We start from the raw sequence: 72,089 nt of genomic DNA on the forward strand, positions 1-72,089 counted from the left end.
CTTAACCACAAGCTTTGCAAAATATATATGCATGTATGGCAACTATTTATGGAGGACAATAGGTACGAAATAATTGCTTTGTGTGCAAAAAAGTCCAGATGACAGGCCAACCATGTCATCTGTTCAAATGTTGAGTAGTGAATCCACACTACCTCCACCTAAAATGCCTAGATTCTTCGGAGAAAGAGAAATGATTGATGAAAGTTCTTCTCCAAGTAATTATAGAACATGCTCAATCAATGATGTCACAGACAACATATTGGAGGTTAGATAGGTAAAATTATTAAAATTTGATAACCAATGTTATAATTAATTATAAAGTTAGGATAATTTTAGACGTCCATTTAATTATATTTTAAAATTTTTATGTAGTTGTTAATTATATATATTGTTATTTGTATGAACTTAGTATACTACTATGAATATTGCTTCTTTCAAACAGTTACTGCAACAAACGGTCAACCAGCTCTCACGTGCTCAAAGCAAATGTGGGTTCTGAAAATAAGATGATCAAGAAACTTGTGTTGAAATATATATAGTCTTCATGAATGCAATTCTTCTAAATCTGTTTTCAATTACGATAAAGGGAAATAAAAACAATCTACATATAATCTCTTCTAGTCCGATCCACTTCAGTGCTTGTCTATTAGAGAAACACATTTGGATTACGAAATTTGTAAGTCTGATTCTTAATAAGTAGGTGCCCCAATTACATTATTAGATAAGTTAAATTCTAATATCTGGGTCTAGTTTACCTTAAAAACTAATTTAAAGAAAAAGAATTACTTCACATTTATAAATTCTGTACAAATTTTATTATTGAGATTTAATGTAAACTTTTTTGAAGCATATATTTATATCATATAAAAATTGATACCAAAGTATTTTATATACAAGTAATGACATAAAGATTGCTTATAATTTTGTGATATTTGCATTTTATTGTAGATGTCATTTTATTATGAAATAAAGTATATCTATCTTTTCAATTTTAACTTAACTAGATTTAAATCCACACCAGAAAAAACTAAAAATCAAGATATACGAGTTTACTTAGATTTTATAATATTTTTAGTACGATAAAACTATGTATATATATTGTTAGAAACAAGAGAATAAATTAGAAAAAAGATTTGTGTATTATTGAATGTATTCAAGTTGTTTGAAATGATATAATATAAAAAAGTATTTATAGATGCTAAAAGAATCGTAATAATAAAAACGTAATATTCTATAATAAATATTTAGATATACTAAATAATTTTAATGAATGTTAATTGATCCTTATATATTCTTACATATATAACACCTAGATAATGACAAATATAAATCAATGCATAAAAGGACTAAACACTTCTCTATGTCATGAAATGCTATATTTATTTATTATTGTATATTGAATTGGCTTATCATTGTGATAATCTACGAGCTTATCAATTTTGAATCAAAATCTATCGGGGACAGATCTGAGTAACTGTCAGATTATTAACAGATAGTATTTTATTGTTGCTTGATGAAGAACCGTTACCAACCACATCTTTCTCAATAAAGAACCCTGGCTTCTTTGGCTGAGGCAATTCCCATTCACTACTCAGCATCGTAAGTACACACGACATGCTTGGCCGATCTTCTGAATTTCGTTGCACGCATAGCAGACCAACATGAATTGATCTTAGGACTTTTGGCAAATCAATTGACTCTTTGATAGATGGATCAACTATTTGTAAGCACTTGCCTTCTGAGAAAAGTGTCCATGCCTGCATTTGTATATATTTCAATAAGCACATAAATTAGGATGATGCTATTTGGTTGGAACCTATAAATGAATACGGAGGACAAACAAAAACACTTATGCTTACATGCCCAAGCAGATTAAAATTGTGATCAATATGGATGAATCCTCTATTTCTCTTCCCGCTAACTATCTCTAACACCAGTACTCCGAAGCTGTAGACGTCAGATTTTGTTGAGTATATCCCATCAACTATGTACTCCGGTGACAGATAGCCACTGTGCAAAACATGAACAAACAAATTTGAATCAAGAAAGAGCTATTACTTTCATTTTATATTCCTCTCTACATGTCATATAATTAGCCACTTACTAAGTTCCAACAATGTGCCTTGTATTTGCTTGGTTTTCATTTCCTACAAAGCTTCTTGCTAGTCCAAAGTCCGAAATTCTAGGATTCAATTCGTCATCTAACAAAATATTTCCAGCCTTAAGATCTCTATGAACTATTCTATGTCTTGAATCTTGATGAAGATAGAGAAGACCCCTAACAATTCCATTAATAATAAGAAAACGCTTTGGCCAGTCTAGAAGCTTTCCCTTCTCACAATCTGTTTAAAAGAAAATGAGTTGCACTAATTTTCTGATGAGGTTCTGAACCATATGTAATCTTTGTTAAATAAAAGGAAGAATATGGTTCAAGGGAATCAAACCAAATATAAAGAAGTCCAAGCTTTTGTTGCGCATAAATTCATAAATCAATATTCTCTCCCCTGCTTGAATGCAATACCCTAATAGCTTCACTAAATTTCTCTGCTGAAGTTTGGCAATATGCATAACTTCATTTTTGAACTCTTGGAGTCCTTGGCTTGAATTTTGTGAAAGTCTCTTGACAGCTATTTCCCGTCCATTTTCCAAGATACCCTAGAAATTGCAACCATTGTAAGCTACAAAATATACATATTTAACTTGACATATATTTGCTTCAATTTTATCATTTCAGCAGAGTTATTGAAGTATTGAGTAATCTAGTTGTAAGATATTTTCTTTTCCTTTTGTTTTACTATACAAAGGTGAGATCTGCTACATATTGACAAGAACAAACTTGATCAAGAATATTATGCATTCTAGACTAAGGGATCATACTTTTCTTTTTCCCATTAGATTACCTTATAAACTGATCCAAAACCACCTGTCCCTAGTATACTGTCGCTTGAAAAATTACTTGTTGCAGAAGTAATTGTGCACATATCAAATAAAGGCAGTTCCAGATCATCCTCATCATGGTGACTATTTATTGCACCTGATTCTGTTTCTTCTTTTATCTTTCCTGCAAAGTAGCATGTAATGAGTTAAAGAAAAAGAAACAAAAATGTCTAATAAGCTCATTGTTCCATGCTATTATAACTTCTGCTCTTCCCCAATAATTTAAAAAAAATATGATAGATGTAAATAGAACTACCAACATTACTTTTCTACCATTGTCAACAAGTACAAGACTACCATTACTGATTAACATTACTAGTTAGTTAGTTCTCTGTTGAGATTTTTATATAGGGTGGATGATGCTTATTAGTTATTACAGATTAACCACATTTCAGATGAGAGATATAACGAAACCATGGGGACAAGATAATTTTGTCATGTGACAAACCAAAGTTAAGCTTCTTGGACAAAGAACATAGGTCTTGATCATATTCATAGGTTAAACTTATCCTAATCTGTAATTAACAGTTTGGATAATATATATAAGAATCCAAGAATCACATAATTAAGATTGCTTAATTACCTTTGTGAGGCTTCTTCCATCCATAGATGATGAAGGCCAAGCATAGGATCAAAATTCCAAAAGATAACACACAGCTTACGGCAATGATAATCTTTCGCTTCCGTTTCTTGGACTTCGTTGATCTATTTTGTTCAATTGCTTCTGCAAAATGTTCATTTAAAAAAATAATAATAGAAAATTAAAAAAACAGAGGAAATAGTGAGAAATAAAAAAGTATGAAGCAAATAGTTAAGGGGAAAAAATGCAAAAGGGAAGAAAAATTCCAAAGTATAGTACCTACTTCTATCCCTGCCATCTTTATATAAATATCTTCATCAGATGCACTCATCACTTTCATATCTATGAGATTACCAAACCAAAGTAAACAACCATTAGGCCCTTTTCTGACATCCAAAGCTGCATAAGCCATACAAGAGCAATCGTTCCAGCACAAGATCCTACAATCCTCAAGTCTCATGCTTCTATTAAACCGTGTCCCTTCAGTGTCTGGTAACTTTAGCCCCGAAAACTTCACAAACCCATCTGAATGATTGCAACTCAATGAAGTTCTCCTGACACAACCACTTGATGAATCAGTTGTATTCTGCACAAATCCATCCAAGCAATTACACATGGGAAACCTGTTTGTATCACAACTAGCATATGCTCCACATTTTCCATAGTAATCACAGTAATCCACCGGTAATTGCGAAATTGTGGTCCAACCTGTATTTCCACCACTCCAAGTCGTCCGGTGGCTGAATCCGTCCGATGTTACCTGAAGCCTTTGATGCACTGAACTATCAACAAGCCAAAATATACTGTATACTTCTTCCTCATCAGAAATTATGCTAAATCTAAATACAGAGTCATTTTTCAACTGTGGTGCCCCACTAAACTGAACACCATTCCATGATCCAAAACGAAATCTTTTTGATTTGCCTTCTCTTAATACTAATTGCAGATATCCATTAATATCGAATTGATAGCTAAAGCTACCTTGAGAAGGATCATCAGAGCTTTTCCATGATGTTATCAACCAATTTAGTCCTGTAGCTAAGTTTCTTCCAAACTTCTGTCCAGGCAAGATTGTGTCGCCTGGATAGTCAAAACTTTGCCAAAGAAAATCAGCACTGCTACTGCTGTCATCCTGCACAACAAAATTCCCAGAATTCCAAAGCTTTGCAACCGGATTTCGTGCCGATCCTGTCGTGTTGGATGACCAGATAAGACTATTATTACTATCAAGAAGGACTAGAATTCCGGTGGTATTGACCTTCAAAACCCCTGAGGAGTCAGTGAGGGGTTTTTCTCGGTTTGCAACCCATACTATTGCCTTTGTTGGATCTTTGTTATACCAAATTCCAACATAACGGTTCTTGGAAGTTCCAGGGCTGAAGAATCCCAATGCAAAGGTTTCATCTGCTGAAACTAATGTCTCACCATCACCGATAGATTGCAGTGTGTTAATTGTGTCTCTTGGAGCACAAAATGCTATTAAATTCAGCAGAGAGAAGCATAACAGGAGAAGGCTAAAGGCTTCCATCAATTGTTTATATTCTTCTTGACAGTGTCAATAATATCTATGAAAAAGCAGAAAAAGAGTTAAGTGACTGTATACTATAATAAGATATCACGGCCATACCTTGTAAAAGATTGACATTTATGTGAGTTAGCTTTCAGACATGAATTCCTTCTAGAGAGAACAACTTACACAATCTTCTTTGGACATGGAAAGTAGAGAATGGAAGCTTCTTGATGTGTTGATAGTGTAAAACTTTCTAACGAAATTATGTTTATACTTCCAAGTTCATACATAAAAATAATAAATATCCATGGGTATGCTTATTTACCGCTCCCATTTTGTAATTTTTAGACCTAACTATTTATGTACAAGTAACTTATAGAAAAATATAGTCGGATACTCATGAAATTTAATTATATCAACCACGTATGCGTTGAAATGTTGGTACTATTTTCAATTTAAGGTATTTGAGCTTGACCTTTTTTGCGTAACTTTTATTTTACTTAAAGTTAGTCTTGCAAGAATGTATTACGTCATCAGCGAACTTTATCACAAGATTGGATATTTAAATCTTAAGAAGTTCTTTTATAAAGTGATGAGTGTATCATTTATTACTCTCAACTCTGAAACTGAGATCTTGTATATATTTATATTATTATTTATTAGAACATCTCTAATACTGGACCTAATTTAAATTTTATTTTAAATTTTATAAAATAATATAAATATTTGTGAGATTATATATTATAAATAATAATTTAAAATTAAAAATAAATTTATTCTTTTAATACTTAATCTTAGTTTAGTTAAAATTTTATATTATTTTTAATTATTTTATTAACATAATCTTTTGAGCGATAAAATTTTATTAATTTTTCATTAAGATGATACCATATTTCTTAAGTGATACTAATTTTATTTTATCAATTAACTCTAATACAGATTTCAATTATAAATTAATTTATTTTTTAGAAATAAAAAAAATACTCTAAAAACATTCTATTAAGATGTTATATTATCTCTCGATGATCTTTTTTCCTTGTTTTCACCAAGACATAAACAATTAACTTTAAGTTTCAACTAAGTAAACTTTAGAAAGATTTTTCATTAAAATAGAAAAAAAATATTTATTGAAAATAAAAGTTAGATGATCTATATTAAAAGTCAGAGTTTAAATCCTGTTTTGCGTATATAATATTGTAATTATCTAATAGTCTGTAACTAATTTTTGAATAAAATTTCATGATAATTTAGTTATTAATTTATTAATTTAAAAAATATCATAAAAAATTAAAAAAAAGGTTTAATATTGATTTAAATATAAGACAAAAGTTAAAAAAAATCTTGGCCAGTTAGAATTCCTGCGATATTATTCCATTCCATATGAAAACATGTTTCTCAGTAAATTATTGTGCAGAAAGGCTATGGACTACGGACGAGGAAGAAAAACTTGACAGTTTCGGTCAACCAGGGAAATGTTGACTGATATTAATTTATTATTTTATTTTCGATTATATTGACCGATGTTATATATTTGATTATTTGCGGCTAGATTAGTAATTTAGTCATTGGGCAACAAGAAAATTATGGGTTAGAGTTGACCTCAACAAAACTGGAGAAAGAATAGTCAAGCATGTGCTGATAAAAATCAGAAATAAGTGTCCGTATACATTTCCCATATGGAAAATTTGCGTGTCTGTGTCATTTATATACTCTTCTGTGTATATTTAATTTGGACAAATCTGTTCGGATAGAGTTGTTTATTCAAGTCGCTATGGTTAAAATAAGGTGCGGATTTAGGGTATATTTTATCCTATTTTATTTGCATTTCTAATATATTATAGGATATATATGTAAAAATTATGTATGTAGTGAAAAAAGTGAGTATTGAACTCACAATCTTTTTCTTATAAAAATTTAAATTGACCATTAAATTAGTTGATGATCATATTATTTATAATTTTATATTAAATTTCTTGAAAATTTTATTATTTTTAATTTTAATTTTAATTTAAATTTAGTTTTTTATTTTCTATTTTATTAATATATATGAAATTTAGAATGGTTGAATTTTATATTTGCTTGAAATTTTTTTATTTTTCTGCGGGTAGGGTTTAAAACTATAGGGTGCGGATAGAGTCGGGTAGGGTAGGGTTTAAAACTATAGGGTGCGGGTAGATTTAGGGTTGAGAAATTCTCAACTTGCAGAAAGGGTAGGGTAGAATTTTAAAAAAGTTTTCAACTCGCGGGTAGAGTTAGGATAAAGCCCAAATGAGTAAATACCCATAGTCATCTCTGAGATTCGCAAAAATACCTAATGTGATCCTCGAGATCCCAATTTTCCCATTTTAGTCCTCCAAATAGAGCTCCGAGCACTCATAGTGGTCTTTGAGAATTTTTCTGGTGATGAGTCATCACCGGAGCGCTAACATGGCATCGGTTTGCCACGCTGGAGGGTTCTAAAAAGTCGTCATTTTGCTTTGGCATCCTTGAGTGCCAAAAACGACGCCGTTTAGATGTTACTTAGCATGAATAACAGTTTTCTATCCAATACAAACACTTCACTCATCTCTTCTTCTTTCACCCTCTGCCTTTATGTTCGTCTCTTTATCAATGGCGTTACCGTAGGGTTCTATTTGCTGGGTTGGGAAGTTGAGAGAAGAAGTAATCCGACCGAAAGTTCTTTTCGTTCTTCCCCTCTTTCACCAGAAATACGAGGTTCCGACATTGTGATTAGACTCAGGGTAACCTTCCTTTTTTTACTTTGCATTTTCAATACAGTGTTGGTTGATGTTATGGAAGTTGTTAGTGTGGTTGAGGTTCAGGAGTTTTGTTGTCATTGTAGTGTCTAGGGTTTGAAGGTTGGCTGAAATTTTGTGGGGTTGTCGTATTTTATCCAAATGAAATAGGGATATGGTAAACAATATATGCAGAATTGAAGAAAAAATGTGTTCTTGTGGTGTTGATTTTATTTTATTTTTTTTAATAATGCATTAAGCCTTCAAAATCTGCCTGTATTAAGTGAAAATTTTGAATTTCTTGCAGATAGAAGAGAGATTGGACACCATGTTTCATTATGGGGGTGACTTCAAAAAGAATACAAAAGGGATTATGGTATATTCTCCGGACAACATGGCCGATGCTACCGCTGTTGCTACTATAGCTGCCGAAGTGGTTGAGAAGAAGAAAAAAGATGAAGGACATCCTGCGCCTGAGCAGCAAGTCGAGCAGCCCCAAGACAATGGTGGCCAAGGTGATGGGGAAAGCAATCCCATTTTACAACCCATGGAGATCGAGATATCTCAGCCAATTGCTTCTGAGGAAGAGGCATCTTAACAGGTAACTGAAAATTTATATATTCATACCTTTATGATTTAAGTGGATCAATTATATTTAATGCCAATTTTTTTCTCATATAGGATCATAGTATGAAAAAGCATTCGAAGCTGTCATCAAGAAGAAGATCCTATCTGCCGGCAACCTCTCCAACAGTGAACCTCTTGCAAGGTGTATCTTCAGCAACAGCAACAGCAACAAAGTTTGCCAACTTGATGAAGTTCATTCCAATGCTCGGATTTAAGCCACCAAGAAAGAAGAATTAAAGACTTTAGATAAATCTGTATAGGGGCTTCTGTTTTATGTAATTAGTCTTTTTCAATGGACAATGAATAAATGGTGAATTGTGATCCTTTAAGCTTTTTTGTGATGTCTTGCTTTTGAGGAAGCGATTGATAACAGCTTCATGTTCCTTGACTGTCTTTTATCTTTGTCATTTGTTGTTTTTTGCTAAACAATGAAATTTATCTTAATACACTATACTTTGTGGTTTACCAATTACTTTTGTTGCCTTATTCAACCTTTACTGATTTTGGTTCATTTCATGCACAAACATAAATAACAATAATTTCATAGTTAACAACACTTTCATTCCATCAACAAGCAGTTTTTTTACATCTATTGCTAACAGGAACCCTAAACCACCAACTCATTCATCATTTACAATACAGGATAACCATCAACACTATCAATACAGACACAACTAACACTAACAACTGGGTAATCACTTTTTGCATATGGACATCCTCCTCTAACCTCCGAAGCCTCCAATCAAAGTTCACCTACACTTCATAATCATCACCACAAGATTCTAACTTATCAACCTGTTTCTCATTCTCAGAATTTGCCCAGACAAAAAGTCCGCACCATCTCTTTTCACTTGTCTGTAACCAAGAAGAGATCAAAGTTCAGACAAGAACAACAGAAGAACAGTGAGGTAAGGACAATCATAACAACAAAAGTAATTTTTTTAACCCACATTATAATTGGGGCAACCATAAAATGGCTTGTTTAGATTTGAATCCATGCCAGACCATCTGAGAACCGGCCGGCAGCCACAACCGCACTATTCTGGTAGTCCCGATCTTCTGCTCTTCGTTGGCATTCTCGTCCGGTTCCAGCTAGATGGGGAACGAATGAGGAGAGAGCGATGAACAAGAAGAAGAGATGAACTTTATGAAAATTTGGGGATTTAGGGTTAGATATAATGGGAGGGACCAACGTGGGTACAAATTGGAAATTAGTCAGCTCAGCTAGCCATTGGAGCCCTCCAGCGTGGCAAACCGAGGCCACGTCAGCGCTCCAGTGATGATTCATCACCAAAAAAATGTTCAGGGACTACTATGAGTGCTTGGAGCTCTATCTGAAGGACTACAGTAAAAAAATTAGGATCTTGAAGATCACATTGAATAGTTGCGCGAATCTCAAGGACAACTATGGGTATTTACTCGAGTTCAAACCCTACCATATTGTACTTATTGCGAGCCCTAATAGTAATATTTCATTGGTAAACATAGAATGAGTTTTAAGTGGGCTAGCCCGCTAAATAGATGGGCTAATATATTTAATCTTTTTAATTTTTTATTTTTATAATATTTTAACAATTTAACCTAAATATTTCAAATTCTAGGTATAATATCTCAGGTTTTAACTCATTAACTTATTAAAAGAAAAAAGATTTGATCCAAAGTTGATATTTTGCCCGAAACTTGATTTATTTTGGTGTTTTAATTAAAAATTGTGTATTCAGAAAAAAAAATCAAAAATAAAAAATTTAATGCATTGTCAAGTTTTTTATTTTTTTTTGGTCGATGATGCATTGTCTAGTTTAGTTTGACAAACTTCTTTTAAATGGATCAAACTTTTATTTTAAAAGCTCATATATATTTGATGCATAATTGACCGGTCCATTTAAACGGCAGACATAAATAAGCGAGCTTAAACAATAAAGTTAGCCTATTTGACATCTTTAGTTTTAAGAATCTTTACAGAGTTAAGGATTGATGGTTGGGCTATGGCAGGAACATTTATCAGATTTCTATACGTGTTTTTTGGGAGTTTAATTTCTTTACTTGCTTTATTAAATTGATATAGAAAGGTAACTTGTGATGCTTTTGTTTAGTTTTTATGTTATACTAAATTTAGATCTGCGCTGAATATATTAATTAAGGAAATGATAATGTCAACCGTATTTTGATAATATTATTCTTTATATATTTTTTTATATTGTATTTTATACAAATTTGTAAAAAAAAAAAAAGAGTATCAATATCGTCTTCTTATAAATTAATATAAAATTTAATACTACTATAGAAAATAAAAAACCAAATAATTTCAGCAGTTACCTTTATTTGTTTTTCTTTTTGTCTTTTATCAAGGTTTGTTATTTTTAAGTAGTTACTTTTATTTAATATTTTTATTTTTTTAGGTTATATTTAAATACTGTAAACCAAGAATAACACTATTAGATGTAATACAAATGCATATATAATTTTCAATAACTAAAAATAAAATTTAATTTTCTAATTGTATTTTTCATAAATTACGATACCATATATTTTGAACATTATTATTATAACTAAATAATATTAAAAATATAAAATATTAAAATGGTAAAAAAGTGAGATAGAGGTGACAAAGATAATATATAATCAATAAACACAATTAAACAAAAGAAAAAAAATTGTAAAAACATATATGTTAGTGTTCTAAAAAATTTATCTTTTAATACATAAGGAGTCAATTACTTAGTAAAATAAGAAAAAAAATTGATTATAAAAATAATTGTACAAAATATTAGCAAGAATGAATGAGAGAAAGAGCAAGAGTAATGGGATTATGTGAAAATGATTAAAAAAAAAGTGTGAAGTGGATGTTGATTTATATAATAAATATGAATAAAAATGAGTATAAAAATAAGAAAATAAATTTAGTAAAAATAATTTGAGAATGAGTGAATGAGAGAAAATACATTATGTGTAGTTAATAATGAGTGAGAATTAATAATTATAATAAGCGAGAAAAATGAATGTAATTGTAATAGTTTATAGAAATAGTATAGATAAAAAATAAATTTGGATGGTAATGCAAGACAAAGATAGACATTTATATAATATAATATTGATGGTTTTCAGTGGCTAAGAGAAGGGGGGTTGAATCTTAGCCTCTTTTTTTTTGAATTACACTTTCTAGTTTTTAAGGAGACTTTTTGATTTTTGTCTCGTCCCTAGTCACGAGACTTTTATTTTTGTCTCGTCACTTGGCACGAGATATTTTTGGTTTTAGCTCCTGTGCAGCAGAAACAGAAATGGAATAGAAGAGAGAGAAAATTACACCCAGATATATCCTGGTTCAGCTGCTAAGTGCAGTGCAGCCTACATCCAGTCTCCATCACAACAATGATGGAATTTCACTATAATCTTCTAGATTACAAACTGTAAAGTGCTAACCCAACTTATAAGGAAATTCCCACAAAATTATGAAACACAACATAGATGAACAAAAGAACTCTAAGGACATCTATGGCTTTTTCTTTTAATTTTGCACTCTCTGCCTTTTTTCGCTCTATGGCTTTTTCATACAAACCTCACTGTTTGTCTTTTTTCATGAGACTCAAAACATGACAAAATTAAACAGAAAAATACAAAACAGAATACATTGAAGGAGAAAAAAATCTGTAAGTTTAGGTAGCTCTGAGACTTCTGTGCCTTGCACTCTCAATGCTTACTTCTAACTCCTTGCTTCAAACCATGGTTGTTCACCCTTTTTATAGAAGAGTGAAACCTCCACAGTTGAAACCAAACAAACCAAGCTTAACTTCTTCTCCATGCAAAACGAAACCGGTTCGGCCAGAGAGAGAGAAGAGGTAACCCATGCAAAACCCAACATGAAAATACCTCTAGTCCTTCCTTGGTCATCACTCTTCATCAATCCGAGCGCTCCATCTTTGGCTTGCTCTCCAAGATGGATTTCTGGCCCTTGATGCTTCATGATGATGATGGCTTCGTCTGCTCCAATCTCTGCCTCTTCCATCACTTCGCCACTCTAGCTACTTCCTGTGGTGGTTGAGCAGAATCAGAGACAAGCCATGCCTCCAAAGATCTCTTACTTGCTGGCCGAATCTCCTTCTACCATTTTTGGTATGAAAAAGCCAAGATCTCATCACACAATCTTACTACAAGTGATAAGAATCTCAGCTACTACATTTTTTATGTTTTCTTGCCATCATCATGATGGTCTTGTAGCTTGCTCTTCCTTCATTTCGGTATCCCATTTTTGCTTTCATGGCATCCATTGTTTTCTGGTTAACGACCGAAGAGAAGAAAGAGATGAGAGAGAAGAAATAATCTTGGAAGAAAAGCAATTTAATGGAATAAACAAAATTAATTTAGAAAAAGTTGCTTTTACTTCCCTTAGGTGGAGTAACGTGAAGCATAATGATTTCCATCAAATCAAAGTCAAATTCTCTCTCATGTTCCCAATGCTAGCAGATTAAATTTGAAATCCATCCAAAGAGAGAAATAGAGTTCGTTGGAAAGCATAAGGCAAATGATAACATTTGCTTTTCTGATGGATTTTTGGATCAAGCATTGGATCACTTAGCAAAATCTTGGGCTTGTAACAATAACAAAATTAATTTGGCCCATAATAATAACTAGCTTCAGCCACAATTGATTTGGACATTTTTGTTTCAAAGTTGAGCTAATATTAACACACTTGGGCTTGTCAATTTATTTTGTTTTGGCCCAAAATTAATTCAGCTATACTCATCATACATTCTTGCATTAAATCAAAGCTGAATATAATTGGGCTTGCACCAGAATTTTATTTTCGGCCCAATTAATAAAACCTGCAATAAAATTATTAATTAACATATGTTAAATGAACATCAATTTAATAATTTTGTAATTTATTATTTTAATAATGTTTGTTCATCATCAAAATTAAATTAGAGTTTTTCAAACTCATCAAATATTAATGTGGTAAAATTATAAAATGATAAAATATTAAGTTGACTTCTGATTGTATGATAATATTAATATTAGTTTTTATATAATATAAATAGATAGATTGTTTTAGTTTTCTTGTTCTCGGTTGTTGTGTTGTAATTTGAATTCATTGTATTCTTGGTTTTCTGTGAGAGACTTGATTATAAAAAGGTGATGAGTTTGGAAAACTCTTATTTAATTTTGATGATGAACAAACATTATTGAAATATTAAATTACAAAATTATTAATTTGATCTTAATTCATATTTGCTTAATTAATAATTTTGTTGTGCAGATTTTGTGCTGGGCCAAAACAAAAGAAAATTAACAAAGCCCAACTGTTGCATTATTGTTTCAGCTTTGTGTTTAAAGCTAGTTATAATTGGGCCAGAATAAATATTATTGTTGCAAGCCCAAACAAATGCTTTCTTGTGTGCTTTCCATGCTTGATCCGAAATCAATTTTATCAGGAAAGCAAATGTTATCTAAATGGGCCAGCTTTGATCATAAGCCCAAATTATATTAAGTGATAATAGGTTCCATTCTTGGTCCGAAACAAAAGGAAAAATGAAAGCATAGTGCTTCCAACGGAACCAAGTATTAACCATGTGATGGATTTCAAAATCTATTACATTGTTAATTAATGCATGGGGAACATGAAAGAGAAAAATTCAGCTGAAGTGATTGATGGTTATTATGACTTACACGCCACTCTATGCTAGGGAAGTAAAAGCAAGCTATTCTCATTCAATTTGATCAACCACTTTGTATTGCTTTTCTTTCAGATTTCTTTTATTCTCTCTCATCACACTCTTCTTCTTTCTTCGGTCCTTATCCAGAGAACCATGGATGCTACACCAAGCTACTATCATCGAAAAGAAGGAGTTGCATGCATCAAGACCATCAAGCTAATGATGGCAAGAAAACATACCAAAAGAAAGATGAGCTGTGGCTGAGATTACTACCAAATGTGGTTAGATTTGGTGAGGTAATCTTGAGCCTTTCATGCTCAAAAAAGGATGCTGAAGATTCGGCCAAGAGGGAGATTCTTGAAGCATGGCTTGTCTTCGATTCTGATCAACCACCACAGGGAGTAGCTAGAGTGGCGAAGTGATGGTTGAAGGCAGAGATTGAAGCAGATGAAGTCATTATCATCATGAGGCATCAAGGGCCAGAAATCCATCTTGGAGAGCAAGCCAAGGATGGAGAGCCCGGATTGATGAAGGGTGATGATCAAGAAAGGACTAGAGGTAATTGCATGTTGGTTAATGCATGGTTATCTCTTCTCTCTCTGTGTGGCCGAACCGGTTCTGTGTTTGTTGAAGGAGGAAGAAAGTTGGTTCGGTTTTGGCTTCAAGTGTGGAGGCTTTCCTCTTCTTTAAAAAGGGGGAACAACCACTGTTTGAAGCAAGGAGAAAATTTGAGAGTGCAAGGCACAGAGTTCTCAGAGCTACCTGAGCTAACAGTTTTCTCTTCTCCTTCAATGTATTCTGTTTTGTAATTTTTCTGTTTAATTTTGTCATGTCTTGAGTCTCATGGTAAAAGGCAAACAAGTGAGGTTTGTATAAAAAAAAAGCCATAGAGCGGAAAAAGGCAGAGAGTGCAAAATTAAAAGAAAAGCCATAGATGTCTTAGAGGTCCTTTGTTCATCTATGTTGTGTATCATGATTCTGTGGGAATCCCCTTGTAAGTTGGGTTAGCACTTTACAAGTTGTAACAGATTGATTATAGTGAAATTCCATCATGTTTGTGATGGAGACTGGATGTAGGCTGCACTGCACTTAGCAGCCGAACCAGGATATATCTTGGTGCAATCTTCTTCTCTTTCTACTCTATTTCTGTTTTCTACTACACAGGAGCAAAAGCCAGAATTATCTCGTGCCAAGTGACGAGACAAAACAAAAAGTCTCGTGGCAAGGGACGAGTCAAAACAGAGTTGCTCGTGTCCAGTGACGAGCAAAAACAGAAAAGTCTCTTCTGAAGGTCAGCAAGTATTAGCTTCAAAAAGGGGGCTAAGATTCAACCCCCCCTTCTCTTAGCCACTGAAACCATCAAAAGGGAATCTTTAGAGAGCCTAATTTTGATGACCAATAAGAATAAAAAATTTAACTGAATTCCTACCTAAGGATGATAATTGTATTAAAAATTTAAAATTAAATTCTATATGACAACACAAAGTCACGTATCACGTATGTATAACATTCAAAGAAGAGCATATAAACAATTCAATGGAAGCCTTTAGCTTTCTCTTATTCTGCTTCTCTCTGCTCATGGCTGTCTCTATTGCAAGAGACACAATCAACACACTGCAATCTATAAGTGATGGTGAGATATTAGTTTCAGCAGATGAAACATTTGCATTGGGATTCTTCAGCCCTGGAACTTCCAAGAACCGTTATGTCGGAATTTGGTATAGCAAAGATCCAACAAAGGCAATAGTATGGGTTGCAAACAGAGAAAAACCCCTCACTGACTCCTCAGGGGTTTTGAAGGTCAAAGACACCGGAATTGTAGTCCTTCTTGACAATAATAATAGTCTTATTTGGTCATCCAACACGACGCGATCGGGGCGAAATCCGGTTGCAAAGCTTTTGAATTCTGAGAATTTTGTTGTGCAGGATGACAGCAATAGCGACACGGAAGATTTTGTGTGGCAAAGTTTTGACTATCCAGGCGACACAATCTTGCCTGGACGAAGTTGGGAAGAAACTTAGCTACAGGACTAAATCGGAGGACAACATCATGGAAAAGCTCTGATGATCCTTCTCCAGGTAGCTTTAGCTATCAATTCGATATTGATGGATATCCGCAATTAGTATTAAGAGAAGGCCAAATGTGTTATCATACAATCTGGCTGAAGGTCAATCAAGCAACAGACCTCCCCTTTTCAATGGGAAAAATTATACCTATTGGAAGGAGAGGATGAAGATATTTGTACAAGCCGTGGATTACAGACTTTGGAAGATTATCTTGGAAGGTCCTAAATTTCCAACTACCACAAATGCTCAAGGAGTAATCTCCCTTAAACCAGAAGCAAGCTGGACCGAGGAAGATAGGAAGACGGTGGAGTTAAATGCCAAGGCAACCAATCTGCTCAACTGTGCCATCAGCTTTGAGGAGTACCGACGAGTATCACGATGCACAACGGCAAAGGAAATCTGGGACAAGTTGCAAATCACTCATGAAGGAACTACCATTGTAAAGAAAACTTGGACAGATATGTTAAACAGGGAATATGAAATGTTTACAATGAAGGAAGGAGAGTCCATCGATGAACTGTTTGAACGGTTCAATGCCATCACTGTTGGCTTAGATGCTCTTGGAATCACACATTCAGAATCTGTGCTAGTGAGAAGAGTGTTGAGATGTCTCACAAAAGAGTGGGAAACAAAAGCCTTAATTATTTCTGAGAGTAGTAACTTAGATTCCATGACACTTGATGATTTGAGAGGAAACTTACTTGCTTTTGAAAACTCCTATTTGAAAAAAGATTCAAAAAAGAAAGGAATTGCATTTTCTTCTGTGACTAACCCTCTGGATGATGAATCCAGTGATAACTCTTCTAAAAATGAGTTTGTGTTGTTTGCAAAAAAATTCAGGAAAATGGCAAAGCTCAAAGGCAAAGGCAGCAGCTCCAGGAGGACAAAGAAAGACCTTAGCAAGGTAACCTGTTTCAATTGCAAGGAAATGGGGCATTTCAAATCTGACTGTCCCAAGTTAAAGAAGGAAGAAAGGCCGAGAAAAGGAAAGAAGAAAGGACTAATGGCTTCATGGGAAGATTTGGAAAATGACTCAGTTGATGATGATGAAAAATCAGAAACCAAGTCCCAACAGTGCCTTATGGCAGATCACGTACATCAGGTAGTCTTTCATAACCCTGACACTGAAGATCTTCATCTTATGATAGACCACCTTTCTGAAAAAATAAGATGCTTTCTACTGGAAAATCAAGAACTTGAACAACAAGTCACCATTCTTCAAGCTGAAAACATTTTTCTAAAAGAAAAAGTGAGAGAGGCCGAAACTACTTGTGATCTTGTTGAAGAAAATAAGCAGTTAAGAGCCCAAATTAAAAGTTGTGAAAGTGACCATTCAGTCCTTGCATATGTGAATTGTTTTAAGCAAAATGAAGAGTTGCTTAAAGAGGTTAACAGACTTAAAGAAGACTTAGCCAAATTCACCCAAAGTTCTGAAAATTTGAATCAAATCTTGGATAGTCAAAAACCTCTTTATGATAAAGCTGGGCTGGGCTTTTATAAATCTGAAAAATCACATTTTGAAAACATTGCTTCATCTTCAAATGATGCAAAGTATCAAGACCCAACTTGCTTTAACAAAACAGCAACTCCAAGATTTTGTAGACTATGCAATCGAAATGGACACTTTCCTATCCAATGTTTCTTTGGTGAGAGAATGATTGGTGACAAAGTTTGTAAAGTTGATTTTGATTACAATGGTTTAGGACATAGAAGATGGTTTAACGTTAAAGGATCCAAAAAGATTTGGATACCTAAGGTCTCTTAAGCATTGTTTTGTAGGTGTGCCTAGCATCCAAAAGAAAAGAGAACACGTGGTACATGGATAGCGGATGCTCTAGGCATATGACCGGAAAGACAGCCTTCTTCATAAAGCTTGATGAATATGATGGAGGATTTGTCACTTTTGGTGATGATGCAAAAGGAAAAATAGTAGCTGTTGGGAAAGTGGGTAAAAATCTCTCATCTTGTATAAATGATGTCCTTCTTGTACATGGATTGAAACACAACTTGCTTAGTGTTAGTCAATTGTGTGATTTGGGTTTTGAAGTTATTTTCAAGAAACTTGTTTGCTTAGTGGTTTGTGAGAAAACTAGGGATGTTCTATTTGAAGCTAAAAGATGTAATAATGTGTATGGATTAACTCTTGAGGATTTAAAGGAACAAAATGTAACATGCTTTACCTCTCTTGAATCTGAAAAATGGCTTTGGCATAGAAAGTTGGGTCATGCTAGCATGTACCAAATTTCTAAGCTAGTCAAAAGGAATTTGGTTAGAGGAATTCCGAACATCAAGTTTGATAAGGATCTTACTTGTGATGCTTGCCAATTGGGTAAACAAGTAAAATCCTCTTTTAAATCAAAAGATGGAATCTCAACCAAAAGGCCATTGGAAATGTTACATATTGATCTTTTTGGTCCTACTAGAACTCAAAGTTTGGGAGGTAAACACTATGGTCTTGTGGTGGTTGATGATTACTCTAGATTTGGTTGGGTACTTTTTCTTACTCATAAGAATGATGCATTTTATGCCTTCTCCACACTTTGTAAGAAAATTCAAAATGAAAAGGATTTGAAAATTGCCCATTTGAGAAGTGATCACGAAAGAGAATTTGAAAATCAAGATTTTGAAAAATTCTGTGATGACTTAGGGATTTCTCACAATTTTTCATGCCCTAGAATCCCCCAACAAAATGGGGTGGTTGAAAGAAGGAATCGTAGCCTTCAAGAAATGACTAGGGCCATGCTATGTGATAATGAAATTCCCAAATTTTTATGGGCTGAAGCTGTGAACACAGCATGTTATATTTTGAATAGAACAATCATTAGAAAAGGGTTAAAGAAAACTCCTTATGAGCTATGGAAAGGAACCTCTCCAAATCTTAAGTATTTTCATGTTTTTGGATGCAAATGTTTTGTGCTAATAATAAAGAAAATCTTGGAAAGTTTGATCCAAAATCCTATGAAGGAATGTTTGTTGGATATTCCACCACAAGCAAGGCTTATAGAGTTTATCTCAAGGAGCATAGGACAATAGAGGAATCCATACATGTTACCTTTTGTGATTCTAACTTAATTCCCAGTACTGTGATAGATAATGATTCAGATGAAGAAGGAGCCGGAACAAGCAAAGAAAATCCCAAATCTGTCCAGAATGAAGAATCTGCCAGTCCAATTTTGTCTCGTCAGATTGAAGGAGAAACTTCCAATTTGTCTCCTGAGCAGGGACGAGAAACTGAAACAGTGAGACCACCAGAAGTTCATCAAAGCTCAACACCTGTCCGAAAGCCTAGAGAATGGAAGTCTATGAAGGGTTATCCTCATGACTTCATCATTGGTGATCCCTCTCAAGGAGTAACAACAAGATCATCCACCAAAAGGCCAACCGAACCTAGCAATCTTGCTCTCTTGTCACAAATAGAGCCCAACAATGTCAAACAAGCTCTTGAGGATCCATCATGGGTCAAAGCAATGCAAGAGGAGCTTGCTCAATTTGATAAGAATAAGGTTTGGACATTAGTACCTCATCCGGATGGTAAGAAGGTAACGGGTACTAAGTGGGTTTTTAAAAATAAACTTGGTGAGGATGGACAAGTTGTTCGTAACAAGGCTAGATTAGTGGCCCAAGGTTACGATCAAGAAGAGGGTATTGATTTTGATGAGTCCTTTGCTCCGGTAGCGAGAATGGAAGCAATTAGGTTGCTTCTTGCCTATGCTGCCCATAAGGGTTTCAAAATGTTTCAAATGGATGTTAAGTGTGCCTTCCTTAATGGTTTTATTGATAGGGAAGTGTATGTGGCTCAACCCCCCGGTTTTGAACATAAAGAATTTCCAAATCATGTTTTTAAATTAACTAAGGCTCTTTATGGTCTTAGACAAGCTCCAAGAGCTTGGTATGAGAGGCTTAGTGCCTTTTTGTTGGAAAATCATTTTCAAAGGGGAACCACCGACACTACCTTATTCATTAAAACATCTAATGATGATATCCTTCTTTTTCAAGTTTATGTTGATGACATTGTATTTGGTTCGGCCAATGTTTCCTTGTGTGAAGAGTTTGGAAAACTCATGACTAGTGAGTTTGAGATGAGTTTAATGGGAGAGCTTACTTTCTTTCTTGGCCTCCAAATTAAGCAAACTCCTAGTGGTATTTTTATTCATCAAGGAAAGTATGCAAAAGAACTTATCAAAAAGTTTGGCCTAGAAAATTCCAAATCAATGGGCACTCCTATGCATCCCAATACTAAACTTGAAAAGGATGATGATGGCCAAGATGTGGATGAAACAAGGTATAGAGGAATGATAGGTTCACTCATGTACCTTACCTCCTCTAGACCGGATATAGTCCAAAGTGTGGGTGTATGTTCAAGGTTTCAATCACATCCAAAAGAATCCCACCTTACGGCTGTTAAACGCATCATTAGATACATTAAGGGAACTTGTAATTATGGATTATGGTATCCTAAATCTGATGACTTTTGTGCAGTAGGGTTTTGTGATGCAGATTATGCGGGAGATCGGGTGGATAGGAGGAGCACCTCCGGCATGTGTTGCTTCCTTGGAAGCTCACTCAACATGTGGTCAAGCAAGAAACAAGCCACAGTGGCTCTATCCACTGCTGAAGCCGAATACGTTTCCGCATCTGCTTGTTGCTCACAATTAATTTGGTTAAAAACACAATTGGAAGATTACAAATTAAAAATAAATAGTATACCCTTATTTTGTGATAATATGAGTGCTATAAACATTTCAAAAAATCCTGTTCTGCACTCAAGAACTAAGCACATTGAGATAAAATATCATTTTATTAGGAAACATGTGCAAAAGGGTACTATTGATATTCAATTTGTAAAATCTGAAGACCAAATTGCTGATATATTTACAAAACCTCTCTGTGAAGACAGATTCTGTACCTCGAGAAAAAGTTTGGGAATGTTTGATTTAAGTTTCATTGAAAATCTGTGAATTTGTGACTCTGTTCAGTTTTGCTCGTAGGATTGGACGAGATAAAAATAATGGCACAATGGAAGAGCTGTGGTCAAGGGGGAGGCAACGCAGAATTCAAAATTTTATGGGCCCCGCCAAAATTCCATGACCCCACAATAACAGTTTTGTTACTTATCTCTCCATACAAATAAAAATCTTCTTCCTTGTGTCACCATATCTTCTTGGAAGTGGTTAGTGTCAAATCAAATCCTACTCTCCATCTAATCCCTTGATTTAAGGCAACCACTTTTCAGTTTTAGATTTCAAAAGTTAAAAAGGAAATCATCTTTTTGGGTAATAACCACCCCATAATGGTCATTAACCGCCCACTAATGATCATTATTTCCATCATTCTCTCTCTCCAAGCCTCATTTAATGCGTCACCCACCTTGCTTCTCTCCCACTCAACTCGGCTATCAACCCTTTCATATTTCATTCCTTCATTACCATGAAAAAGAAAACCGCGCCAAGAAAGAGTGAAAGAATTCTTTTATCTCAAAAACCATCAACGCCTCAAACCCACACTCACATTCACATTCATTCAACCTCATCATCTTCTCTTTCACCACCGTCCAAACAAACAACCACCATGAGAAAAAAGGTGATTGCCCACAAAAGTTCAGGTCGAGGCAAGAACAAGAAGCCCGTAGTTGAAGAAGAAGAGCAAGAGTCTCACACTTCTCCCACTCCTTCACCTCCACCCTCATCACCAAAGAAGTCTACCCCCGGAAAAGGCTCACAAAAGAATCAAGGGTTTGCGCTCAATGACACCACTGAACCTCCAAACTTGGAATCCATGGAATTCCGAGACAAGTATGGCAAGTCTCACTCTCATGTTGATCCAAGCAGATTTAACTCATGCACCTCTTTCGAGTTTCACAAAGAGGTTATGGAGAAACGTCATTTGTGCACCACCTATCTTGTTAGTCTCGAAAATCTCAAGAGCACCAACATTCCCTCTCTGTTTGATCTTCTCAACTGGAAGCCTCTGCTCCTTATCAAAAAGCCAGTGTACCCAGGTCTTGTTCGAGAATTCTATGCTAATATGCGACTCATTGATGGCACCCTTCATTCCTATGTCAAAAGGGTTCAAATAGCCCTTGATGCTGAGACAATTGGAGCGGCCCTGGGCTTCAAGGATGAAGGACCGCGAGCATACATGGTGGAAAAATGGGACACACAAGTCGGCGTTTCCCACAAAACTGTTCTCCAGCACATTTGCACCAACCTTTCCGGATTGCATGGAACCACTCCAACTCACAAAGCTCTTGGACCAGTCAATTCCTTGCTTCACCGAATCATCACTCATATTCTGACTCCCCAAAGCGGCTCACACAACCGAGTAACATTTTCTGACTGTCTCATATTGTTTGCTTTGGTTACCTCTACCCCTATTTCCTTTGGTTACATCATGATTAGGCACATGTGGGATTCTGTTAGAAGCACCAAAAAGGCTAACCTGCCTTATGGTATGTTTTTAACTAGAATCTTTGAGTACTTTAAAGTTGACTTGTTAAATGAGAAGGTAGAAAACGAGGTGTCTACAATCCGAGGAGGAGGAGCAACCAAGGAAACCAAAGGGCGAAAAACTGCATCGGATAGTGAACATGAAGGCAGGCCAGAATCTACCAAAACAATCAGATCCTTCCAACAGATTTTGGGAGAATTCTCAAACATGGCAGACATGATGTTTCGATCTCACAAAGAGGCCCGCAAGCAAGCTTATGAGAATGAGAAAGCATGGAAAAACTGCAAAGAAAGAGTCAACCTGATGCTGGAACATCTTACTAAGGATTTGGGAGATGATAGTGAAGGAGGCGCTGAGGAAGAAGACTTTCATTTATCTGATGATTAGCATTTGTGTTTATTCTGTTTGATATTGGCTCCATTAGGCTCAATCTGTTTTTGTAGGAGCATGACTTGATACTCACTGCTCTAGGAATACTGAGATATACTTTCACTGTTTTATTTTAAATTTTTTTTGCTATGTTAATCACATTTTGTGCAGGTGCCCCATGATGCCAAAAGGGGGAGGAAATTTAGGTTCCAAAATTGAAATTGGAACGAAACAGGGGCTGGAAAAACAGGGGAACAGGGGCTGAAATTTTCACTTTTGAAAATTCATGATTACCCTTGTTCAAAGAATGCATGTTGTTATTACATTTGTTTTAATATGGTCATTGCTGTTTGAACTACATTTTGTTTATCATGATTAGTCTATTTGGCATTTGATTTATAATGATGTTTGATTTATTTTGATGCCTGGTTGTTGATTCATCATTGATAAACTTGTTTGATTGAAAATTTATTTTTGGCAGTTCCTTTAATTTGTGTAAAATATCAAAACTGCCTTGTTTTGTTCTTCAAATATTTTTCATCATGTTGTTTTGCTCTAATATCCTAAACAGGAAAATGTTTGAAAAATATTTGGATACTTTTTGTATGTTTGAGCAGTAAATCAGTTTATGATATCAAATGAGTTTTGATTATCAATTAAAACTGCTCATAAATCAAGCATTTAGCATCATGTATAAAAATGCTAAATAACATTGTTACTTGAAGCTTGATTTAAATGACAGATTAGTGCTTCCCTTGGTAAAACTGCATATATTAAGGGGGAGCCATGTAACATTTTGAAAGGGGGAGAAAATCAAATCAAAGGGAGTATTCCTTACTCAATCTTTTATTTTCTTTCCATTTCAATTTTAATAATGTTTGTCATCAAGGGGGAGATTGATGAGTTTGGAAAACTCTTATTTAATTTTGATGATGAACAAACATTATTGAAATATTAAATTACAAAATTATTAATTTGATCTTAATTCATATTTGCTTAATTAATAATTTTGTTGTGCAGATTTTGTGCTGGGCCAAAACAAAAGAAAATTAACAAAGCCCAACTGTTGCATTATTGTTTCAGCTTTGTGTTTAAAGCTAGTTATAATTGGGCCAGAATAAATATTATTGTTGCAAGCCCAAACAAATGCTTTCTTGTGTGCTTTCCATGCTTGATCCGAAATCAATTTTATCAGGAAAGCAAATGTTATCTAAATGGGCCAGCTTTGATCATAAGCCCAAATTATATTAAGTGATAATAGGTTCCATTCTTGGTCCGAAACAAAAGGAAAAATGAAAGCATAGTGCTTCCAACGGAACCAAGTATTAACCATGTGATGGATTTCAAAATCTATTACATTGTTAATTAATGCATGGGGAACATGAGAGAGAAAAATTCAGCTGAAGTGATTGATGGTTATTATGACTTACACGCCACTCTATGCTAGGGAAGTAAAAGCAAGCTATTCTCATTCAATTTGATCAACCACTTTGTATTGCTTTTCTTTCAGATTTCTTTTATTCTCTCTCATCACACTCTTCTTCTTTCTTCGGTCCTTATCCAGAGAACCATGGATGCTACACCAAGCTACTATCACCGAAAAGAAGGAGTTGCATGCATCAAGACCATCAAGCTAATGATGGCAAGAAAACATACCAAAAGAAAGATGAGCTGTGGCTGAGATTACTACCAAATGTGGTTAGATTTGGTGAGGTAATCTTGAGCCTTTCATGCTCAAAAAAGGATGCTGAAGATTCGGCCAAGAGGGAGATTCTTGAAGCATGGCTTGTCTTCGATTCTGATCAACCACCACAGGGAGTAGCTAGAGTGGCGAAGTGATGGTTGAAGGCAGAGATTGAAGCAGATGAAGTCATTATCATCATGAGGCATCAAGGGCCAGAAATCCATCTTGGAGAGCAAGCCAAGGATGGAGAGCCCGGATTGATGAAGGGTGATGATCAAGAAAGGACTAGAGGTAATTGCATGTTGGTTAATGCATGGTTATCTCTTCTCTCTCTGTGTGGCCGAACCGGTTCTATGTTTGTTGAAGGAGGAAGAAAGTTGGTTCGGTTTTGACTTCAAGTGTGGAGGCTTTCCTCTTCTTTAAAAAGGGGGAACAACCACTGTTTGAAGCAAGGAGAAAATTTGAGAGTGCAAGGCACAGAGTTCTCAGAGCTACCTGAGCTAACAGTTTTCTCTTCTCCTTCAATGTATTCTGTTTTGTAATTTTTCTGTTTAATTTTGTCATGTCTTGAGTCTCATGGTAAAAGGCAAACAAGTGAGGTTTGTATAAAAAAAAAAGCCATAGAGCGGAAAAAGGCAGAGAGTGCAAAATTAAAAGAAAAGCCATAGATGTCTTAGAGGTCCTTTGTTCATCTATGTTGTGTATCATGATTCTGTGGGAATCCCCTTGTAAGTTGGGTTAGCACTTTACAAGTTGTAACAGATTGATTATAGTGAAATTCCATCATGTTTGTGATGGAGACTGGATGTAGGCTACACTGCACTTAGCAGCCGAACCAGGATATATCTTGGTGCAATCTTCTTCTCTTTCTACTCCATTTCTGTTTTCTACTACACAGGAGCAAAAGCCAGAATTATCTCGTGCCAAGTGACGAGACAAAACAAAAAGTCTCGTGGCAAGGGACGAGTCAAAACAGAGTTGCTCGTGTCCAGTGACGAGCAAAAACAGAAAAGTCTCTTCTGAAGGTCAGCAAGTATTAGCTTCAAAAAGGGGGCTAAGATTCAACCCCCCCTTCTCTTAGCCACTGAAACCATCAAAAGGGAATCTTTAGAGAGTCTAATTTTGATGACCAATAAGAATAAAAAATTTAACTGAATTCCTACCTAAGGATGATAATTGTATTAAAAATTTAAAATTAAATTCTATATGACAACACAAAGTCACGTATCACGTATGTATAACATTCAAAGAAGAGCATATAAACAATTCAATGGAAGCCTTTAGCTTTCTCTTATTCTGCTTCTCTCTGCTCATGGCTGTCTCTATTGCAAGAGACACAATCAACACACTGCAATCTATAAGTGATGGTGAGATATTAGTTTCAGCAGATGAAACATTTGCATTGGGATTCTTCAGCCCTGGAACTTCCAAGAACCGTTATGTCGGAATTTGGTATAGCAAAGATCCAACAAAGGCAATAGTATGGGTTGCAAACAGAGAAAAACCCCTCACTGACTCCTCAGGGGTTTTGAAGGTCAAAGACACCGGAATTGTAGTCCTTCTTGACAGTAATAATAGTCTTATTTGGTCATCCAACACGACGCGATCGGGGCGAAATCTGGTTGCAAAGCTTTTGAATTCTGGGAATTTTGTTGTGCAGGATGACAGCAATAGCGACACGGAAGATTTTGTGTGGCAAAGTTTTGACTATCCAGGCGACACAATCTTGCCTGGACGAAGTTGGGAAGAAACTTAGCTACAGGACTAAATCGGAGGACAACATCATGGAAAAGCTCTGATGATCCTTCTCCAGGTAGCTTTAGCTATCAATTCGATATTGATGGATATCCGCAATTAGTATTAAGAGAAGGCACGACAAAAAGATTTCGTTTTGGATCATGGAATGGTATTCAGTTTAGTGGGGCACCTCAATTGAAAAATGAGTCTGTATTCAGATTTAGCATGATTTCTAATGAGGAAGAGGTGTATATTGTATATTGGAGTGTTGATAGTTCAGTTCATCTGAGGCTGCAGATAGCAACGGATGGATTCAGCCAGCGGAGAAGCTGGAGTGGTGGAAATACAGGTTGGACCACAGTTTCGCACATACCGGTGGATGACTGTGATTATTATGGAAAATGTGGACCATATGCTAGTTGTGATACGAACCAATTTCCAATGTGTGGATGCTTGGATGGATTTGTGCAAAATACTATTGATTCATCAAGTGGTTGTGTTAGGAGAACCTCATTAAGTTGCAATAATTCAGATGGGTTTGTGAAGTTTTCAGGGCTAAAATTACCAGACACAAAAGGAACTTGCAATAATTAATGTGTTTGTAGTTTTACAAGAAAAAATACATTAATTGTTTAGTGATCTTATTAATATACATTAAAAATTTCATTAATGAAATACTTTCTAGAAGATTGCACCAACGTACATTATAAATTTATAATGTTAAGGAAAAGTATAAGGAACCAAAAGCTTATCCGCCAAAAACTAAACAAAACTACATTAATTTATATTAATAATTAATTAATTTTAATTTTTTTAAATTCAAAATTTAAAAAATTTTAAATTGATTAAGTAAACCTATAAAAACCTTCCTCTTTTCTCTTACATTAACCTATCTACTTCCAACAATCACAAATTCGAAAAATATATAAAAGAACATCCATTTAATATGAAAAAGAAACATTCTGATACTTAGTAGAAGAAACATCCATATATATTAACTCGTAGAGATTTTGAATTCATTCAAAGGTATTTGGCTGAGTTTTGGCTGATATGCTTTTGGTTCCTAGCTTTACTCTAATGTTAATAATCTGAAGAAGTTTCAACACTCCAAACAAATAAGGAGTATGGAATCAGGTCCCCCAATCCTTTTTCCTTTCTTATATGCTAATACATCCTTAAAACATGAATGTGCTTTATGCATTGGAAAAGTTAGAGAAATGATGCATTGAACAATCAGCTGATTGTCAAATTTTAAATTTATCATCATTTAACAGTTGAGCTTCCAGAAAAACTTTTCCACAAAAATTATATATCTTGCAAAATGGTTATAACTCTATTGAAATAATTATAACTTTCAGGGTATCTTGGAAGATGGACAGGAAATAACTGTCAAGAGGCTTTCGAAGAATTCAAGCCAAGGATTCGAAGAGTTCAAAAATGAAGTTATGCATGTTTCCAAACTTCAACACAGGAATTTAGTAAAGCTACTCGGGTGCTGCCTTCAAGCTGGGGAAAGATTGTTGATTTATGAATTTATGCGCAATAAAAGCTTGGACTTCTTCATATTTGGTTTGATTCCCGCTGAACCATACTCTTCTTTTCATTTAATAATGATTATGCAACTCTTAAAACCTCATTAGAATATTAGTCCAACTCATTTTCTTTAAAATAGATTGTGAGAAGGGAAAGCTACTAGATTGGCTGAAACGTTTTCATATCATCAATGGGATTGCCAGAGGTCTTCTTTATCTTCATCAAGATTCAAGACATAGAATAGTTCATAGAGATCTCAAGGCTGGAAATGTTTTGTTAGATGATGAATTGAATTCTAGAATCTCGGACTTTGGACTAGCAAGAAGCTTTGTAGGAAATGAAAATGAAGCAAATACAATACATATTGTTGGAACTTAGTAAGTGGCTAAGTAGCAATTATATGACATGTTGATAGGAATGAATAAGATCATTTTTTTCTTGATTTGAAATTGTATATTTATGTTTTGTGTAGTGGCTATATATCACCAGAGTACATAGTTGGTGGGCTGTACTCAACAAAATCTGATGTCTATAGCTTTGGTGTACTAATATTAGAGATAGTCAGTGGGAAGCGAAATAAAGGATTCATCGATATTGACCACAACTTTAATCTTCTCGGCAATGTAAGAATTACGTTTTTATTTGCCCCTAATATTTATTTACATTTACTAATCAAGTAGCATCATCTATCTAGGCAAATTAGTCTCATTAGACAAAATCTAATTTTTGTTATTGCAATATCTAAATATCTGGATATATATATACACAGGCATGGACACTTTTAACAGAAGGCAAGTGCTTAGAAATAGTTGATGCATCTATCAGAGACTCAATTAATTTGGCAGAAGTCATACGAACAATTCATGTTGGTCTGCTATGTGTGCAACGAAATCCAGAAGATCGACCAAGCATGTCATATGGGCTTATGATGCTGAGCAGTGAATGGGAACTGCCTCAGCCAAAGAAGCCAGGGTTCTTCATTGAGAGAGATGTGGTTGGTGACAATTCTCCATTAAGCAACAATGAACTCACAGCTACTCACAGCTACTCAGGTTCACCCGCGATAAAATTTGATTCAGAATTTATTCCACAGCAGTCCAATCTCAACATTAATCTCAAGGATGATAATGATAATTGACCAATTCAACATATAATAAATGGCATTTTTTAGAACAATAACAAAATGGTTCAAATAAAATTTGGTACTACTGTGAAGTGTTTGAATTGGAATACTTATAAGTACTATTCAAGGATGGTGTTGAATGTTGATATTTCTTGGTTATGATTCATGCCTCTTTGGTTTATATTCTATGAATGTGGTTGAAGTTGAAAAAAAGTGCATACAAAAATATGAAAAGTACCTAAAAATGAATTCAGAGGAAGGATCAAAGTAAAAGAAGGAATCGTAAGAAAAATATCCCTTCGGTGGATCCTGAATCTAAATAGAAATGAAACTACAACAGACAAGAAAGTACACTCAATGAGGTATAGGTATATGTGTAATACCCGGTCTAACCGAAATTAATTAAATAATGAGTTAAGTAGGAGCGAATATGATTGAAAGATTTGGCAATTGGAATTTGGTGATTTAAATATGATATCTGGATTCAGTGAATTTTTTCGAGTCGGAAGACATAGTTTTCTGCGTAAAAGCGCGTAGTGGAATTTTGATCGTCAGTACCGGCTGAGACCTGTCTGGTACTGCAGCTGAGAAAATTGATTATGAGTAAATAAGTTTAAGAAATGAGGAATTATAATTAGGGGAGGTAGAAATATTTAAAGTGCGATTTGGAGCGCTAATCTTAAAGGTTTTAGCCCAAAATTGGGCCAACGAATAAAAATAAGTGAATTGGGCCTAAGTAGGCCCAAGACCCAACATATATAAACATTAGTTATGAGTATTTCAGCTCATTTTACCCTAAAAGAGAGGGTTGGGGCGCTGAATTGGGAAGAGAGAAGAGAAGAGAGAAAACCTAACTCTCTTTGATCTTCAAATCACCATAACTTGAGCTACAGAGCTCCGATTGACGAGCCGTTTGTGGCCACGCGTCGCTCTTCTCATCCTCTACAATTTTATCTAAGTTTTGTGGTGAGTAATCCACTGTCCTCTGCCCAGTTTTCATTTTCCTCTTCAAATTCGAATTTGGTTTGGGTTTTGAGGAAACCTTGTGATTTTGGTTGTTTAGGAGTGCTCTAGTATGAGCCATGGGTGATATTCATCACAAACTTCAGTGGGTTAAGGTAAGAAACCCTCCAACCCTTGTGAATTGTCATTTTTATGAGCCCTAAGTTGATGTATGTATGTGATATTGGTTATGTTAGTGCATTTGATGGTTTTGGTGCATAATTGGGAGATTGGTATTACTTGAGGAGCTTTGGTGAGGCTTGGGGCTAAGGTTGATAGAGACTTCCAAAGAAGAGGCTCAATTGATTTGGCTACAAGAGGTACGGTTTAAGTTTTATTTAAGTACCGTGTGGTGTGATGAGAATTCCTAGGCTAGATGCCCCTAGGATTAAGTTTGGATTGTGTAAATGGTTGGTGCTAACATGCATAGTTGGTATGTAATGTGAATTAATGATTGGGTTGAGAATTGTGTGGTCTTGTATGCTTGGTGTATTGAGAACTTGATGTATTGGATAATGAGTATTGATTTGTGGTTTATGCATTTAAATTGTGAAATTGGGCCGGAGGCCGTGAATTTTGGGCCGGAGGCCAAAAAGAGGTAAGGAAGGTAAGTTGATGTGTGCATTGTATGATGACACAAGTGATTGGATGAATTTCAGATAATGAATATGCGAATGATTGGGTTGATTATTGAATAATAATGTTTGAGGAGTTGAAGTGTGGAATTTGGTAATTTTGGGTGAAATTATGTAGATGAGGTATGTTTGGTTTTGGTTGAGAAATATTATGTGGTCATATATGTGATTATGATTATTGATGTCTTGATGGTATGATAATGCATGAGAGATATATATGTTGTGATATATTCTTGAGGAATGATTAAGGTTGATTTGGGGGTGAAACCACGTGATAGTGAGTATGACATTGATTATGTATAATGATGGTTGATTGGATATAGTATTGTTGGAAATTGGGATGAGGAAGGATGTATAACATATTGATGTGTTTGTAATTTAGCCATTTGTTTGAAATGGGTAAAAATGGTTATATGGCGGTTTGTGAATCGTGGTAAAGTATTAATGTATGAGTTGAGGAGGCTTGATATTGATTTTGGTATATTTTGATTGATTTCAAAAAGGGTTGAAACTAGCATGTCTTGGTTGATTTTAAAAAGGGTTGAAAATGGCTTGTTTTGAAAAGGGCACCTTGTGGTTTTGTATGAAAACATGGTTTTTGGGCATACTTTGATGGGACATAACTTGGACTCTGGATCTCTGTTTTGTGCCAAACTTATTTAGAAGTGAAATTGGATCTAGGATGTCCATGCCGTTCGAAGAACGGGCGAAAAATGATTTAAAATAAGAAAGTTATGTCCGTCGGAAGATTGGGGGTTGAATTTGTGAATTCTGCAGCTTTTAACTTAGAAAATTTTTAGCAGAATGACCCTCCACGCGTAGGCGCACTTGGTGCGTACGTGTCGTTCTTCAAAAAGGCACCATCCACGCGTGCGCGTCGATGCGCTGCACCCAATGCCCAGCCATTTTTCCGAGAGTTGTGCCAGAGTTGTGCCAGTTTTGTGCCTGGGGCGCAAATGCATCCACGCGTACGCGTGGCTGACGCGTACGCGTCGTCTGGCTGTGTTTCAATCCGCGCGTCCACGTGAATGACGCATACGCGTCGATGAGTTTTGTGGCCATCCACGCGTGCGCGTGGAGTACGCGTACGCGTGGCCCTGTTTTCATCCCAAAGTTGATTTTTGAGTTTTAAAAGCTAAATCTCATACTTCTAAGCCTCCGATCTCACCCCTTATGTATTAAATCATTATGATATGCCTAGCAATGAGAAAGGAGCTAGGGGATGTGGTAACTTGCGAGTGAAGCAAGGGGAAGAGTTATGATCAATGATGATCAACGATGATTATATGAGATATGGAGGATGACGGTGGAAGTACCGTGTATGCCATGAGCCGAAGGGCTATATTTATTGATAAATGGCTGGTTCCTGATTGAACCATGAGCGGATGGCTGAGTTATTGCCGGGTTACGGCAAAGCCATTATTGATTATGACTGAGTATAAATGCATATATGATTAATGAATGAATGTGTTAAATGGATAATAATGGAAAATATTGAAATGTGATGTGTAACCCCGGGTAGTAGGCAGTGGCGTTGTCCACTTGCTCCGGGTATGAGACGGAAAAGGATGTTTATGATAAATGAGTTAATTATGGAGTTTTGAATGAATGTAACTCTGATACCTGGGTAGTAGTAAGGGTTGGGGTTTGTCCCACTTGCTCCAGGTTAATGTTTGAGATTTGATAACAATGAGGATTGATAATATGAATTGAGATTGAATGAATATATGTTTGAGATACCTGGGTAGTAGCAAGGGTTGTGGTTCGTCCTGCTTGCTCCGGGTTAATGCTTAAGATACCTGGGCAGTAGCAAGGGTTGTGGTTCGTCCCACTTGCTCCAGGTCAGAGATTGTGATACCTGGGTAGTAGCGGCAGTAGTGGTGAATCCACTCGCTCCAGGTTGAGCTTTTAAACACCCGCCTGGGTAGTAGCGGCAGTAGTGGTGAATCCACTCGCTCCAGGTAGAGCTTTTAAACACCCGCCTGGGTAGTAGCACAGTAGTGGTTGTTCCACTGGCTCTGGGTTGAGCGGGTAGTAGCAAGGGGGTTGTAGCTCAAACCTACTTGCTCCGCAAGGGGTGTTTCTGTACAATGGTTAGCTACCAGGACATGTCGGGTTGGCTATATAACCGACAGATGATATCATCAGCCATAGGGCAGGCATACATCATTTGCATATGTTTGAATTGTTTGGGTTTGCCTATTTGTTTTGGATTTCTACATCATATATGCTATGTTACCTGATTATGTGCTACTTGTTCTACTTGTACCTTAATTGTGTATTACTTGTCTGTATTGGTTGTGTTTGTACCACTGAGAGATCCCTTATGTTGGTGTCGGTGGATGTTGAGGGCTGTTCTTGATGAGATGAATTGATGATGCGATTGCATGATGATGATGATTTTTGAATGAGATAATTTGAGCCCCCCTGGGTAGACGCAGTGATGTGATTTCACTAGCTCCAAGCGAGGGTATGATGTATTGATATAGAGTTGCTGAGGCAGAACAACTGGTGATGATTTTGCTTATGATTCTTGATGAGCGGATAATTTATACGCTTTTTGGCATTGTTTTTAGGCAATTTTCAGTAAGTTCAAGCTACTTTTAGGGGTGTTTTCATTAGTTTTTATGTTAAATTCACATTTCTGGACTTTACTATGAGTTTGTGTGTTTTTCTGTGATTTCAGGTAAATTCTGACTGAAATTGAGGGATTTGAGTAAAACTCTGAAAAAGGCTGACAAAAGGACTGTTGATGCTGTTGGAATCTGACCTCCTTGCACTCGAAATGGATTTTATGGAGCTACAGAACTCCAATTAGCGCGCTCTCAACGGCGTTGGAAAGTAGACATCCAGGGCTTTCCAGCAATATATAATAGTCCATACTTTATTCGGAAATTGACGACGTAACTTGGCGTTGAACGCCAAGTTCATGCTGCTGTCTAGAGTTAAACGCCAGAAAAACGTCATGATCCGGAGTTGAACGCCCAAAACACGTCATAACTCGGAGTTCAACTCCAAGAGAAGCCTCAGCTCGTGGATTGATCAAGCTCAGCCCAAGCATACACCAAGTGGGCCCCGGAAGTGGATTTATGCATCAATTACTTACTCATGTAAACCCTAGGAGCTAGTTTATTATAAATAGAACATTTAACTACTGTATTAGATGTCTTTTGACCACGTTTCATCTTTGGTCTCAGTTTTGTTTTATTCTTCATTCTAAGAGGCTATTGATCACGTTTTAGGGGGCTGGCCATTCGGCCATGCCTAAACCTTTTACTTATGTGTTTTCAACGGTGGAGTTTCTGCACACCATAGATTAAGGGTGTGGAGCTCTGCTGTACCTCAAGTATTAATGCAGTTCTATTTCTTTTATTCAATTCTCTTTATTCTTATTCCAGATATTCATCGCACCCAAGAACAGATGAATGTGATGATTAGATAACCCTCATTATCATCTCACTTATGAACGCACGTGATTGACAACCACTTCCGTTCTACATGCAACAGAGCTTGAATGTGTATCTCTTAGATTCCCCAACAGAATCTTCGTGGTATAAGCTAGATAGATGGCGGCATTCATGAGGATCCGGAAAGTCTAAACCTTGTCTATGGTATTCCGAGTAGGATTCTGGGATTGATGACTGTGACGAGCTTCAAACTCCTAAGGCTGGGCGTGATGACAAGCGCAAAAGAACAAGGATTCTATTCCAACCTGATTGAGAACCGACAGATGATTAGCCATACGAGTGACAGCCGCAGGAGGACCCACTGAGAGGATGGGATGTAGCCACTGACAACGGTGATGCCCTACATACAGCTTGCCATGGAAAGGAGTAAGAAGGATTGAGTTGAAGCAGTAGGGCAGGCGTCTTGAGCCTTACAGTATCTCCATTCGCTTATCTGAAATTCCTACCAATGAATCTGCATAAGTGTTCTATCCCTTTTATTATTTCTTTTTTATTAATTTTCGAAACCTAAACATTTTAATCTGCCTAACTGAGATTTACAAGGTGACCATAGCTTGCTTCATACCAACAATCTCTGTGGGATCGACCCTTACTCACGTAAGGTTTATTACTTGGACGACCCAGTACACTTGCTGGTTAGTTGAACGGAGTTGTGAAAACAACCGATGCCATAATAATGATTTCATACAAATACAAAGAACATGGATCACAATTTCGTCCACCAAGTTTTTGGCGCCGTTGCCGGGGATTGTTCGAGTATGGACAACTAACGGTTCATCTTGTTGCTCAGATTAGGTAATTTTCTTTTCAAAAATCTTTTTCAAAATTTTTCTTTTATTTTTCGTTTTTCCTCACTTTATTTTCAAAAAAAAAATTTAATAAAAATACAAAAAAATTAGAAAATCACAAAAATAAAAAATATTTTGTGTTTCTTGTTTGAGTCCTGAGTCAATTTTTAAGTTTGGTGTCAATTGCATGCTTTAAAAAATTTTTCTTGCATTTTTCGAAAACTCCATGCATTCATAGTGTTCTTCATGATCTTCAAGATGTTCTTGGTAAGTCTTCTTGTTTGATCTTGATGTTTTCTTGTTTTGTGTCTTTTCTTGTTTTTATGTGCATCTTTGCATTCATATTTTCCAAGCTTAAAAATTTCTAAGTTTGATGTCTTGCATGTTTTCTTGCATCAAAGATTTTTCAAAATTATGTTTCTTGATGTTCATCATGATCTTCATAGTGTTCTTGGTGTCATCTTGACATTCATAGCATTCTTGCATGCATTCATTGTTTTGATCTAAAAATTTCATGCATTGAGTATTTTTGTTGTTTTTCTCTCTCATAATTAAAATTCAAAAATAAAAAAATATCTTTTCCTTATTTCCCTCCAAATTTTCGAAATTTTGGGTTGACTTGGTCAAAAATTTTCAAAATTAGTTGTTTCTTACAAGTCAAGTCAAAATTTCAATTTTAAAAATCTTATCTTTTCAAATCTTTTTCAAAAATCATATCTTTTCATTTTTTTCTATTTTCGAAAATTTCAAAAACATTTTTCAAATTATTTTCAAAATCTTTTCCTTATCTTTACACCATATTTTCGAAAATTCACTAATAATTAATGTGATTGGTTCAAAAATTTGAAGTTTGTTACTTTCTTGTTAAGAAAGGTTCAATCTTTAAGTTCTAGAATCTTATCTTGTAGTTTCTTGTTAAGTAAAGTAAATAATTTCAAAAATTTTTGAATTGAATCTTCTTATCTTTTATTTTGATCTTTTTCAAAAATTTTATCTTTTTCAAAATTTGATTTCAAAAAAAAAAAATCTTATCTAACTTATATCTTTTTATCTTTTTCAAATTTGATTTCAAATCTTTTTCAATCAATTAACTAACTTCTTGTTATTTTATCTTTTCAAAACCACCTAACTACTTTTTCCCTCTCTAATTTTCGAAAAATATCTCATCCCTTTTTCAAACATTCTTTTTAATTAATTAATTGTTTCATGTTTTAATTTTAATTACATTTTATCTCTAATTTTCGAAAATCACTAACCCCTTTTCAAAAATTATTTTCGAAAGTTCCCTTCTCTTGTCTTCTTCTATTTAATTATTTAATTACTAACACTTCTCTTCACCTCCCTTCATCCAAAATTTCGAATCTCCTTCTTCATTCTTCTACCCCTTTCTTCTTCTACTAACATAAAGGAATCTCTATACTGTGACATAGAGGATTCCTTTTTCTTTTCTTGTTTTCTTCTCTTTCATATGAGCAGGAACAAGGATAAAGGCACTCTTGTTGAAATTGATCCAGAACCTGAAAAGAATCTGAAGAGAAAATTAAGAGAAGCTGGTGCACGAAATTGCAATAACACTTTTGCAATCCCGCACAACTAACCAGCAAGTGCACTGGGTCGTCCAAGTAATACCTTGCGTGAGCAAGGGTCGATCCCACGGAGATTGTCGGCTTGAAGCAAGCTATGGTTATCTTGTAAATCTTAGTCAGGATATCAGAAATTATCAGGATTGATTGTAAAAAGCAAAAGAACATGTAATGGTTACTTGTATTGCAGTAATGGAGAATGGGTTGAGGTGTGGAGATGCCCCATCTTCCGAATCTCTGCTTTCCTACTGTCTTCTTCATCAAACACGCAAGCCTCCTTCCATGGCAAGCTCGTGTAGGGTTTCACCGTTGTCAATGGCTACCTCCCATCCTCGCAGTGAAAGCTAATGCACGCACTCTGTCACAGTACTGCCAATCACCGGTTTGGTTTCCCTCCCCTACCGGAATAGAATCCCTCTTTTGCGTCTGTCACTAACGCCCAGTAGGTTACAGGTTTGAAGCACGTCACAGTCATTCAATCATTGAATCCTACTCAGAATACCACAGACAAGGTTTAGACCTTCCGGATTCTCTTGAATGCTGCCATCAGGTCCTGCCTATACCACGAAGATTCCGATGAAAGAACCCAAGAGATAACTACTCAATCTAAGATAGAACAGAGTGGTTGTCAGGCACGTGTTCATAGTTGAGAATGATGATGATTGTCACGGATCATCACATTCATCCGGATTAAGAACAAGTGTTATCTTAGAATCGAAGCAAGCATGATTGAATAAGAAACAGTAGTAATTGCATAATCCATCAAGACACAGCAGAGCTCCTCACCCCCAACCACCTGTGGAAAGAAACGTGTACAAAATGTTATGAGGTCATAAGGTACGGATACATGTCAAAAGGTAGTAAACTAGTGTCCTAAGGTTTACAGAATTGAGTAAATGACAGAAAATCCACTTCCGGGCCCACTTGGTGTGTGCTTGGGCTGAGCAATGAAGGAATTTCGTGTAGAGACCTTTTCTGGAGTTAAACGCCAGCTTTCATGCCAGTTTGGGCGTTTAACTCCAACTTTTATGCCAGTTCCGGCGTTTAACGCTGGAATTTCTGTAGGTGACTTTGAGCGCCGGTTTGGGCCATCAAATCTTGGGCAAAGTATGGACTATTATATTGCTGGAAAGCCCAGGATGTCTACTTTCCAATGCCGTTTAGAGCGCGCCAATTGGGCTTCTGTAGCTCCAGAAAATCCCTTCGAGTGCAGGGAGGTCAGAATCCAACAGCATCTGCAGTCCTTTTCAGTCTCTGGATCAGATTTTTGCTCAGGACCCTCAATTTCAGTCAGAAAATACCTGAAATTACAGAAAAGCACAAAACTCATAGTAAAGTCCAGAAAGTGAATTTTAATTAAAAACTAATAAAATATACTAAAAACTAACTAAAAGATACTAAAAACATACTAAAAACAATGCCAAAAAGCATACAAATTATCCGCTCATCACAACACCAAACTTAAATTGTTGCTTGTCCCCAAGCAACTGAAAATCAAAATAGGATAAAAAGAAGAGAACATACTATAGACTCCAAAATATCAAGGAAACATAGCTCCAATTAGATGAGCGGGACTAGTAGCTTTTTGCCTCCGAACAGTTTTGGCATCTCACTCTATCCTTTGAAGTTCAGAATGATTGGCATCTATAAGAACTCAGAACTCAGATAGTGTTATTGATTCTCCTAGTTAAGTATATTGATTCTTGAACATAGCCAGTGTATGAGTCTTGGCTGTGGCCCAAAGCACTCTTTCTTCCAGTATTACCACCGGATACATACATGCCACAGACACATAATTGGGTGAACTTTTTTAGATTGTGACTCAGCTTTGCTAAAGTCCCCAATTAGAGGTGTCCAGGGTTCTTAAGCACACTCTTGTTGCCTTGGATCACAACTTTATTTCCTTCTCTTTTTTTTCTTTTCTTTTTCTTTCTTTTTTTTTCGAAATTTTTTTTTTCACTGCTTTTCTTGCTTCAAGAATCAATTTGATGATTTTTCAGATCCTCAATAACAGTTCTCTTTCTCCTCATTCTTTCAAGAGCCAACAATTTTAACATTCTTAAAACAACAAATTCAAAAGACATATGCACTGTTCAAGCATTCATTCAGAAAACAAAAAGTATTGTCACCACATCAAACTAATTCAACTAGTTTCAGAGATAAATTTCGAAATCCTGTACTTCTTGTTCTTTTGTGATTAAAGCATTTTTCTTTTAAGAGAGGTGATGGATTCATAGGACATTCATAGCTTTAAGGCATGAACTTTAAATTTTATTAATTATGAACTAAGACTCAAAAAAATAAATAGAAGATTAAACTAGAAAATAAAAGAAAAACGCAAAAATAGGCTCCTAATGATAGAGGTTTTCACAGAGTTAGGACTCAACAACCTTGATTTTGAGAAGTGGATGCTCCCTCAGCTTGAGAGGAGAGCTTTTGGCATTTCATCTCTTGGATTTCACGCCCCTGCTTCTCTTGTTCCTTCAGCAATTTGCAGAGCATGCAGTTTTGATTCTGCTGTTCTTCCTTCAGTTGCTCCATAGTCTCTTGCAACTTGTTAATAGATGCTTCTAGGTTGGCCCAGTAGCCAATTTCAGGGAGTTCAGGGAGGAACTCATGCGCCCTCCTTTTGATGGAGTTGTCTTGCACTTGTCCTTCCATTGACTTTTTGGTGATTGGGTGTTCAATGGGTATGAACTCATCTACTCCCATCTTCACCCCAGCCTCTTTACAGAGCAAGGAAATCAAGCTTGGGTAAGCCAATTTGGCTTCAGTGGAATTCTTATTTGCAATTGTGTAAATCTCACAAGCAATCACATGATGGACCTCCACCTCTTTTCCAAGCATAATGCAATGAATCATCACTGCTCTCTTTATGGTAACCTCAGAACGGTTGCTAGTTGGCAATATGGAACGCCCAATAAAGTCTAGCCAACCTCTTGCAATTGGTTTGAGGTCTCCCCTCTTGAGTTGGTTTGGGACACCCTTAGAATTGGTTATCCACTTAGTTCCAGGGAGGCATATGTCCTCTAGAACCTGATCCAACCCCTTATCTACTCTCACCATCCTCCTATTAAAGGAATCAGGATCATCTTGCAGTTGAGGCAACTTGAATATTTCTCTTATTTTGTCCAGATGGAAGTATATAACTTTCCCTCTGACCATGGTTCTATGGGTATGGTAGGCAGTTCCAGTCATTCTCTGCTTATCTGTCAGCCACAGATTTGAGTAGAATTCCTGAACCATGTTCCTTCCAACCTTTGTCTCAGGATTGGTTAGAACTTCCCAACCTCTGTTTCGAATTTGCTCTTGGATCCCCGGATATTCATCTTCTTTCAGATCAAATTTTACTTCCGGGATCACTGACCTCAGACCCATTATTTTATGATAATGGTCTTCATGTTCTTTGGTTAAGAACTTCTCTTCATTCCAAAGATTCTTTGGATTATTCTCTTTCTTGCCTCTTAAATTGGTTGTTTTCCCTTAGGAGCCATGATATTGATGAATCTTGGCTTAGTGATCACGGAAAAGCACACCAAACTTAGAGGTTTGCTTGTCCTCAAGCAAAAGGAAAGAGAAGAGAGGGGAGGAAGAGAAAATTCGAATGGTGTGGTAAAAGGGGTCCCAAACGTGAATTTAAAAGGGAGGGGAGAAGAGATTTCGAAAAAAATAAAAATTTGAAAGGAGATTTGAGAAGATATGAAAAGAAATTGAGAAAAGGGTGAGTTTTTGAAGAAGATTTGGGATTAATTTGAAATAGATTTGAAGAATGGTTTTGATTTGTGAAGATTTGAAAGTGAATAATGAAAGGTTGAAGTGCATTTATGTAGAAGAGTATGGTTAAAAAGAGGAGAGTTTGAAAAAAATTGAGTTGAAAACAAAAATGTGGTCCCCCCACCTTTCTGGCGTTAAACGCCCAGAATGGGTGGCGTTTAACGCCCATTTGCTACCCCTTTTGGGCGTTTAACGCCCAGCCAGGTGCCCTGGCTGGCGTTAAACACCAGAAATCCTTTATCACTGGGCGTTTTTCCAAAACGCCCAGGATGCTGCACACCTGGCGTTAAACGCCCAGAATGGTGTCCATTCTGGCGTTTAACGCCCAAAATGGCACCATTCCTGGCGTTAAATGCCCAGAATGTTACCCATTCTGGCGTTTAACGCCCAAAATGCCCCTTACTGGCGTTTTTTCGCCAGTAAGCTCATTTTCTCTGCTTTTTGAGCTGAATCCTTCTGTAACTCTGTGAATTCCTTCATTTTTGATACTTGCCTCTGTAAGAACTTATCATACACCTTCCTAATGACTGGGTTGCCTCCCAGTAAGCGCTTCTTTACTGTCTTTAGCTGGACTTCTGCTGAGAATTACTCAAGCCTCAGTTTTGAGCATTCCTGCTCAAAATTTCCTTCAAGATAATGCTTGATTCTCTGTCCATTAACAATGAACTTCCTGTCAGAATCAATATCCTGAAGCTCAACATATCCATATGGTGACACTCCTGTAATCACATATGGACCCCTCCAACGGGATTTGAGTTTTCCTGGAAACAGTCTGAGCCTAGAGTTGAAGAGCAGAACTTTTTGTCCTGGCTCAAAGACTCTGGTTGACAATCTCTTGTCATGCCACTTCTTTGCCTTTTCCTTATAGATCTTAGCATTTTCAAAGGCATTGAGTCTGAACTCCTCTAGCTCATTTAGTTGGAGCAATCTTTTTTCACCAGCTAACTGTGCATCCATGTTTAGGAATCTGGTTGCCCAGTAGGCTTTATGTTCCAGTTCCACTGGCAAATGACAGGCCTTCCCATACACCAGTTGGTATGGGGAGGTCCCTATAGGAGTCTTGAATGCTGTTCTGTATGCCCACAGAGCATCATCCAAGCTCTTTGCCCAATCCTTTCTTCGGGACATTACAGTCCGTTCTAGGATTCTTTTAGCTCTCTGTTAGAGACTTCTGCTTGCCCATTTGTCTGTGGATGATACGGAGTTGCCACCTTGTGGCTAATTCCATATCTAACCATAGCAAGGTGCAGCTGTTATTGCAGAAATGAGTGCCCCCATCACTGATTAGCACTCTGGGAACGCCAAATCTGCTGAAAATGTTCTTCTGGAGGAATTTCAGTACGGTCTTAGTATCATTAGTGGGTGTAGCAATTGCTTCTACCCACTTAGATACATAGTCCACTGCCACCAGAATGTAGGTGTTTGAGTATGATGGTGGGAATGGCCCCATGAAGTCAATTCCCCATACATCAAACAGCTCTATCTCTAATATCCCTTGTTGAGGCATGGCATATCCATGAGGCAGGTTACCAGCTCTTTGGCAACTGTCACAGTTACGCACAAACTCTCGGGAATCTTTATAGAGAGTAGGCCAGTAGAAGCCGCACTGGAGAACTTTAGTGGCTGTTCGCTCACTTCCAAAATGTCCTCCATACTGTGATCCATGGCAGTGCCATAGGATCCTTCGTGCTTCCTCTCTGGGTACACACCTGCGGATCACTCCGTCAGCACATCTCTTAAAGAGATATGGTTCATCCCAAAGGTAGTACTTGGCATCTGAAATTAGTTCTTTCTCTGCACATAACTGTACTCTTTGGGTATGAACCTCACAGCTTTATAGTTGCAATATCTGCAAACCATGGAGCTTCCTGGATGGCAAAGAGTTGCTCATCTGGGAAAGTCTCAGAGATCTCAGTAGAAGGGAGGGACGCCCCAGCTACTGGTCTATTCTGGACAGATGATCAGCTACTTGATTCTCTGTCCCTTTTCTGTCTCTTATTTCTATATCAAACTCTTGCAGAAGCAACACCCATCTGATAAGCCTGGGTTTTGAATCCTGCTTTGTGAGTAAGTATTAAGAGCAGCATGGTCAGTGTACACAATCACCTTTGATCCCACTAGGTAGGATCTAAACTTGTCAATGGCATAGACCACTGCAAGTAATTCTTTTTCTGTGGTGGTGTAATTCTTCTGTGCATCATTTAGAACACGGCTAGCATAATAAATGACATGCAGAAGTTTGTTATGCCTCTGTCCCAACACTGCACCAATGGCATGATCACTGGCATCACACATTAATTCAAATGGTAATGCCCAATCTGGTGCAGAGATGACTGGTGCTGTGACCAGTTTAGCTTTCAGGGTCTCAAATGCCTGCAAACACTGTGTGTCAAACACAAATGGTGTGTCAGCAGCTAACAGGTTACTCAGAGGTTTAGCAATTTTCAAAAAGTCCTTAATAAACCTTCTGTAGAATCCTGCATGCCCCAGAAAGCTTCTGATTGCCTTAACATTGGCAGGTGGTGGTAATTTTTCAATTACCTCTACCTTTGCCTTATCCACCTCTATTCCCCTGCTTGAAATTTTGTGCCCAAGGACAATTCCTTCAGTCACCATAAAGTGACATTTCTCCCAGTTTAAAACCAGGTTAGTCTCTTGGCATCTTTTCAGGACAAGTGATAGGTGGTTAAGACAGGAGCTGAATGAGTCTCCATATACTGAAAAGTCATCCATGAAGACTTCCAGAAATTTCTCTACCATATCTGAGAAGATAGAGAGCATGCATCTTTGAAAGGTTGCAGGTGCATTGCACAGACCAAAAGGCATTCTCCTATAGGCAAACACGCCAGAAGGGCATGTGAATGCTGTTTTCTCTTGGTCTTGAGGATCTACTGCAATTTGGTGTAGCCTGAGTAGCCATCCAAAAAGCAGTAATAATCATGACCAGCTAGTCTTTCTAGCATTTGGTCTATGAATGGTAAAGGAAAATGATCCTTTCTGGTGGCTGTATTGAGTCTTCTGTAGTCAATACACATGCGCCACCCTGTGACGTCCTTGTAGGAACCAGTTCATTTTTTTCATTATGAACCACTGTCATGCCTCCCTTTTGGGAACAACTTGGACAGGGCTCACCCAGGGGCTATCAGAAATAGGATAAATAATCCCAGCCTCTAGTAATTTAGTGACCTCTTTCTGCACCACCTCCTTCATGGCAGGATTTAGCCTCCTCTGTGGTTGAACCACTGGTTTGGCATTATCCTCCAACAGGATCTTGTGCATGCATCTAGCTGGGCTAATGCCCTTAAGATCACTTATGGACCACCCAAGAGCTGTCTTGTGTGTCCTTAGCACTTTGATCAGTGCTTCCTCTTCCTGTGAATTTAAAGCAGAGCTTATAATCACTGGAAAAGTGTCACCCTCTCCCAGAAATGCGTATTTCAGGGATGATGGTAGTGGTTTGAGTTCAGGCTTAGGAGGCTTATCCTCCTCCTGAGGAATTTTCGAAAATTCCTTTGCCTCCTCTGGCTCTTCCTGATCAGTTTGAGCATCCTTGAAGATGTCCTCAAGCTCTGATTCTAGGCTTTCAGCCATATTGATCTCTTCTACCAGAGAGTCAATAATGTCAGCGCCCATGCAGTCCTCTGGTGTGTCTGGATGCTGCATTGCTTTTACAGCATTCAACTTGAACTCATCCTCATTGACTCTCAAGGTTACTTCCCCTTTTTGTACATCAATGAGAGTTCGTCCAGTTGCTAGGAAAGGTCTTCCTAGAATGAGAGTTGCACTCTTGTGCTCCTCCATTTCCAGCACCACAAAGTCAGTTGGAAAGGCAAATGGCCCAACCTTGACAATCATGTCCTCTATTATGCCTGATGGGTGTTTAATGGATCCATCAGCAAGTTGGAGGCATATCCTGGTTGGTTTGACTTCTCCAATCAACCCAAGCTTTCTGATAGTGGATGCAGGTATTAAATTAATGCTTGCTCCAAGATCACATAAAGCTGTCTTGGTGCAAGTGCCTTCTAATGTGCATGGTATCAGAAAGCTTCCAGGATCTTGAAGCTTTTCTGGTAAGCTTTTTAGAATGACTGCACTGCATTCTTCAGTGAGAAACACTTTTTCAGTTTCTCTCCAGTCCTTCTTATGACTTAAGATCTCTTTCATGAACTTAGCATAAGAAGGTATTTGCTCAAGTGCCTCTGCAAAAGGAATCTTTATTTCAAGAGTCCTTAAATAGTCTGCAAAGCGGGCAAATTGCTTATCCTGTTCCGCTTTGCGGAGTTTCTGAGGATAAGGCATCTTGGCTTGATATTCTTCAACCTTAGATGCTGCAGGTTTACTCCGTACAGAAGTGGTTGAAGAAGCCTTGTTAGAGGGATTACTGTCAGCACTCTCAGGTGTCTGATCCTCCCTTGGCGTTTGGACGCCAGAATTGGGTGGAAAATGGGCGTTTAACGCCAACTTTTCTCCCTTTTCTGGCGTTTGAACGCCAGAACTGGGCAAGGAATGGGCGTTTAACGCCAGCTTTCCTTCCCTTTCTGGCGTTTGAACGCCAATATTCCTCTCTGGGCTCTCACTGTCCTCAGAGGGATTTTGAACAGTGGTTTGGTTGTCCTCTGTCACTTGCTCCTTGTTTGGCTTTTTGCTCTTTTGAGCAATGGTATTCAAGTTCTTCCCACTCCTCAATTGAACTGCTTGACACTCCTCTGTTATCTGTTTAGATATTTGCTGTTTTGCTTGATTCAACTGTAGTTCTATGCTCTTATTAGCAACTTTAGTTTCATGGAGCATCTCTTTAAATTCTGCTAACTATTCTGTCATCAAGAGCAGTTGTTGATTAAGCTCAATTAACTGTTCTTGAGGATGAGGGTCAGTGACTACTGTCATGACTTCCTCTTCTGGAGAGAACTCATTGCTAGAGTACAAATATTGGTTTCTAGCAACAGTGTCTATAAGCTCTTGAGCTTCTTCAATTGTCTTCCTCATGTGTATAGATCCACCAGCTGAGTGGTCTAAAGACATCTGAGCTTTCTCTGTAAGCCCATAGTAGAAAATGTCTAACTGTACCCACTCTGAAAACATTTCAGAGGGACATTTTCTTAGCATACCTCTATACCTCTCCCAGGCATTATAAAGGGATTCATGATCCTCTTGTTTAAAGCCTTGGATGTCCAGCCTTAGCTATGTCATCCTCTTTGGAGGGTAAAAATGATTCAGGAATTTGTTTGATAACTGTTTCCATGTCTTTATGCTTGCTGTAAGTTGGTTATTTAACCACCTTTTAGCTTGATCTTTTACAGCAAATGGAAACAGTAATAGTCTGTAGACATCCTGATCTACCTCTTTATCATGTACTGTGTCAGCAATTTGTAAGAACTGTGCCAGAAACTCAGTAGGTTCTTCCTGTGGAAGACCGGAATACTGGCAATTTTGCTGCACTATGATAATGAGTTGAGGATTTAGCTCAAAGCTGCTTGCTTTGATGGGAGGTATACAGATGCTACTCCCATATGCAGCTGTAATGGGGTTAGCATAAGACCCCAGAGTCCTCTTGGACTGATTAATTCCACTTAAGTCCATAATGGACAAAAGGGAAATGAGAATGATTGCAAAGAGATAAATTTTGTTTATTTTTATTTTTTTTTAAATTAACCGAAAAAAAAAGAAAATTAAAATAAAATAAAATAAGACAAAATGAAAATAAAATAAAATTCGAAAATTAAAAATAAAATAAGATCAAAGCAATTTGAGAATTGAATCAATCAAGTAATTAAAAAGGTTTTCAAAATGGCAATAAAAAAGATATGATTGAAAAAATTTTTATGAAAAAGATTTGATTCTTAAAAAGAGGAAAGAGAAAAACACAAAAAGACACCAAACTTAAAATTTTTAGAAATTAAACACTAAATTTTCGAAAATTTTAAGAGAAAAACATAAAGAGGACACCAAACTTAGAATTTTTATGAATCAAAAAGGGACTAAGACTATGCAAAAACGAAAATTTTAAAAGAAAAACAAAAGCATGCAATTGACACCAAACTTAGAATATGAAACTAGACTCAACTAAAAGACTCTAAACCAACAAAAAATAAAACAGTCCTAATCTAAGCAACAAGATAAGCCGTCAGTTGTCCAAACTCGAACAATCCCCGGCAACGGCGCCAAAAACTTGGTGCACGAAATTGCAATAACACTTTTGCAATCCCGCACAACTAACCAGCAAGTGCACTGGGTCGTCCAAGTAATACCTTGCGTGAGCAAGGGTCGATCCCACGGAGATTGTCGGCTTGAAGCAAGCTATGGTTATCTTGTAAATCTTAGTCAGGATATCAGAAATTATCAGGATTGATTGTAAAAAGCAAAAGAACATGTAATGGTTACTTGTATTGCAGTAATGGAGAATGGGTTGAGGTGTGGAGATGCCCCATCTTCCGAATCTCTGCTTTCCTACTGTCTTCTTCATCAAACACGCAAGCCTCCTTCCATGGCAAGCTCGTGTAGGGTTTCACCGTTGTCAATGGCTACCTCCCATCCTCGCAGTGAAAGCTAATGCACGCACTCTGTCACAGTACTGCCAATCACCGGTTTGGTTCCCTCCCCTACCGGAATAGAATCCCTCTTTTGCGTCTGTCACTAACGCCCAGTAGGTTACAGGTTTGAAGCACGTCATAGTCATTCAATCATTGAATCCTACTCAGAATACCACAGACAAGGTTTAGACCTTCCGGATTCTCTTGAATGCTGCCATCAGGTCCTGCCTATACCACGAAGATTCCGATGAAAGAACCCAAGAGATAACTACTCAATCTAAGATAGAACAGAGGTGGTTGTCAGGCACGTGTTCATAGTTGAGAATGATGATGATTGTCACGGATCATCACATTCATCCGGATTAAGAACAAGTGTTATCTTAGAATCGAAGCAAGCATGATTGAATAAGAAACAGTAGTAATTGCATTAATCCATCAAGACACAGCAGAGCTCCTCACCCCCAACCATGGGGTTTAGAGGCTCATACTGTGGAAAGAAACGTGTACAAAATGTTATGAGGTCATAAGGTACGGATACAATGTCAAAAGATCCTATAAGTAGTAAACTAGTGTCCTAAGGTTTACAGAATTGAGTAAATGACAGAAAAATCCACTTCCGGGCCCACTTGGTGTGTGCTTGGGCTGAGCAATGAAGGAATTTCGTGTAGAGACCTTTTCTGGAGTTAAACGCCAGCTTTCATGCCAGTTTGGGCGTTTAACTCCAACTTTTATGCCAGTTCCGGCGTTTAACGCTGGAATTTCTGTAGGTGACTTTGAGCGCCGGTTTGGGCCATCAAATCTTGAGCAAAGTATAGACTATTATATATTGCTGGAAAGCCCAGGATGTCTACTTTCCAATGCCGTTGAGAGCGCGCCAATTGGGCTTCTGTAGCTCCAGAAAATCCACTTCGAGTGCAGGGAGGTCAGAATCCAACAGCATCTGCAGTCCTTTTCAGTCTCTGGATCAGATTTTTGCTCAGGACCCTCAATTTCAGTCAGAAAATACCTGAAATCACAGAAAAGCACACAAACTCATAGTAAAGTCCAGAAAAGTGAATTTTAATTAAAAACTAATAAAAATATACTAAAAACTAACTAAAAGATACTAAAAACATACTAAAAACAATGCCAAAAAGCATACAAATTATCCGCTCATCAGAAGCTAAACTACAATAATCCAGAAACAACCTTTCAGAAATTTTCGAACAAGAGAAGGAGATGGCAGCCGAAAATAATAATAATGCAAGGAGAATGCTTGGTGATTTCACAAAGCCAACATCTAAGTTTGATGGAAGAAGCATCTCTATTCCTGCCATTGGAGCCAATAATTTTGAGCTGAAACCTCAGCTAGTTGCATTAATGCAACAAAACTGCAAGTTTTATGGACTTCCATCTGAAGATCCCTATCAGTTTTTAACTGAGTTCTTGCAGATCTGTGAGACTGTAAAGACGAATGGAGTTGATCCTGAAGTCTACAGACTCATGCTTTTCCCTTTTGCTGTAAGAGACAGAGCTAGAGTATGGTTGGATTCACAACCTAAGGATAGCCTGGACTCATGGGATAAGCTGGTCACTGCCTTCTTGGATAAATTCTTTCCTCCTCAAAAGCTGAGCAAGCTGAGAGTGGATGTTCAAACCTTCAAACAAAAAGATGGTGAATCCCTCTATGAAGCTTGGAAAAGATACAAGCAGCTGACCAAGAGATGTCCATCTGACATGTTTTCAGAATGGACCATATTAGATATATTCTATTATGGTCTCTCTGAATTTTTGAAAATGTCATTGGACCATTCTGCAGGTGGATCTATTCACCTGAAGAAAATGCCTGAAGAAGCTCAAGAACTCATTGACATGGTTGCAAATAACCAGTTCATGTACACTTCTGAGAGGAATTCTGTGAATAATGGGATACCTCAGAAGAAAGGAGTTCTTGAAATTGATGCTCTGAATGCCATATTGGCTCAGAACAAAGTGTTGACTCAACAAGTCAACATGATCTCTCAAAATCTGAATGGATGGCAACATGCATCCAACAGTACTAGAGAGGCAGCTTCTGAAGAAGCTTATGATCCTGAGAACCCTGCCATGGCAGAGGTTAATTACATGGGTGAACCTTATGGAAACACCTATAACTCATCATGGAGAAATCATCCAAATTTCTCATGGAAGGATCAACAAAAACCTCAACAAGGTTTTAACAATGGTGGACACAACAGGCTGGGCAATAGTAAGCCATATCCATCATCTTCTCAGCAACAGACAGAGAATTCTGAACAAAACACTTCTAATTTAGCCAATGTAGTCTCTGATCTGTCAAAGGCCACTTTCAGTTTCATGAATGAAACAAGATCCTCCATTAGAAATCTGGAGGCACAAGTGGGCCAGCTGAGTAAGAAAGTCATTGAGACTCCTCCTAGTATTCTCCCAAGCAATACAGAAGAGAATCCAAAAGGAGAGTGCAAAGCCATTGACATAGTCAAAGTGGCCGAATGCACAAGGGAGGAGGAGGACGAAAATCCTAGTGAGGAAGACCTCCTGGGACGTCCCTCAAGCAAGAAGGAGTTTCCTATTAAGGATCCAAAGGAATCTGAGGCTCATACAGAGACCATAGAGATTCCATTGAATCTCCTTCTGCCATTCATGAGCTCTGAAGACTATTCATCCTCTGAAGAGGATGAAGATGTAACTGGAGAGCAAGTTGCTCAATATTTAGGAGCTATCATGAAGCTGAATGCCAAGTTGTTTGGTAATGAGACTTGGGAAAGTGAACCTCCCTTGCTCATTAATGAACTGGATACTTGGATTCAGAAAATTCTACCTCAAAAGAAACAAGATCCTGGCAAGTTCTTAATACCTTGTACTATAGGCACCATGATTTTTGAAAAAGCTCTGTGTGATCTGGGGTCAGGGATATATCTTATGCCACTCTCTGTAATGGAGAAGCTGGGGATCATTGAGGTACAACCTGCCTTGTTCTCATTACAACTGGCAGACAAGTCATTAAGACAAGCCTATGGAATAGTAGAGGACGTGCTAGTAAAGGTTGAAGGCCTTTACATCCCTGCTGATTTCATAATCTTAGACACTAGGAAGGAAGAGGATGATTGCATCATCCTTGGAAGACCTTTCCTAGCCACAGCAGGAGCTGTGATAGATGTCAACAGAGGTGAGTTAGTCCTTCAATTGAATAGGGACTACCTTGTGTTTAAGGCACATGGCCATCCCTCTATGACAAAAGAGAGTAAGCATGAAGAGCTTCTCTCAGTTCAGAGTCAAGAAGAGCCCCCACAGTCAAACTCTAAGTTTGGTGTTGTGAGGCCACAACCAAACTCTAAGTTTGGTGTTAAGATCCCATATCCAAACTCTAAGTTTGGTGTTGGGACCACACTAAAACTGACCTGATCACCTTGTGGCTCCATGAGAGCCACTGTCAAGCTATTGACATTAAAGAAGCGCTTGTTGGGAGGCAACCCAATTTTATTTATCTAATTTTATTTTATTCTATTTTATTGTTGTTTTATGTTTTATTAGGTACATGATCATGAGGAGTCACGAAAAAAATCAAAAAAATTAAAAACAGAGTCAAAAACAGAAGAAAAAAATTTTCACCCTGGAGGACGCACAGACTGGCGTTCAACGCCAGTAAGATGCATCTGGCTGGCGTTCAACGCCAGAACAGAGCACCATTCTGGCGCTGAACGCCAGAAACAAGCAACATCCTGGCGTTGAACGCCAGGAATGTGCCTAGAGGAGAAAAGCTAGCGCTGAACGCCAGTAACAAGCATGAAACTGGCGTTCAACGCCAGAAACATGCATTACATGGGCGTTGAACGCCCAGAACATGCACCAATGGGCGTTTGAACGCCAGAATGATGCATGAAGGCATTTTACATGCCTATATGGTGAAGGAATGGTATTTCTTTACACCTCAGGATCCTGTGGACCCCACAGGATCACCTCAGGATCTGTGGACCCCATAGGATCCCCACCTACCATATTCCCACCTTACCTTTTAATCCTAAATCACACTCTCCTAATCCTAAATCTCATTCTTCCTACTCCCCATGTCACACTTCCCAACACCCATCACCAATCACCTCAATTCCTCTTCCCAATTCCCCCATTCACCATTCACATCACCCCACTCTTCCCCATAAACCCCACCTACCTTCATAAAATTCAAATTCAATTTCCCACCCATTCCCACCCAAATTGGCCGAACACCCACCCTCCCCTCTCCCTATGAATACCCTTCCCTTCTACTTCATTTTCACACAACACAACCCCTTCTTCTCCCACATAGCCGAACCTACCTCTCTCCCTCTCTACCATATTTTCTTCTTCTTCTTCTACTCTTCTTTTCTTTTTTTGCTCGAGGACGAGCAAAATTTTAAGTTTGGTGTGGTAAAAAACATAAGCTTTTTGTTTTTCCATTACCAATGGCACCTAAGGCCGGAGTATCCTCTAGAAAAGGAAAAGGGAAGACAAAAGCTTCCACCTCCGAGTCATGGGAGATGGAAAGATTCATCTCCAAGAGCCATCAAGACCACTTCTATGATGTTGTGGCAAAGAAGAAGGTGATCCCTGAGGTCCCTTTCAAGCTCAAGAAGAATGAGTATCCGGAGATCCGACATGAAGTTCAAAGAAGAGGTTGGGAAGTCTTAACCAACCCCATGCAACAAGTCGGAAGCTTAATGGTTCAAGAGTTCTATGCCAATGCATGGATCACTAGGAACCATAACCAAGGTATGAACCCAAGTCCAAAGAATTATCTCACAATGGTTAGGGGGAAATACTTGGATTTCAGTCCGGAAAATGTAAGGTTGGCATTCCACTTACCTATGATGCAAGGTGATGAACGCCCCTACACTAGAAGGGTCAACTTTGATCAAAGGTTGGACCAAGTCCTTATGGACATTTGTGTGGAAGGAGCTCAGTGGAAGAGAGACTCCAGAGGCAAGCCAGTCCAACTAAAAAGATTGGACCTCAAGCCTATAGCTAGAGGATGGTTGGAGTTCATTCAACGCTCCATCATTCCTACTAGCAACCGATCTGAAGTTACTGTGGATCGGGCCATCATGATTCATAGTATCATGATTGGAGAGGAAGTAGAAGTTCATGAGGTCATCTCCAATGAAATCTACAAAATAGCCGACAAGCCCTCACCTATGGCACGGCTAGCTTTTCCTCACCTTATTTGCCATCTATGTTACTCGGCTGGAGTTATCATAGAAGGAGATGTCTCCATTGAAGAAGACAAGCCCATCACCAAGAAGAGGATGGAGCAAGCAAGAAAAGCTCCTCACGGTTTTCAAGAGGTGCATGAGGAAGTTCATCATCAAGAAATCCCTGAGATGCCTCAAGGGATGCACTTTCCTCCAAACAACTATTGGGAGCAACTCAACACTTCCTTAGAAGGTTTGAGCCACAATGTGGAACAATTAAGGGTGGAACATCATGAGCACTCCATCATTCTCCAAGAAATAAGAGAAGATCAAAGAGCAATGAGGGAGGAGCAACAAAGGCAAGGAAGGGACATAGAAGAGCTAAAGAACATCATTGGTCCTTCAAGAAGAAGACGCGACTAGAGGTGGATTCATTCCTTGTTCTTTATTTCTTTCTGTTTTTCGGTTTTTATATTGTGTTTATCTATGTTTTGTGTCTTTATTTCATGATCATTAGTATGTAACCATGCCTTAAAGCTATGAATAAAATCCATTACTCCTTTACCTCTCTTAAAAGAAAAATGTTTTAATTCAAAAGAACAAGAAGTACATAAATTTCGAAAATAGCTCTTGAATTTAGTTTAATTATATTGATGTGGTGACAATACTTTTTGTTTTCTGAATGAATGCTTGAACAGTGCATATGTCTTTTGATCTTGTTGTTTATGAATGTTAAAATTGTTGGCTCTTGAAAGAATGATGAACAAAGAAAAATGTTATTAATGATTTGAAAAATCATGAAATTGATTCTTGAAGCAAGAAAAAGCAGTGAAGAAGAAGAAGCATTCGAAAAAAAAAGAGTATATAAAAAAAAAAGAAGGAGCAGTAGAAAAAGCCAATAGCCCTTAAAACCAAAAGGCAAGGGTAAAAAGGATCCAAGGCTTTGAGCATCAATGGATAGGAGGGCCCAAGGAAATAAAATCCAAGCCTAAGCGGCTAAATCAAGCTGTCCCTAACCATGTGCTTGTGTCATGAAGGTCCAAGTAAAAAAAAAAAAACTTGAGACTAAGTGGTTAAAGTCGTGATCCAAAGCAAAAGAGTGTGCTTAAGAGCTCTGAAAAGGTTCACCCAGTTATGTGTCTGTGGCATTTATGTATCCGGTGGTAATACTGGAAAACAAAATGCTTAGGGCCACGGCCAAGACTCATAAGTAGCTGTGTTCAAGAATCAACATGCTTAACTAGGAAAATCAATAACACTATCCGAAATTCTAAGTTCCTAGAGAAGCCAATCATTCTAAACTTCAAAAGAAAAAGTGAGATGCCAAAACTATTCAGAAGCAAAAAGCTACAAGTCCCGCTCATTTAATTATAATTAATATTCATTGATATTTCTGAATTTATAGTATATTCTCTTCTTTTTATCCTAATTGATTTTCAGTTGCTTGGGGACAAGCAACAATTTAAGTTTGGTGTTGTGATGAGCGGATAATTTATACGCTTTTTGGCATTGTTTTTAGGCAATTTTTAGTAAGTTCAAGCTACTTTTAGGGGTGTTTTCATTAGTTTTTATGTTAAATTCACATTTCTGGACTTTACTATGAGTTTGTGTGTTTTTCTGTGATTTCAGGTAAATTCTGACTGAAATTGAGGGATTTGAGCAAAACTCTGAAAAAAGGCTGACAAAAGGACTGCTGATGCTGTTGGAATCTGACCTCCCTGCACTCAAAATGGATTTTCTGGAGCTACAGAACTCCAATTAGCGCGCTCTCAACGGCGTTGGAAAGTAGACATCCAGGACTTTCCAGCAATATATAATAGTTCATACTTTATTCGGAAATTGACGACGTAACTTGGCGTCGAACGCCAAGTTCATGCTGCTGTCTGGAGTTAAACGCCAGAAAAACGTCATGATCCGGAGTTGAACGCCCAAAACACGTCATAACTCGGAGTTCAACTCCAAGAGAAGCCTCAGCTCGTGGATTGATCAAGCTCAGCCCAAGCATACACCAAGTGGGCCCCGGAAGTGGATTTATGCATCAATTACTTACTCATGTAAACCCTAGGAGCTAGTTTATTATAAATAGAACATTTAACTACTGTATTAGATGTCTTTTGACCACGTTTCATCTTTGGTCTCAGTTTTGTTTTATTCTTCATTCTAAGAGGCTATTGATCACGTTTTAGGGGGCTGGCCATTCGGCCATGCCTAAACCTTTTACTTATGTATTTTCAACGGTGGAGTTTCTGCACACCATAGATTAAGGGTGTGGAGCTCTGCTGTACCTCAAGTATTAATGCAGTTCTATTTTCTTTTATTCAATTCTCTCTTATTCTTATTCCAAGATATTCATTCGCACCCAAGAACATGATGAATGTGATGATTAGATAACCCTCATTATCATTCTCACTTATGAACGCACGTGATTGACAACCACTTCCGTTCTACATGCAACAGAGCTTGAATGTGTATCTCTTAGATTCCCCAACAGAATCTTCGTGGTATAAGCTAGATAGATGGCGGCATTCATGAGGATCCGGAAAGTCTAAACCTTGTCTATGGTATTCCGAGTAGGATTCTGGGATTGAATGACTGTGACGAGCTTCAAACTCCTGAAGGCTGGGCGTGATGACAAGCGCAAAAGAATCAATGGATTCTATTCCAACCTGATTGAGAACCGACAGATGATTAGCCATGCGAGTGACAGCCGCAGAGGACCATTTTCACTGAGAGGATGGGATGTAGCCACTGACAACGGTGATGCCCTACATACAGCTTGCCATGGAAAGGAGTAAGAAGGATTGAGTTGAAGCAGTAGGAGGGCAGGCGTCCTTGAGCCTTACAGTATCTCCATTCGCTTATCTGAAATTCCTACCAATGAATCTGCATAAGTGTTCTATCCCTTTTATTATTTCTTCTTTTTATTAATTTTCGAAACCATAAACAATTTTAATCTGCCTAACTGAGATTTACAAGGTGACCATAGCTTGCTTCATACCAACAATCTCTGTGGGATCGACCCTTACTCACGTAAGGTTTATTACTTGGACGACCCAGTACACTTGCTGGTTAGTTGAACGGAGTTGTGAAAACAACCGATGCCATAATAATGATTTCATACAAATACAAAGAACATGGATCACAATTTCGTCCACCAATTCTGAGTCTGATTCGTGGAAGAATCAGCGAGTTGGGAAACATGTGTAACATGAACTAGATTTAGTATCCCCTTATGACAGATGCCTATTCATGGATTAGTGAGAATCTAGGCTGGATACTTGGTGAAAAGGAGTTTAGGATACTTAGTGAGTTTTTATTGCAGTGCATTGTATTTATTTGGCACTTTTACCGTACTGGGAACCCATGGGCCCGGGGTTCTCATTCCGTATATATCTCTTGTTTTTCAGATACAGGTCCAGGTGCTCAGAAGTGAGCTGTGGTTCGTCTGAGAGACGGCAAAGATCTTTATTTTCTCTATTTTGTGCTTTGCTTAGAATCTCTCCACCTTTGTTTTGAAAAGATTATATTATGTATTGAACTCTTTTGGAACTTGCCTATAGAGGCTCTTATGTTTCCTTTGGGAGAGATTAGGATATACTGTTGTCAACTACTTTCATACTGTACCCTAGCCGGCCTAAACTTCGCGGGTCGCGACTAGTGGCTATTACTTATGTTATATATATATATCTATCCGTTATCTATCTCTTAATCTCCTTTATGCTTTGTCCGTATATCGCTTTCGGCTTCACAGTTTAACTTTTCGTTGTCGAAACGTGAGTGATGCGCCTTCACGATTTTATTTCTACTCTTTTCAGGCTTCTCGATTAATACTCCTTTCAAAATTACCTATATTTATATATTAAAAATCCACCTGAGAGTCGTACCACCGTAATATCATTGACTTATGACTCGAGCATAAGGATTTGAATATTAGGGTGTTACATTATGGTATCAGAGCAGTTCGTCCTCGTGAGCCTGAGGGATGGAACTGCTTATGCTTCAATGCATACTCTGAGTCTGTGCCTGTGCTAGTTAGGGTATCTAACCGATACATCTAGCATGAAGTCCATGAGTGTACCTTGGGTACTTTGAAGCACTATACTTCCGATATTGAGACTGATCAACTTGATATCGATTGTTTGGTGTGTATAGGAACCAGATGGTGCCTCGTGGACCCGGTCGGGGACGTGAGAGAGATCGTACTAGCACGCAGGAACCGGAAGTCAACCCGAATAACCTGGTAAACCTTATGGCGGCGTTGGAGAATATGGCTGCTGCTATGCAAGCCACTGCGGAGGTTCTTGGGCAACAGATGAACAATAATGGCAATGGCGGAAGGGAAGCTCAGGGCCCGATGACACTGGCAACTTTCTTAAAGGTTAATCCACCTAAGTTCAAGGGAACCACCAATCCGACTGAAGCTGATACTTGGTTTCAGGCCATGGAGCGAGCACTGCAAGCGCAGTTGGTGCCTGAAGAGCAGCGTGTTGAATTTGCTACCTATCTGCTCATAGGGAAAGCATCGCATTGGTGGCAAGGGGCTCGACGTCTCTTACAACAGGGGAATGATCCTATCACTTGGGATGCCTTCTAGGTGGAATTCTATAAGAAGTATTTTCCAAATTCTGCCAGGACAGCCAAGGAATTGGAGTTACTACAGCTGAAGCAAGGTGCTATGTCCGTATCTGAGTATACAGACAAATTTGAGGAGCTATTCAAGTTTTCCCGCATGTGTCAGGGAGCTCCGGGAGACTTCGAGGAATGGAAATGCATTAAGTATGAAGGAGGGCTCCGGAGCGACATCTTAAGTTCAGTGGGACCAATGGAGATCCGAACTTTTTCAGAGTTGGTGAATAAGAGCAGAATTGCTGAAGAGTGTGTGAAGAGGATGGTTGCAGAGAAAGTAAGTCATAGAGAGCACAACAAGGATTCGCACCAAGGGGTCGAGAGTTTATGGGGAGAGGATACATACAACACTTTCCCCAATGACGGAATAACTTTGCGACGAGTGAGGAGTCCCAAAGGAACGGTAAGGGAAAACGGGCAGCGGCTACTTCTGATGTTTTGAGCTGTCAGAGGTGTGGAAGTCATCACCCAAATAGGCTGTGCCGATTGGGGTTAGGTGTATGTTACAAGTGCGGGTTACCAGGGCATGTATCAAGAAATTGCCAACAAGGAGAGAGTCAGGATACGGGCCGATTGCGATAGTAAGATTGAGGTAATTGCAATAATCAGGCTTAAATGGCAGTGTGTGATTTTATAATACCTCCTGTATAGTAAAACTGGGAATGTCGAGCTTAATATTAGACTGAGAAGCAAACCGGATGGTCCGAGTAAGGATTTACCTTAATACAAATGGATAAATGCCTGTGATGTAAATAATTTTCTGTTGAGAATGATGTGTTGTGTTTGTTATGCAGTTGGTTGATTTCTGGATTTTTGGTGAAACGAATTGAACCCGTGATTTTTAGTTCCTTTAATTTAAATAGATAAGAGATGATCCTAAATGATGGATTTGAAAACGTTGATTTGAAATACCAGTTATGCTAAGTTGTGGTTGGGTACTTGAGGAAATAAATGATGGAGCTAATACTTGACGAGAAATCAAAGTGGCATAGCGGAAGCTTGCTAAAGCGTTAGCATAGTATGGTAATAATAAGGAAACGTGTGGTATAATTAGAAATGCTTTATGCTTTGAGTACTTAAAAGTTTAGTGAGCTTATGCAGATAATGATTCTAGATAATTGGAATTAATTGCGGCTGTGAGCCTTGATGGTTCTGAAACGGATGAGGAAATTATCATTGATGCGTAATCGGATTTAGATGATGATTGAGTGCAAGTTGTCGTGTTCGAGAGATGAGTGCTATGATGTTTGGTCATGGTGACCTTGGATTTAGATCAAGATTGGTAATGATCGGTTTCAGAGGAATAGTTTGGAAACCTTTAAATTGCAATGTTGATGCGGTACTGAGATTGGTTTGAGGGAACCCGTGATGGGTGGTAAATTCTAATTTTTGGGGGAGGTGCTGTTGAATTTTTTCCAAGAATTTGAAGGAGTGTTGGTTATGTTTTTGAAAATGATTTTTGATCTGAGTAACTTCAACAAAAGAAATGCGTCTCGAAAGCTTTTATAAATTATTAAAGGAAAGCGGATTCTTAAGAGTTTGTCAGCTTGTTAGTCCAAACTCATTGAATTCTAAAAACGAAGAAAGCTTTGATTGATTATAGTAATGTGGGATAATGGCTATGATTAACGATGATGGCAATCTTATTGATGACATGATTCGAGATTTAATAAGGTGTGAGTTGATGAGACGGTAAAAGTAAGGAACGAGGATGTTGGTCGGCGTTGAACGAACGACCGAGACCCTCAGGGATAGAGAAATCAGAGCACAGCAACGGAAACGTGCAAAGTAAAAAGACCTTGGAACTGTTATGCGTTGGATATAAAGGCACACTACGTGCACGTACTCGTAGTGATGAATGGAATTTTCGAGGGCGAAAATTTCTGTTAAGGGGGTAGAATGTAATACCCGGTCTAACCGAAATTAATTAAATAATGAGTTAAGTAGGAGCGAATATGATTGAAAGATTTGGCAATTGGAATTTGGTGATTTAAATATGATATCTGGATTCAGTGAATTTTTTCGAGTCGGAAGACATAGTTTTCTGCGTAAAAGCGCGCAGTTGAATTTTGATCGTCAGTACCGGCTGAGACCTGTCTGGTACTGCAGCTGAGAAAATTGATTATGAGTAAATAAGTTTAAGAAATGAGGAATTATAATTAGGGGAGGTAGAAATATTTAAAGTGCGATTTGGAGCGCTAATCTTAAAGGTTTTAGCCCAAAATTGGGCCAACGGATAAAAATAAGTGAACTGGGCCTAAGTGGGCCCAAGACCTAACATATATAAACATTAGTTATGAGCATTTCAGCTCATTTTACCCTAAAAGAGAGGGTTGGGGCGCTGAATTGGGAAGAGAGAAGAGAAGAGAGAAAACCTAACTCTCTTTGATCTTCAAATCACCATAACTTGAGCTACAGAGCTCCGATTGACGAGCCGTTTGCGGCCACGCATCGCTCTTCTCATCCTCTACAATTCTATCTAAGTTTTGTGGTGAGTAATCCACTGTCCTCTGCCCAGTTTTCATTTTCCTCTTCAAATTCGAATTTGGTTTGGGTTTTGAGGAAACCTTGTGATTTTGGTTGTTTAGGAGTGCTCTAGTATGAGCCATGGGTGATATTCATCACAAACTTCAGTGGGTTAACGTAAGAAACCCTCCAACCCTTGTGAATTGTCATTTTTATGAGCCCTAAGTTGATGTATGTATGTGATATTGGTTATGTTAGTGCATTTGATGGTTTTGGTGCACAATTGGGAGATTGGTATTACTTGAGGAGCTTTGGTGAGGCTTGGGGCTAAGGTTGATAGAGACTTCCAAAGAAGAGGCTCAATTGATTTGGCTACAAGAGGTACGGTTTAAGTTTCATTTAAGTACCGTGTGGTGTAATGAGAATTCCTAGGCTAGATGCCCCTAGAATTAAGTTTGGATTGTGTAAATGGTTGGTGCTAACATGCATAGTTGGTATGTAATGTGAATTAATGATTGGGTTGAGAATTGTGTGGTCTTGTATGCTTGGTGTATTGAGAACTTGATGTATTGGATAATGAGTATTGATTTGTGGTTTATGCATTTAAATTGTGAAATTGGGCCGGAGGCCGTGAATTTTGGGCCGAAGGCCAGAAAGAGGTAAGGAAGGTAAGTTGATGTGTGCATTGTATGATAACACAAGTGATTGGATGAATTTCAGATAATGAATATGCGAATGATTGGGTTGATTATTGAATAATAATGTTTGAGGAGTTGAAGTGTGGAATTTGGTAATTTTGGGTGAAATTATGTAGATGAGGTATGTTTGGTTTTGGTTGAGAAATATTATGTGGTCATATATGTGATTATGATTATTGATGTCTTGATGGTATGATAATGCATGAGAGATATATATGTTGTGATATATTCTTGAGGAATGATTAAGGTTGATTTGGGGGTGAAACCACGTGATAGTGAGTATGACATTGATTATGTATAATGATGGTTGATTGGATATAGTATTGTTGGAAATTGGGATGAAGAAGGATGTATAACATATTGATGTGTTTGTAATTTAGCTATTTGTTTGAAATGGGTAAAAATGGTTATATGGCGGTTTGTGAATCGTGGTAAAGTGTTAATGTATGAGTTGAGGAGGCTTGATATTGATTTTGGTATATTTTGATTGATTTCAAAAAGGGTTGAAACTAGCATGTCTTGGTTGATTTTAAAAAGGGTTGAAAATGGCTTGTTTTGAAAAGGGCACCTTGTGGTTTTGTATGAAAACATGGTTTTTTTGGCATACTTTGATGGGACATAACTTGGACTCTGGATCTCTGTTTTGTGCCAAACTTATTTAGAAGTGAAATTGGATCCGGGATGTCCATGCCGTTCGAAGAACGGGCGAAAAATGATTTAAAATAAGAAAGTTATGTCCGTCGGAAGATTGGGGGTTGAATTTGTGAATTCTGCAGCTTTTAACTTAGAAAATTTTTAGCAGAATGACCCTCCACGCGTAGGCGCACTTGGTGCGTACGCGTCGTTCTTCAAAAAGGCACCATCCACGCGTGCGCGTGGTGTGCACGTGCGCGTCGATGCGCTGCACCCAATGCCCAGCCATTTTTCCGAGAGTTGTGCCAGAGTTGTGCCAGAGTTGTGCCAGTTTTGTGCCTGGGGCGCAAATGCATCCACGCGTACGCGTGGCTGATGCGTACGCGTCGTCTGGCTGTGTTTCAATCCGCGCGTCCGCGTGAATGACGCATACGCGTCGATGAGTTTTGTGGCCATCCACGCGTGCGCGTGGAGTACGCGTACGCGTGGCCCTGTTTTCATCCCAAAGTTGATTTTTGAGTTTTAAAAGCTAAATCTCATACTTCTAAGCCTCCGATCTCACCCCTTATGTATTAAATCATTATGATATGCCTAGCAATGAGAAAGGAGCTAGGGGATGTGGTAACTTGCGAGTGAAGCAAGGGGAAGAGTTATGATCAATGATGATCAACGATGATTATATGAGATATGGAGGATGACGGTGGAAGTACCGTGTATGCCATGAGCCGAAGGGCTATATTTATTGATAAATGGCTGGTTCCTGATTGAACCATGAGCCGGATGGCTGAGTTATTGCCGGGTTACGGCAAAGCCATTATTGATTATGACTGAGTATAAATGCATATATGATTAATGAATGAATGTGTTAAATGGATAATAATGGAAAATATTGAAATGTGATGTGTAACCCCGGGTAGTAGGCAGTGGCGTTGTCCACTTGCTCCGGGTATGAGACGGAAAAGGATGTTTATGATAAATGAGTTAATTATGGAGTTTTGAATGAATGTAACTCTGATACCTGGGTAGTAGTAAGGGTTGGGGTTTGTCCCACTTGCTCCAGGTTAATGTTTGAGATTTGATAACAATGAGGATTGATAATATGAATTGAGATTGAATGAATATATGTTTGAGATACCTGGGTAGTAGCAAGGGTTGTGGTTCGTCCTGCTTGCTCCGGGTTAATGCTTAAGATACCTGGGCAGTAGCAAGGGTTGTGGTTCGTCCCACTTGCTCCAGGTCAGAGATTGTGATACCTGGGCAGTAGCAAGGGTTGTGGTTCATCCCACTTGCTCCAGGTCAGGGATTGTGACACCTGGGTAGTAGCGGCAGTAGTGGTGAATCCACTCGCTCCAGGTTGAGCTTTTAAACACCCGCCTGGGTAGTAGCCGCAGTAGTGGTTGTTTTACTGGCTCTGGGTTGAGCGGGTAGTAGCAAGGGGGTTGTAGCTCAAACCTACTTGCTCCGCAAGGGGTGTTTCTGTCCAATGGTTAGCTACCAGGACATGTCGGGTTGGCTATATAACTGACAGATGATATCATCAGCCATAGGGCAGGCATACATCATTTGCATATGTTTGAATTGTTTGGGTTTGCCTATTTGTTTTGGATTTCTACATCATATATGCTATGTTACCTGATTATGTGCTACTTGTTCTACTTGTACCTTAATTGTGTATTACTTGTCTGTATTGGTTGTGTTTGTACCACTGAGAGATCCCTTATGTTGGTGTCGGTGGATGTTGAGGGCTGTTCTTGATGAGATGAATTGATGATGCGATTGCATGATGATGATGATTTTTGAATGAGATAATTTGAGCCCCCCTGGGTAGACGCAGTGATGTGATTTCACTAGCTCCAAGCGAGGGTATGATGTATTGATATAGAGTTGCTGAGGCAGAACAACTGGTGATGATTTTGCTTATGATTCTGAGTCTGATTCGTGTAAGAATCAGCGAGTTGGGAAACATGTGTAACATGAACTAGATTTAGTATCCCCTTATGACAGATGCCTATTCATGGATTAGTGAGAATCTAGGCTGGATACTTGGTGAAAAGGAGTTTAGGATACTTAGTGAGTTTTTATTGCAGTGCATTGTATTTATTTGGCACTTTTACCATACTGGGAACCCATGGGCCCGGGGTTCTCATTCCGTATATATCTCTTGTTTTTCAGATACAGGTCCAGGTGCTCAGAAGTGAGCTGTGGTTCGTCTGAGAGACGGCGAAGATCTTTATTTTCTCTATTTTGTGCTTTGCTTAGAATCTCTCCACCTTTGTTTTGAAAAGATTATATTATGTATTGAACTCTTTTGGAACTTGCCTATAGAGGCTCTTATGTTTCCTTTGGGAGAGATTAGGATATACTGTTGTCAACTACTTTCATACTGTACCCTAGCCGGCCTAAACTTCGCGGGTCGCGACTAGTGGCTATTACTTATGTTATATATATATATATATATATATATATATATATATATATATATATATATATATATATATATATATATATATATATATATATATATATATATATCCGTTATATATCTCTTAATCTCCTTTATGCCTTGTCCGTATATCGCTTTCGGCTTCACAGTTTAACTTTTTGTTGTCGAAACGTGAGTGATGCGCCTTCGCGATTTTATTTCTACTCTTTTCAGGCTTCTCGATTAATACTCCTTTCGAAATTACCTATATTTATATATTAAAAATCCACCTGAGAGTCGTACCACTGTAATATCATTGACTTATGACTCGAGCATAAGGATTTGAATATTAGGGTGTTACAATATGCATAGGTATAATTATAAGTAAGAACATGTTATTATAATGATATATATATTTAGAGTTGTCTTTTGCATTAAATTATGTTAAACTCAAATAAACTATTTAGCATCTAACAATGTCAGAGAAATTTCATCAGCTGAATTCACTGCACAATTCCCTGATGAAAAGCCAAACTGGTGTGGAAAAAAAGCAGGTCCCTTGCCCTTGGTAATGGTTTCTCACCATTCAGCATTAGAACTATGGCTAACATGTCTGGCCTATCCTCTGTTCTCTCTTCTACACATAAAAGCCCTATGTGAATGCATCTTAGCACTTCAAATTCTGTTGCAGCAAATGTGTCAGTTACTGATTCATCTATAAGCTCTAATGGCCTCTCTTCACACCACAACCTCCATGCCTAGAGCACATGAAAATTGAACTTTTGAATTGTGTGATCACTTTGGAATCTGCAAACAAAAATACAGTGAAATTAAGTTGAATAATCTTTAGGCTGTCACGACACAAAATGAGTCATGACCGGCGCTCAGGAAAATAATCCTATAGCAAGCCTAACATACTCAATATAAGTTGAATAAGCAAGTTACAAATATTTTACAAGTTCTAAAATAAATAATTATATATTTTTAACAAAAAAAATTAAAATAATGAAAAATGATTGGATCCTGCCTGTGACATATGGAGCATACACTTCTAGGAATTCGACACAGAATAGGTACTCATTGCAGACCATTACTCTTGAATAGAAAGTCTCACATAGTCAAATATTTGTTCCTGAAAAATATTTTTAGAAAACAGGGTGAGTTTTGCAACTCAGTGACTAGACAATACATCTATAATCGACATGAGACCATATAAATATTATTATCAAAGTAATATTAATTAGAAAGTAATAGTTGATAATAATAATAGGTGAATCAATAAGGGAGTTCTCATACAGAAATCAAATCAAAAGTCCACACATGGGCGGCCCCACCTCTATGGGTAGCCCTTTCCTCTTGTGTGTCCTAACAGAATAACAGATCTAACGTGTGGCCTACACGTTAGGCTAGCAACACTCCTGCTAGCTGGAGTCTGAGTCAGATGCATCTAAGTTAACATCATAACCGCCGTTAACTACGGTTTTTGGTGCACAAATTTGCAATTCGTACAACTAACCAGCAAGTGCACTGGGTCGTCCAAGTAATACCTTACGCGAGTAAGGGTCGATCCCACAGAGATTGTTGGCTTGAAGCAATCGATATTTATTTTATTATTCTTAGTCAGGATATCAATCAAAATTATCAATGGGAATTATTAGATTAGAAAAATAAGAGAGACTAAAATCGTTACTTGTTGTGCAATGATGGGGAATATGTTGGAGTTTTGGAGTTGCTTTGTCCTCTGAATTTTTGTAATGTAATATACCATCACCCTTGTTAGTAAAGTTCCATCCATGGCAAGCTGTATGTAGGGTGTCACCATTGTCAGTGGCTACCTCCCATCCTCTCAGTGAAAACGGTCCAGGTGCTCTGTCACAGCACGGCTAATCAGCTGTTGGTTCTCGATCATGTTGGAATAGGATCCATTGATCCTTTTGCGTTTGTCATCACGCCCAGCAATCGCGAGTTTGAAGCTCGTCACAGCCATTCAATCCTTGAATCCTACTCGGAATACCACAGACAAGGTTTAGACTTTCCGAATCCTCAAGAGTGGCCGCCATCAATTCTAGCTTATACCACGAAGATTCTGATTAAGGAATCTAAGAGAAGCTCATTCAATCTGATGTAGAACGGAGGTGTTTTTCAGGCACGCGTTCATGAGTTGAGGAAGGTGATGAGTGTCACGGATCATCACCTTCTCCATAATTAAGTGCGAATGAACATCTTAGATAGGAACATACAAACGTTGGAGTGGAGAAATAAAAACAATTGCATTAATTCATCGAGACGCTGCAGAGCTCCTCACCCCCAACAATGGAGTTTAGAGACTCATGCCGTCAAAGTGTATAAAGTTCAGATCTAAAATGTCATCAGGTACAAAGTCATCCTCTAAAAGTTGTTTAAATAGTAAACTAGTAGCCTAGGTTTACAGAAAATAAGTGAACTAAGATAATTGGTGCAGAAATCCACTTCTGGGGCCCACTTGGTGTGTGCTGGGGCTGAGACTAAAGCTTCTCACGTGCCTGGGGCTGTTTTGGGCGTTCAACGCCAGGTTGTAACCTGTTTCTGGCGTTGAACTCCAACTTGTAACCTGTTTCTGGCGCTGGACGCCAGGCAGCAGCATGAAAGTTTACGTCGTCTATCTTTGCGCAAAGTATGGACTATCATATATTGCTGGAAAGCCCTGGATGTCTACTTTCCAACGCCGTTGAGAGCGCGCCAATTGGACTCCTGTAGCTCCAGAAAATTCATTTTGAGTGCAGGGAGGTCAGAATCCAACAGCATTAACAGTCCTTTTTCAGCCTAACTCAGATTTTTGCTCAGCTCCCTCAATTTCAGCCAGAAAATACCTGAAATCACAGAAAAACACACAAACTCATAGTAAAGTCCAGAAATATGATTTTTGCTTAAAAACTACTAAAATTCTATTAAAAACTAATTAAAACATGATAAACTCTACATGAAATTACCCCCAAAAAGCGTATAAAATATCCGCTCATCACAACACCAAACTTAAACTGTTGCTTGTCCTCAAGCAACTAGATAAATAAAATAGGATAAAAAGAAATAAAGAAGTAATACTATCTCAGAGTTTTAGGTGAAGCTCAGATTCTTATTAGATGAGCGGGGCTAGTAGCTTTTTGCTTCCAAACAGTTTTGGCATCTCACTTTATCCCTTGAAATTCAGAATGATTGGCATCCCTAGGAACTCAGAATTCAGATAGTATTGTTGATTTTCTTAGTTAAGTATGTTGATTCTTGAACACAGCTACTTTTATGAGTCTTGGCCGTGGCCCTAAGCACTTTGTTTTCCAGTATTACCACCGGATACATAAATGCCACAGACACATAACTGGGTGAACCTTTTCAGATTGTGACTTAGCTTTGCTAAAGTCCCCAATTAGAGGTGTCCAGGGTTCTTAAGCACACTCTTTTGCCTTGGATCACGACTTTAACCACTCAGTCTCAAGCTCTTCACTTGGACCTGCATGCCACAAGCACATGGTTAGGGACAGCTTGATTTAGCCGCTTAGGCCTGGAATTACTTCCTTGGGCCCTCCTATCCATTGATGCTCAAAGACTTGGATCCTTTTCTTAATCCAATGATTCCTTGTAATTTTTTTTGTTGTTTTTTTTTCACTGCTTTTTCTTGCTTCAAGAATCAAATTCATGATTTTTCAGATCATCAACAATATTTTTCGTGTTCCTCATTCTTTCAGGAGCCAACAATTTTAACATTCATAAAATTCAAGATCAAAAATATGCACTGTTTAAGCATTCATTCAGAAGATAAAAAGTATTGCCACCACATATAATTAATTATAATATTTCATATTAAGAACTCGAAAAATATAAATTACTTCCTTATTCTAAAAATCTACCATTTTATTCATGTTTAATGATGATGAGAAAAATAAATTATAACTTAATTAGAAATAAAACCAAAATAGACATTCTAACTACTAATACTCCTATATAACTTCTAAGGTAAAATCCTATAATCTACTATCACAGAGTTAAAAAATAAAATTAGGACTCAACAACCTGTATTTTGGGAAGTGGATGTTCCTCTCGTCTGTGGAGTGCTTGGCCCTTCGAGGATTAATTTCTGGCGCTTCAGCTCCCTTAAATCACGCCCTTGCTCCTCTTGTTCCCTAAGCAATTTGCAAAGAATGCTACTTTGATTACTCTGTTCTTCTTTTATTTGGTTCATAGCCTCTTGTAGCGTGGAAATAGATGCCTCAAGATGCTCCCAATATTCGAATTGAGGGAGTTCTGGGAGAATGTCTTGTGCCCTCCTTTTGATGGGGTCATCCTGCAGCTGTTGTCTTTCCATTGATAATTTAGTGATTGGCTTCTCAACTGAGATGTACTCAGTTATCCCCATCCTCACTCCAGCATCTTTGCAGAGCATAGAAATTAAGCTTGGATAGGCTAACTTGGCATCTTTGGAGTTCCTGTTTGCTATTTTGTAGAGCTCACAGGCAATTAGTTGATGAACTTCTACTTCACTTCCCAACATGATGCAGTGAATCATCACTGCTCTTTTAACAGTGACTTCTGAGCGGTTGCTTGTGGGCAATATGGAACGCCCAATGAAATCCAGCCAGCCTCTGGCAACTGGTTTGAGATTTTCTCTCTTGAGTTGATTTGGGATGCCAGTGGTGCTGGTAGTCCACCTGGCTCCAGGGATACATATATCCTCTAGAATCTTGTCCAGGCCTTTGTTTACCCTCATCATTCTCCTATTAAAGGAGTTTGGGTCATCTTTTAGTTGGGGAAGCTTGAAGATTTCCCTGATTTTATCAAGATGAATGTGGACAATCTTTCCTCTGACCAAAGTTCGATAGTCATAAAGAGCAGTTACAGTTATTCTTTGCCTTTCCGTCTGCCACAGATTAGCATAGAACTCCTGAACCATGTTTCTTCCTATTTTCGTTTCAGGATTAGCTAGGACTTCCCAGTTCCTGTTTCGAATTTGCTCTTGGATCTCCGGATATTCATCTTCTTTCAGATCGAACTTGACTTATGGGATCACTGATCTTAGACCCATTATTTTGTAATAATGGTCTGAGTGTTCTTTAGTTAAGAACATCCCTTGATTCCAAAGTGGTTTTGGAATACTCTCTTTCTTGCCTCTTGGATTAGGTTGTTTTCCTTTAGAAGCCATGGTCTTAGTGATCACGGATAAACACACCAAACTTAGAGGTTTGCTTGTCCTCAAGCAAAAAAAAGAAAGGAGAGGGATAGGAGGAGAGTAAGTGTGGAATGGTGGATGATGAGAGGGGGCGCCGAAGTGAATATATAGAGGGAGGGGGTGGGTTTTCGAAAAATAAGAAAAAGATATAAGATAAAAGATATGATTTATAAAAGATAAAAATGATAAAAAGATATAGTTTAAGGATAAAAAGATATGAATGATATTTATAAAAATCTGAATTTTTAATTTGAAAAAGATTTTAAAAGATAATTAAGTTTTGAAAAAGATTTTTGAAAAAGAATTGGATTGGATTGGAAAAAAGGTTTATGTTTCAAGATATGTTGTTTTTGAGAAAGGGATTTTAAAAATTAGAAATTTTAGAAATTAGGGTTAAAATTTTTGGAATTGAAGGATGGTATATTGAAACATGTTTAAACAAGAAATCATGAATTGAAACATAAAAATTTAGAAAATTTGTAAAGAAAAACGAATTTTACCTCCTTCCCACCATCTTGGCGTCAACTGCTGCATGTTTTGGGCGTTTAACGCCCAATTGTTGCTTCTCCTGGGCGTTCAACGCCCAGTTGTTGCTTGTTTCTGGCGTTGAACGCCAGGAAGTCCTTCGTCACTGGGCGTTTTTCTAAACGCCCAGGATGCTGAAGTTCTGGCGTTAAACGCCCAGAAGGAGCTTCTTTCTGGCGTTCAACGCCCAGAAGATGCTCCTTTCTGGCGTTTAACGCCCAGATGGCTACCCTTACTGGCGTTGAACGCCCAGTGGGTGCTTCTTTTGGGCGTTCAACGCCCAAAATGTTTCTTACTGGCTTTTTCATGCCAGTGAGCTTCCAAATTTCCCTGTAACTCTGTGAATTTGATCAATTGCTATTTTACCTTTTGAAGATACTTTGACTTATACCTGTAAAAATTTAACAAAAACAAATAAAATTAAATTTTGTGAATGGCTGGGTTGCCTCCCAGCAAGCGCTTCTTTATTGTCTTTAGCTGGACTATTAATGAGCTTTAATCAAGCCTCAGTTTTGAGCATTCGTGCTCAAAATTACCTTCAAGATAATGTTTAATTCTCTGTCCATTAACAATGAACTTTTTGTTAGAGTCATTATCCTGAAGTTCTACGTATCCATATGGTGATACACTTGTAATCACATATGGACCTCTCCACCGGGATTATAATTTCCCGGGGAATAATTTGAGCCTAGAATTAAATAGCAGAACTTTCTGCCACGGCTCAAAGACTCTGGATGACAATTTCTTATCATGTCATCTTTTTGCTTTCTCTTTGTAAATTTTTGCATTCTCGAAAGCATTGAGTCTAAATTCCTCGAGCTCATTTAACTGGAGCAATCGTTTTTCTCCAGCTAACTTGGCATCAAGGTTTAGGAATCTGGTTGCCCAGTAGGCCTTGTGTTCCAGTTCCACTGGCAAGTGACATGCCTTTCCATACACGAGCTGGTATGGAGAGGTCCCTATAGGGGTCTTGAATGCTGTTCTGTATGCCCACAGAGCATCATCCAAGCTTCTTGCCCAATCCTTTCTACGGTTAATTACAGTTCATTCCAGGATTCTTTTAAGTTCTCTATTAGAGACTTCAGCTTGCCCATTTGTCTGTGGATGATATGGAGTGGCTACTCTGTGGCTAACTCCATAACGAACCAAAGCAGAGTAAAGCTGTTTATTGCAGAAATGAGTGCTCCCATCACTGATTAATACTCTAGGGGTGCCAAATCTGCTGAAGATGTGTTTCTAGAGGAATTTTAACACTGTCTTAGTGTCATTAGTGGGTGTTGCAATGGCTTCCACCCATTTGGATACATAATCCACTGCCACCAGAATATAAGTGTTTGAGTATGATGGTGGGAAAGGTCCCATGAAGTCAATACCCCATACATCAAACAACTCAATCTCTAAGATCCCTTGTTGAGGCATGGCATAACTATGAGGCAGATTACCAGATCTTTGGCAACTGTCACAATTAAGTACAAACACTCGGGAGTCTTTGTAGAGGGTAGGCCAGTAGAAGCCACATTGGAGGACTCTTGTGGCTGTTCGCTCACTTCCAAAATGTCCTCCATACTGTGATCCATGGCAGTGCCATAGGATCTTCTGCGCTTCTTCCTTAGGCACACATCTACGGATTACTCCGTCTGCACATCTCTTGAAGAGATATGGTTCATCCCAAAGATAATACTTTGCATCCGTGATCAGCTTCTTTGATTGCTGCCTACTGTATTCTTTGGGTATGAATCTCACTACCTTGTAGTTTGCAATGTCTGCAAACCATGGCACTTCCTGGATGGCAAAGAGTTGCTCATCCGGAAAGTTTTCAGAGATCTCAGTAAGAGGGAGGGACGCCCCTTCTACTGGTTCTATTCGGGACAGGTGATATGCTACCTGATTCTCTGTCCCTTTTCTGTCTCTTATTTCTATATCAAACTCTTGCAGAAGCAACACCCATCTTATAAGTCTGGGCTTTGAGTCCTGCTTTGTGAGTAGATATTTAAGAGCAGCATGATCAGTGTACACAATCACTTTTGATTCTACTAAATAGGATCTAAATTTGTCAATGGCGTAAACCACTGCAAGTAGCTCTTTTTCTGTGGTTGTGTAGTTTTTCTGTGCGTCATTTAGGACACGACTGGCATAGTAAATGACGTGCAGAAGCTTGTCATGCCTTTGTCCCAACACTGCACCAATGGCATGGTCACTGGCATCACACATTAGTTCAAATGGCAATATCCAGTTTGGTGCAGAGATGATTGGTGCTGTGACCAATTTAGCCTTCAGAGTCTCAAATGCCTGCAGACACTCCTTATCAAAGATAAATGGTGTGTCAGCAGCTAGCAGGTTACTCAGAGGTTTGGCGATTTTTGAAAAATCCTTTATAAACCTCCTATAGAATCCTGCATGCCCCAGAAAGCTTCTGATTGCCTTAACGTTGGTTGGTGGTGGTAATTTTTCAATTACCTCTACCTTAGCTTAATCCACCTCTATTCCCTTGTTCGAAATTTTGTGTCCAAGGACGATTCCTTCAGTCACCATAAAGTGACACTTCTCTCAGTTTAAAACCAGGTTAGTCTCTTGGCATCTCTTTAGAACAAGTGCTAGATGGTTAAGGCAGGAGCTTAATGAGTTTCCAAATACTGAAAAGTCATCCATGAAGACTTCCAGAAATTTTTCCACCATATCAGAGAAAATGGAGAGCATGCACCTCTGAAAGGTTGCAGGTGCATTGCACAGGCCAAATGGCATCCTTATGTATGCAAATACTCCAGATGGACATGTGAATGCCGTTTTCTCTTGATCCTGGGGATCTACTGTAATTTGATTATAACCTGAATATCCATCCAAGAAGCAGTAGTATTCATGACCTGCTAGTCTTTCTAGCATATGGTCTATGAATGGTAAAGGAAAGTGATCCTTTCTGGTGGCTGTATTAAGTCTTCTATAATCAATACACATGCGCCACCCTGTGACTGTTCTTGTAGGAACCAGTTCATTTTTTTCATTTTGAACCACTGTCATGCCTCCCTTCTTAGGGACGACTTGGACAGGGCTCACCCAGAGACTATCAGAAATAGGATAAATAATCCCAGCCTCTAGTAATTTAGTGACCTCCTTCTGCACCACTTCCTTCATGGCTGGATTCAGCCGCCTTTGTGGTTGGACCACTGGCTTGGCGTCACCCTCCAATAGGATCTTGTGCATGCATCTGGCTGGGCTAATGCCCTTAAGATCACTGATGGACCACCCAAGAGCTGTCTTGTGTGTCCTTAGCACTTGAATTAGTGCTTCCTCTTCCTGTGGTTCTAAGGTAGAGCTTATGATTACAGGAAAGGTATCACCTTCTCCTAGAAATGCATATTCCAGGGATGGTGGTAATGGTTTGAGCTCAGGTTTGGGAGGTCTCTCCTCTTCCTAGGGGATTTTCAGAGGTTCTATTATTCTCTCTGATTCCTCCAAATCAGGCTGAACATCTTTAAAGATGTCCTCTAGCTCTGATTCGAGACTCTCAGCCATATTGACCTCTCTTACCAGAGAGTCAATGATATCAACACTCATGCAGTCATCTGGGGTGTCTGGATGTT

General features: G+C 37.9%; 1 protein-coding gene and 1 pseudogene across 2 annotated transcripts; one reads left to right on the forward strand and one right to left on the reverse strand.

Annotated features, from left to right (window-relative positions):
* Nucleotides 1-1,288: 1,288 nt before the first annotated feature.
* Nucleotides 1,289-5,280, reverse strand: LOC130944275 (G-type lectin S-receptor-like serine/threonine-protein kinase At4g27290). 2 transcript variants are annotated; one of them, XM_057872534.1, is made up of 8 exons: nt 5,214-5,280; nt 3,797-5,082; nt 3,521-3,661; nt 2,901-3,061; nt 2,445-2,655; nt 2,105-2,342; nt 1,860-2,010; nt 1,289-1,757 (listed from the first exon to the last, which is right to left on the reverse strand). In XM_057872534.1, the coding sequence occupies exons 2-8, from the start codon at nt 5,043-5,045 to the stop codon at nt 1,452-1,454; spliced, it is 2,457 nt and encodes an 818-aa protein (XP_057728517.1). In that variant the 5' UTR covers nt 5,046-5,082; nt 5,214-5,280; the 3' UTR covers nt 1,289-1,451. The 2 variants fall into 2 exon arrangements, with proteins under 2 accessions (XP_057728517.1, XP_057728516.1); XM_057872533.1 differs by having other exon boundaries at nt 3,797-5,271.
* Nucleotides 5,281-25,919: 20,639 nt separating this feature from the next.
* Nucleotides 25,920-29,015, forward strand: LOC130945963 (receptor-like serine/threonine-protein kinase SD1-8; annotated as a pseudogene).
* The last annotated feature ends 43,074 nt before the right edge of the window (nt 29,016-72,089 follow it).

The sequence above is a fragment of the Arachis stenosperma genome, chromosome 8 (genome assembly GCF_014773155.1).
Source record: "Arachis stenosperma cultivar V10309 chromosome 8, arast.V10309.gnm1.PFL2, whole genome shotgun sequence".
Classification (NCBI taxonomy): Eukaryota; Viridiplantae; Streptophyta; class Magnoliopsida; order Fabales; family Fabaceae; genus Arachis; species Arachis stenosperma.

Excerpts from the sequence above, each read along its gene's own strand:
- LOC130944275 (XM_057872534.1), bottom strand. The coding sequence starts at position 5,045 with ATGGAAGCCTTTAGCCTTCTCCTGTTATGCTTCTCTCTGCTGAATTTA. Across the intron at positions 3,662-3,796 it reads GATGGCAGGGATAGAAGTAG|AAGCAATTGAACAAAATAGA; the intron begins GTACTATACTTT and ends AACATTTTGCAG. Across the intron at positions 3,062-3,520 it reads ATGGAAGAAGCCTCACAAAG|GAAAGATAAAAGAAGAAACA; the intron begins GTAATTAAGCAA and ends GCTACTTTGCAG.